The sequence below is a fragment of the Camellia sinensis genome, chromosome 14 (assembly GCF_055761805.1).
Source record: "Camellia sinensis isolate YWXY chromosome 14, ASM5576180v1, whole genome shotgun sequence".
Classification (NCBI taxonomy): Eukaryota; Viridiplantae; Streptophyta; class Magnoliopsida; order Ericales; family Theaceae; genus Camellia; species Camellia sinensis.
The window spans coordinates 132693174-132765262 of record NC_138974.1 but is presented as its reverse complement, the minus strand read 5'-3'; the positions used below and the strand labels follow the sequence as shown (position 1 = coordinate 132765262).

Sequence of the window (72089 nt, the reverse complement as noted above, 5' to 3'; positions counted from 1 at the left end):
TGAAGAATTTTAAGCATTGATGGACACTCGACGTGATGAGAAAATCATGTCTCAGCCCCGTTTTGGCCACACCCAGACTTTGGGACGGATATGTGGGTTCACTTTGCATGAAGCTTGATCTCTGGCCTATGATAGAGAGCTAGATATACCCAGCTTGATTCATCGGTTTTCTGACGTCAGTGACAGAGGAGACCCTCTCTGGCGAGGTTTTCAGCAACATGCCCTCTGTTTATGTATGCTTGTGTATTTCCTTCTTGCTCTTAGTTACGGCGGAACTAGCATTCGGTTGATCAAAGTGGCCCAATGTTTGAAAAAAGGTAAGAGTTGTATCAGTTCGGCACTGGCCGTGACCCTAATGGGCTTAGATGCTTTTCATCGGCGGGAGACCAACAGATTTGCAAGGAGGCCACTACTTCTTCAGGTATTGTTTCCCACCCTTTCTGATATATGCCTCGCACATCACTCGGCACTCATGCTCTATTTTCTCTCAAAGCCCTTTCTTTACTTTTCTCTCCACGCACATCTCTCTGTTATTTAATCTCTCTTATTTTTCATCCTTTTTTAGGTATGGCTCATGGATAAGCTGAAGGTGGTGGACCCTTGCCCCGAGTACTCACCTCAAGCTTATTTCTTCCGCCAGTGACTGGTGGACTTTTCCAATAAGGGATGGTGATGCAACTGGATGTACAGTAGGTCTGCAGTTGACATAGCTTGGCGTTGCTCCTGGCTCAATCTGACTGAGATGAGTTACAGCATGACTCGGTAGCTTGGCATACAGCTGATTGGCCTCACATACTGCGTGTTCTACTTTCCCTTCCAGTTCAGACGCCAGTTTGGACATGATCAGACCTGTCCAGAGGAGGGGGTAGAATACTTGGCTTTATTCCCGATTCGTGCTTTACACCTGGCTAGGTACCTTGCTACATGGAAGACGAGAGAGCTTCTGGCCACTGCCCCTAGTTTCAGTTATGCCTTTTCTGATGAGTGCTTGGCTTGGTTTGAGGATGAAGCACAAGTCGAGCCCACTTTGGCTACAAAAGCTTTTGCAAGCACGAGCAGAGGACGCATGAGCACCTGACTCACTTATGCCCCTAGTTTATTGCTTTGACCTTTCTTTTCAAGTTTTATGATTTAAAAGCAACTTTGATTTGTATCAGAGAGTTGGAGAATGTACTTTATGTTGAAATCAATGGAATTAATGCTATGAACTCTAAAAATTTTCCTTTTGGTCCAAAAATGGTCTAAGTTGTAAAAGGCAAAATTTTGTGAAAAATCAACTTTTATTAAAACTTTCCAAAATCATTTTCGAAAATGATCAATACCTAACACGCACAGAATCGATACTCAAGATGTACAACCCCAAATCGGCAAATCATAACTGCCCCTGCTTGAATACCATTACTGCTCTGCATTGTAACCAGCTTTTCTTCCCAAAATGAGGATCACAACCGAACTAACAGATGATGAACAGAGATGATTTGATCAAAAAAAATGGGCAGGACAGTTAAGTTGGAGATAGTTACGGCCGAACTTCAAGATGAAGTTGCCTACGTATCCTAAAGATGGGAATCAGGCCTTACGTAGTTCGGTTTAGGTTCACTCAAGTATTAACTCTCTCCTTTTGCACTCTAATTTTCGCCAATATCGCTCTTTAGGGTTTTCAACCTTGCGAGCGCAGTTTTTCTTTATTTCTAACTTTTCATGCTCTAACTTTTGCCTAGGTCACCCTTCCGAGTTTTCGGCCTAACGAGTCTCTCAGGGATAGTATTTCTTCAACTTGTCCATATTGATCTGCTGTGAAAATTCTAGGCCATCTAAGTCCATGAGAATAACTACCCCTCCTGACTAGATAGCTTTGATAATGTAAGGACCAGTTCAATTGGGTCTGAACTTGCCCCTAGGGTCATGGATGGAAGCTCGGTTGTCTTTCAGTACCATGTCTCATTCCTTGAGATTCTTGGACTTAACTTTCTTATTAAAAGCCCTAGCAATTTTGCGTTGGTAGCCTGAATAGGATACAATGCCTTTAGCCTTTCTCATCAAATAGCATTAACTCCTCAAATCTGCTCTGTTGCTAGTCTGCCTCCGCTATCTAAAATTCAGCCATAACTCGCAACGACGGGCCTTCAATTTCAATTGGCAAAATAGCTTCCATCCCGTAGACGAGAGAATAGGGAGTTGCCCCTGTAGATGTCCAAATCGAGATTTTGTAGCCCCATAATGTGAATGGCAGTTTATCTAGCTAGTCCTTGTAGGTCTTAACCATTTTCTATAAGATGTTCTTGATATTCTTATTGGCAGCTTCAACAGCTCCATTGGTTTGTGGCCTGTATCTGAATGATTTATGAAGAGCCACGTTGTGTTTTTCCAACAAGTTTATCACCTCTTTCTTGAAGTGCTAGCCGTTATCTGATATGATCTCGTTCGGGACTCCGTATCGGCAGATGATATTGTTTCTGATAAATTTGGCCACATACGATGTCTTCAATATGTATAGGATTAGGCTTCCACCCACTTTGTAAAATAATCAATGGCCACCAAGATATATTCATGTCTATTCGACCCTTTTGGCGAGACTGCACCGATAACGTCGATTCCCCAGACTGAGAAAGGTCACGGCAAAGTCATGTTGTAGAGCATTGACGGCAGAATATTCATGCGATTGGCATGAATTTGACATTTATGGCATCGCTGTACAAAACCAATATAATCCTCCTCCATGGTGGACCAGTAATAACCTTGTCTTAGGATCTACTAGGCTAACATCACACCATTCATATGCACCCCACATTCTCCGCCGTGGATAGACTTCATAAGGCACTTCGATTCCTCTTCCTCCACACATAATTTATGCATTCCCAGATGACCTTTTTTATAGAGCTTAACCCCGCAAATGATAAATTGGACGGCCATACGCTGTATTCCCCGTTTGTCTTTGGCATTTGTCCCTGGTGAATACGTCTCCTTTTCTAGAAAGTTTCAAATATCGTAATACCAAGGGTTTTTATCTTACAATTTATCTATCGCAACAATTGTGTCATAAGCCTGCGTGTATTTCTGTTTGATGATAATCGGACGCATCCGGACTCCAAGTAAGATGTCTACCATAGAAGATAGAGTTGCTAAAGTATCAACGAACCTGCTGTTCACTCACAGTAGATGCGTGAATGTTAACTTTTCAAACCGCGGAATCAGAATATCCAAGGCCTGATGGTAAACCTTTATCTTCTCTTCTTTGACTTTCCAGTTTCCATTTACTTGAGAAACAACCAAGTTCGAGTCCCCGATGACATCCAACCTTATTACCTCTAGTTCTAGGGCGGCTTCTAACCCAGCAATACACGCTTCATATTCTGCTTCATTATTGGATACCTTGAACCGGAGTTTGAAGGCTAAAGGTATATAGGAGTCGTCGGGTGCTATCAGCAACACACCTATCCCATAACCGTACTGATTGGACGCTCCATCAAAATTCATCGTCCAAGTTTCCGCTTCGACTTGCAGAATGTCTTCATTTGGGAACAAGTATTCCACTGCCTCATCTCCTTCTATCGGGTAGTCTGCCAGGAACTCCACTATAACTCTTCCTTTAATTGAATTGCGGGTGACATATTTGAGATCAAGTTCGGAGAGAAGAAGCAACCAATGAGCCAGCCTACCCGTAAGCGCTAGTTTCTCAAAGAGATATTTGATAGGATCTAATCTCGAAACCAGGAGTACAGAGTGAGCTAACAAGTAGTGCCTTAACTTCCTGGTAGCTCATACCAAGGCTAGGCAAGCTTTCTCCAAAGGAGTGTAGCGGGTCTCATAATCCAGCATCTTCTTGCTCAAATAGTAGATGGCTTTCTCCACCCTATCTTCAAATTCCTGAGCGAGCATGCATCTCATGGTCGTGTCTGTTACTAACAAGTACAGAATCAAATGTTTCCCCAGCTCTGGCGGCGACAACACAGGCGGATTCTGGAGGTACTACTTAACTTGTTCAAAGGCAAACTGACATCGATCATCCCATCGGAATTTCTTCCCTTTCTTCAGGAGACCAAATAGTGGTTAACAAGTCAAGGTTAATTTGGAAATAAGTCATCTTATGAATTGCACTTTACCCAGAAAGCCACGCACCTCATTTTCGGTCCTTGGTGGTGGCATTTCTAAGATGGCCTTAATTTTGGAAGGATCTACTTCAATTCCCCTCTGTGTGATCAGAAAGCCCAGTATTTTTCCTACTGTTACGCCGAAGGTGCACTTCTGCGAGTTTAACCTCAATCTATGTTCCCTGATCTGTTGAAAGAATTTCTTCAGCGCAGTGTAGTGGCCCTCTCGTTCTTTGGACTTGATAATCATGTCGTCTATATACACCTCAACCTTTTTATGGATCATGTCATGCAGAATGGTGGTCACGGCCCTCTGATAGGTAGCTCTAGCGTTTTTCAAACCATATGGCATAACCCGATAGTAGTGGGTACTCCACGGGGTAGTGAATGCGGTCTTTTCTCTATCCTCAGGTGCCATTAGAATCTGGTCGTACCTGGAAAACTCGTCCATAAACGATAACAATGCATGGCCCGCAGTGAAATCCACTAACTCATCAATATGGGGTAGAGGAAAGTCATCCTTCAGACTGGCTCTATTCAGGTCCCGAAAGTCAATGTACACCTGGATTCTACCGTCTTTCTTCGGCATTGGGACGATGTTGGCCAACCAGGTCGGATACTCGGATACTAACAAGAATCCTACGTCGATCTGCGTAGTGACCTCTTCCTTGATTTTTAGCGCCCAATCTGAACGAATTCTATGCAATTTCTGCTTGACTGGTCGAGCCTCAGGATCAAGAGGGATCCGGTGCTGTACAATCCTAGGATTGATTCTAGGCATGTCTTTGTAGGACCACGCGAAAACATCTTTGAAATCTTTTAACAAAGCGATTAAACGCTCGCACTCCTCCGAAGACAACGTAGACCCGATCTGGACCAGGCGCGGATCCTTCTCAGTACCTATATTAATGGCAATGATTTTATCAGCATAGGGTTTAGGAAACCTCTCATCCTCTCGATTAATCAAGTTTTTCAAAGCCAGAGGAATTTCTTCCCCTTCGTTTTCATTAAAATTCTAAAAATCTTGGTCAATACAATAAACCAACGGCATAGAAAAGTACACAGAATCTGCAGAGTTTTCATTCAAAAGGTCCAGATCTTTAGTTACAGACTCAAAAGAAAAAGACCTAGACAGAACTTTGGTATCTGGGTTACCACCCCCAGAAATACCAGACTCAGACTCAGACTCAGAAAAACTTGAATCTGATCCCAACCCCACAGACTCAGTGGAATCAGATTCTGGCTCATTACCCGATTCAGAACTGAACAGATAGCCTTCCTCCAGCTGCCAGGTAAGAGATGGTGCCCTTGATACATCCAAAATGCCACCGGTTGGGTTCACACCTAGTTCTTTCCTGATAATGGAGACAGTAAAGTTATCCCCCAAGTTCTCTAGGTCGGTCGCGGGATATGTCAGGAGACTAGCTAGTACTGCCCCTACTCCAGGTTCGCTGTCATCTGAGTCACCTTCCGTGCTCTATTCAACTTTGATGCTTGGTTCAGCCCTTTTCTCATCATCATTGTCCTGCAGCTGAAGATCAAAGAAGATCTTGAACCCGGGGACACGTTGCTTTGAGGAATCTACCTAAGGCTCGAGAAAGCCACAAAAAGGGAAATCCTCTCATTCCCGAACAAAATGGCCATTTAGTGTCCCTTGGCTTGGCCTGTGGATGAGTTCATAGTGTTTTCCGGCTTGCTTAGCCTTGGCTCTGCCTCTTATTTCTTTCATCTTTCTCATCCAGTCCTTTTTGATGAGCACATAGCCCAGTCCAAAGGCATATGGGTTGTGTGGCACATCTGTTAGTGTTGTAACACCTTTCCGACCACTCCTTCCGAGCCCCATTCCTGAAACGTGCTGCAATTTGTTCATGAAATAAATGGACTGGGCACTGATATACATGCCTTCGTCTGTGGCCAGAATTGTCTGCACTATCCGGGCTTCAGCTAGAGTGAATCCCGAGAGGAATACATCCTCGTCGCCATGGTTGATCTCTAGCACTGGCGTAGTCACCTCTGGCGATGGATGGATGGATGAATTTCCAAAAAAAATTGTCACTCCTCCTCCATGAAGGTACTTCAACATCTGATGGAGAGTGGAAGAGACAGCATTCACATGGTGTAGATGTCCCCGAACGTCCCGGGAGGGAAATCCCATTTTGTTCATTGGGCTTACTACAGTTCAGGACTCAAAATGTCACGGTCCTGTATCTAATCTCACGGAGTGCAATGCAAGACCGATGAATCATCAAAGAGTCCAAATCCGGAAAATCGTTTTGAAAAATTGATTTTTAGAAAGAAGTGCCAAATATGGACTGCTTTGCCAGATATAGAGTCGCCATCTAAATGTTTTATTTTGAAAAATTTAGGAAACCCTGACTCATTGCCTAAGGCCACGTGTCCGTCATCACCAAAGTTGCCTCGGCTCGGGAACTTGGGTACGATTGGGGAAGGTTACTTCGTGAGCACCCCCGCTCACCCGATCAACGATCGGCCTCTACTAACCATGATATCGAGTTTTGAAAACATATGTGTTCTTGTTCCGGTTTATTAGCCTAGAATTACTATGTGATGCGCGCAGCATACAAGTATAGACCGGATCGCCTGAATTGGAACAAAACATTTCGTGTTTGTTTTTTAAAGCGGTTTGCTACTCGCAAGTAGGCTTAAAATGCAGATTTTGCCACCCTCGAGTGGGCTTAGAAAACATGGTTTTGCCACTATCTAGTGGGCTTAAAACTCGCAGTCAATGAATTGTTCCAATTCAAGTAATCCAACCTTCCCCCACAGGCATTCAGTCAGTTATATCACATAAGCAGTTAGCCTCATGGTAAGCATGCTATCATGGCAGTCACTCACACACATGCAAGGATGCTAAAGCATAAACACTTACCGAGTACTCCGAGCCAAAGAAAGAAGCTAATTAGAAATCATGCATGAATCCTAACTATGCTGAAATGCCTAATGCAACACATGCAAAAATGCAACTAAGATAGGCTCGGCTATTCTAAGATGGCATATGAAATGCAACAATTGATACACGTATTCAACTTGGAATTGAAATACGATGCAGTTAGTATGATGCGCCGAGCCCGGTGCATGCAAAGCAGATGAATGAATGCAAACATGCTATCATAAGTATGCTAATTGAAACATGTCCTAAACTAACCATCATAAGCTGGTAAATAAAAAGGAGAAAGACGTAGGGTTGGAAGACATACATCACACACACGTACACTTATTACAACAATTGGCCCTCTCTCGGAGGGTCTGAATAAATAATACAGTCCGAATAAATAATTAACTACTCTAGCTAATTAAATATTACAAAACCCTAATTAATTAACAAATTAACTAGGAAAGCGAATAAACTAGCATGCAATACTACAAGTAATGGACTGCCTCAACTTTGTTCTGAATGATGAAAGATGCATGCATGCTCGAGTCGCCTTATCGGGAAATTCCTCGCGATGCCCTGATTTGCCTCTATTTGCAATTGATCCCGGAACACTGTACAACGCTCTAGAAGGCTGCTGATTTCTAGTTTGCTGCAACAGAGAGCAAGAAAGGGGCGTGGCAAAGTATTTTCAACATATGTGTGCATGATTACTCTCCCTATCATTGCACAAGCTCTAGGGAATGTAGTTCTCGATCCTCGTGCCACCTATCACGCATTTTGATGTATGATGGCCGAGGAATCGAATTGCACGACTCGATGTGAAACGAATGCACATATAAACACAACAAGGCCTAGACTCCATCATAGGTAATCCGGAGTGTCGGCGACTGAGAATCGAGACACGTTTCGTCACTTGGAGTACAAAACATCCCTTGTTTCCCGTGTTTGGACTAAACCCTACTCCAAATACAATGCAACACACATGGCATACATGAATGCAACTCTAACATGCAACCTAAATGCAATGCTACTAAATGATGCAAACATGCAAGTAATGATATGCAAACATGCTACTAGCATACACAATGCTATGAAATGATCAAAGGCATACTCAATGCACATGAGGACTATATGGCATACGCAATGCACACATATGAAGATGGACATACACAAAGGCATAATCAAGGCATACACAATGCGACGATCAAGCATGCGACAATACGGACATGGCATATACAATGCAAGATGGACTTAAACTAAAATGAATGGGCCTCAACCACACCCAAATCAGTGGCCAAATGATGAAAATGAGACAACCGAAATATATGCAAACATGCACAGATGCAAAGGACCGATCTTAAGGCACAACATGCAACTCTAACAAAGCATGGCAAATGATGAAATATGCCATAGAATGGCACGTGATCCAGCTCTGAAATGGCATACAAGATGGTCTCGAATCATGCAAATATGTCACACAATGTATGCTAGATGACCCAGATACCGAAACTAATGAAGTGGACTACACTACAGGTACACAAAGCAATGCACCTATAGAAAAACCAACCCCAAATAAACCCTAGGCAGGTCCAAGACAGTGGGAAAATGGCCTAAAATGATGGCTCAACATGCAAAGAAATAGAGCTCATTTAATGGTCGGTAAATGAGGCATACAAGCCTGACTCTCAAACGCATTTAAAGAGTGGAAAATATGAGAGTATGGCATTCATATAAGCTCTGAAATATGATATGCAATGGCCCTAAAACCTGAAAACACCTCAATATATGCATGCAATAGACCTCAAAACTCAAAGCTAGGCATGGATATTGAACTACAAGCATGCAAAACAGGCATCATTCGACCATGAGACCCAAAACAGAGCTAAGGCAGTCCAAAACATGCACAAGATTAGTTTAAGGCATGGCCAAAAAATTGCTAGAACCAAGGGCCAACATAGCATGCAACACAAGCTAGTAAAGAGGATTTGCACTACAAGTATATGAGGCAATCAAGTGACCACCAAACCAGAAAAATTTAGAAGCATGACATGCCAAATAAACCCCAAAAACCTACTGAAACATGGTCTATGCATGCAAGAATGATATGTTCCTTTGAAAGGCCAAAAAGAGGGTTATTCTACACATGCAAGATAGACACCCCACATGACAAAACCACCTTTGGACAGAGGTTATGAAGGCCCCAAAACTCACTGAAAAGGACCTGAAATGAGGCTAGGAAGCATGCAAATGAAGGCTCCTTTGAAAGGCTATGAAGAGAGTTACTCTACACATGCAAGAGGGACACCTAATAAGGAAAAAAAAACTCTGGACAGAGTTCATGCAGGTCCTAAAACTCATCAAAAATGGCCTAAAACATGCTCAAGAAGTGTGCAAATATGGGCTCCTTTGTAAAGCCAACAATGCTAGTAAACAAAACAAGGGGTGAGAGGGTCACCCCTTTCTGATTTTGGGGCTCAAAATAGTATGCTAGCCACTAAAATTAAAAATTCACTGGATTTTAGTGGCTAGAAGGCCAAACAAAGCACAATACAAAGGCCTTAATGCATGGCTCAAAACAAGATGAAAACAAGCATGCAAGGGGGTAGATGACCCCCAATAGAAAAATGACCTTAAACAAACTTCAAGAGGAGCTCAAAATAAGACTTTTTTCAGTTTATGACAAAGCCCAAATATGCTTTCAAATATAGCTAAGATATGAAGCAAAATAAGGACCAAAAAGGGAATAAGAGTGTTACCCTTGTAGCCAATAACTCCAGCAACTTCTAGACCAAAACAGTAACTCCTTAGCCTCTGAAAATAAACTCCAAGGCGCTTAGATGGATGATGGAGAGTTTGGGTTGTGAGGTGGTGTGCAAAGGAGGGCAAGAACTTCACTCTTTGAAGCTTAAAGGGAGAGACAAAGAGAGATATATGGTGTATGCTCTCACCAAGTTTTGAACCCTTGTTAATGAGGGAGAGGGTCTCTCTTATAGCCAAAGAGGTCTAAAGCTTCTCTTGGAAGCTTGGAAGCAAGATTAAACATCCTCCATACACGTCTATGGAGGATGCAGCAAATGCCTCCCAACTGGCACAGCTGGAAGCAACTCAAGAAGACAAAACAGGAGGGAGTGAGCCGACCAATTCAAGTGGTCGGCCGACCAGGCCAAGTGGTCAGCCAGCCACTTTTTGTGGTCGGCCAGCTAGGTCAAAAGGTCCAACTCAAAACTAGGTGGTCGGCAGCCCATATTGGTGGTCTCCCAGGTGAATACAACTCAGTGGTGATATGGGAGACCAGTAATTGTGGCCCAAAAGTGAGGGAGACCAGTTTCCCGACAAGAAAACTGGCTAGAGGAGAGAGAAAAGTGGTCTCCAAGGAGAAAGATGGTCTCCAAGGGTAATTAGTGGTCTTCATACTGAAACAAAGCCAGTGGTATGGTGGGAGACCAGTAAATGTGGCTCAAAAATGAGGGAGACCAGCTCTCTAACGAGAAAATCGGGCAGCGAAGAGAAAGGTGGTCTCCAAGAAGAAAATGTGGTCTCCCACCCTTGTACCACCTTCCTAACAATGAAAATAGGGTCCATGCCAAAAATGAACCCACACCGATGCAAAATGAGGGTTCCGGGGTCAAAACGCGCAGCCGGGTACCCCGAAAACTGACTATCAAGCACCGGAAGTGGCGTGCGACCATGAAGGTGGTCTCCCGGGCCACAGTGTTTCTCTAGGGAGAGGAAACAAGGTGTGTGCCAAAAACCGGAGCAAACGGAGAAAGTTAAGCGGTCCCGAACCGAGACGCACAGTCGACGGCTCCGAAAACTAGAAAATGGTCTCCAAACGGGAACAATGGCTTACGACCACGAAACGTAGCCTACGGCCATTAAGAAATGGTCTACGAGACCTTTCCCTCCCTTCGGGAAGAGAAAACAGAACCTAGTTCAGAAATCGAGGTAAAGCATAGAAGAGTCCCGAAGTCCGGAGGCAAGGCTCTCAGTCGAGACTCTGTAACCTCAGAACGAGCACAATATGCACCATCACCGAGCGCTCAGTTGATGACGTCCGAGTCTTAAGGTCGGTCAAAAATGAAGTGTCTACACATGGTGTTACCAAGGCCTCCCTAACAGCAAATTGAACGTAGCCGAGACATCCAAGACATGAAACTCAATCTCTCGCTCCAATAGGCCCACCTGGACTCTCACTTGCACTGTACCTATGACCTCTCTACTCATGTTATCATACGCCTATATTATTTGGGTTGTGGGAACAAAGTCCGCTGGTTTGAGGCCAATTGCATAGGTGGTACAGGAAGGATAGACATTAATGGCCGAACCGGTATCTACCAACACCACCGGCACCTATTTCTCCCTGCATTCCACAGATATATACAACGGTTTGTTGTGAGCCAAGCCCTCTGGCGTCAACTCTTTATCAAAGAAAGTAAGCGTTGGCTTGGCACCACTTGGAAAGACCAATCCCACAAGCTACTCGGGCGTGGTGTCAATGGACAATTTAGCCTTGTTCATTGCCAATAATACTACTTGTCGGTGTACTCGTGAGGCCATAAGAAGTCCCTAGATGGAGATATCAGCTTGAATTTTCTTGAGCTGTTTCAATACTGCCTCTTCTTCTAGTTGTTTCTCTTTTTGTTTCTCGGTCTCTTTGTCTTTTCTAGACACCTTTGCTTGATCCAGGTGTGACGACTTAAAATACTACCCACTTCTTGTCGGATGGTTTATTTCCTTGGCATACCACGTATTGTCTGGAACGCACTCGCCCCAGTCTTTGTTAGTATGGGCCAGATGCAGATCATTATCGTCCCACTATTCACCTTCAGCGGCTAACAAATAGTTGTTCGGCTCTACTTGTATCACCTTCACATCATAGATGTCCCCCACAGGGTGTTGTGAATTTACGATTTCTCAACTATCTTCAATTCTTTCTCGTTCAAACTACCTTAATGTAGCTTCCTATTCAGTATCTACAGTGTTCACAACACCCATTTCCTGGGCTGGGTTTTCCACACCAACGCTCTCCGATAGCTTTCCTTTCTCATCAGCCTTTCTGACTATTATAGCTATCTTGCTTCTTTTCCCTCTAGTTTCATTTCAGTTTCTTCTTCCTTGTCTAGCTCATCACTCGGCCATCCAATATTGTCAGTTGATCCGTTCAGGTCGAACTGCCCGATTTGTACATCTCCTTGATCCTACTCATCAAAGAACTGCAGGTTGTCCAAATCCTCTTCGAGATCTGCCAAATCATCCAACCCCTGGCTCGGGCCATCTTTCTTAGACCACATTGATGTCTACCAAGGTTGGCAACACCAATTCAGGCTTGATTTGACCAATTAACACAATGTAGCAACTTGGATCATACACCCTATCAGATAAGTCCTCACGACACTCTGGCAACAGACTAGTACCTTCCTCTAAGGTCGGCTCCCCTTCCATTGTAAGTCTCATCACCACAGGCTTGGGTTGGGGTTTAGATGTGTCCATCATGCATAGATCTGCGCCTTCTGGAATGAATAATGTCAGTTTTGGTAGGTGGGAGGGAGTAATATATATGTTGGGGTCATAAGAGGTGGCCAGTGTATGGATCAGGTTAAGATTTCGAAGGTGGGGGGACTTAATTATGGGTTGGGAGTGGATTTGTGGTTACGTTTGGTTTTTGAGGAGGAGTAATCACCTTGTTGTCAATGAGATCCTGAATCTCGTGATGCAATCAAAAACACTGGTCGGTGTCATGACCATGCTGTTGGTGAAATGCACAGTATTTTGTGGGGTTGTGTTTGGGTGAGAGAGGATCAAGAAGTGGGCGAGGTTCTAAGGGTTTGAGGTGCCCTTTCTTGACTAGCACCTTCATGGCTTGAGACAGAGTCATGTACAGTTAGTTAAAAGTCCTCTAGGGTCGGGTAGGGTTGGACGATGTTTGTGAGCTTGTGTTGGCAAAGGGATCAGCAGTCTTGGTTATGGTGACAACACTTACGTCTAACAGCCTCGCAGCTGTGCTACCACCGGCAGCATTGGAACTGCGAACAAATGGCCTTTTTGCCAGCTCTTTCTCATCTGTAATAAGCCCTTGCTCCATGGCATCTTCGATTTGCACTCCCATTTCATGAAGCTCTGTGAATGTAAATAAAGGGAGCACAATCATTTTCTGCAATAGCTTGCCATGCAGATTCCAGACGACCATCTTGATTTGGTCTTTCTTAGAAGGTCTTGTGGTCATCATCGAGATTTTAGCTCTCCATCTTGTCACAAATTTAGACAAACCCTCATTCGGCTCTTGGCGTGTTGCCTCGAGATCACGATTTGTGACCTCAATCTGTGTATTATAAGAATATTAAGCAATGAAGGCCTCAGCCATCTCTTCCCAATTTTGCTTGACAGAATCTTCCAACTTAATATACCAAATGGCCGCTATACTCGACATGGTGCGACCGAAGAGGGATAGCTTTTGTAGTCTAGTTAAGCCCTTCGGCCGCAAGATATCTGAAAACAAACGCAAATGGACCATCAGATCCCCGGAGCCATCGAATCGGTCAATGTGCGACATTTTAAACCGATCTGGCAATGTAACTGCAAAATCAGTATACCCTTCCTCTATGTCCGGGATGGAGTTAACTCCTTGTATTCTCTTGACTAACTTTTCCAGTTTATTGACCTTGAGTACAGTTAGGTCAACCTTGAACTCGAACTCGAACGGAGCCTTGGTCTGATAAACAGGGGTTTTAGAGGCTTTTGCTAGGATTGGCTCTGCTGGATTGCCTTGGTTTTCTTGAACATTGGAAGCATGAGCGGCGGCTTTGGCTGCTGAGATAACCGCGGTAGGTGCATGGGATGCAGAGGCCACAGCCAATTGTAGCTATTGTTGCTGTAGCCTGGTTATAACTTTGGCCTGACGGGCCGCATCCTGCTGTAAGGTCTCAACTATTTGTTGCAAATGGTATATCGGTTCTTCCACAATGACTGGAGGATACTGTGCCATTAGAATAGGTGATTGATCTCGTACTAGGCTAAACGTAGATGACCGTTCTTGAACCAAACTGGACACAAGTGAGCTGAAGGGTGACTGCTGTAAGAACCAAACTGATGAACTCTACCTAATTCTCTTCTGTCTTGTAACTAATGGGAGTGAGGTAAACACGAGCTGTCCCCAAACAAGATCCTCGGCTTTACAAAGTGTTCTGACTCGGGTCCAGAGTACTTGGGGGATATCCGAACTTTCTAAAGCTATGGTTTTAAACTACCTAGCAAAAGAAATAAAGCAAAAGAGCAGTAATCAAAAACCGCACAGCACCTCAGCTAAGATGTTATCAACACAGACATGATCAAATTTGTAGGACTGTACTCCACATTGAATTCTACCCCCAAAATAGATACCAAATTTGCAACTGCTATGCACATTCATGTACAGTTTCACCATAAAACACATGCCAATTAAGAGAGAGTCAAAACACCCCTATGAGGGGATAGGGTTACCCTGTCCTAGTTTTGTCACAAACTAGGATTCACTATTTCAATCAAGTGGTTTCACGTAATCCTGCATTTCGGGTGAGCATGCTGTCCTAGTTTGGAACAGTCTCTATGGCTTTTATATATGCAACTAGGTCAAATGGTCAAAGGGGGTATCTCAGTAAGACTACCTAATATACCTCTTGCGCCTAACACCAAGAAGTGAAAGGAGGATCAAACGGTACAACGGTAGTCCAGATCCAAGGGTTGTGTTCCCATCATGGCAGAGCTCACGACCGGTCAGCCTTTTGGCAAGCTTTTGGGCAAGCCTCCGGCAAACTGTCTAGGAATAGCAAATGGCAAACACAGTGACTTAAGTGCACCGATGCAAATGCAATGCAAAGAACATATAAGTGTAGATAAAATTTCACATCATGAAGTTCGAGTCAAGTTCTCTAATTTCCCCAACAGAGTCGCTAGAAACTGTAGCTTGACTTTTCATGCTCCTTTTGGATACGACTAGCCCTACAGTTTAGACTCCCGTGGTTCTGAATCTGATTTCACAAGTGCAACGTGAAATAGATAAACACAAAAGAGTCTAAATCTGACAAATCTTTTGAAAAATCGATTTTGAATCAAACTGCCAAAAATGAACTGTTTTGCCAGATACATAGTCGCCACCTAAATATTTTTGAGAAATTTAAGAAACCCATGACTCGTGCCAAGGTCACGTGTCCGTCATCACCAAGATTGTCTCGACTTGGGAACTTAGGTACGAGAGGGGAAGGTCATGAATTGAGCACCCCACTCACTCGATCAAAGATCGGCCTTTACTAATCATGATGTGATTCTTATCTACATTATATACTCTTTTTCTGATTATTAGGCTAACTTACTATGTAATGTGCACACAAGTATAGACTAATTTGCAAAAATTAGAACACTTTGATTTCATGTTTATTTTGAAAAAGTGTTTGAATATCTACCACTTAAAAAAGTGATCGCATATGTACATTTACTCAAATTATTCTAATTCAAGCAATTAGCCTGCATCCTCAAGCATTCAAGTAATTATAGTAATTAAGCACTTAGCCTCATGGAAAACATGCTAGATATGGCACCAATCACACTCATGCAATATGCTAAAGCAATAAAAATGCTCACCTAGTACTCCGAGGCAAGCCAAAACAAGCAAAATAATTGGAAAACATGCATGCAATATGGCTAATGCAACACATGCAATATGCAATTAATAGGCTCGGCTACTAATTATGACATGTGAATCAATTTGATAGCATGCGTTTTTAACACGTTTTCAACGAAGTATGTAAACTACAATGCTTTGTTAGAATGATGAACTGAGCCTCGATACATATAAGACAAGTGAATGCAAACATGAGAAATGCTAAAAGAAACATGGTATTCTTTTCTATCCATCATAAGCAAGTAAATAAAAGGGAGAAAGACGTGGGGTTGGAAGACATGCACATTATTACAAATTAGGCTCTCACACAAGAGGGTCCAAATAAATGTCCTAGCTAATCTAATTACCTAATTAACTAACTATTACAAACCACATGAAGCAAATTAACTAATTATTACAACAACAAATTTAACTAACTATTGTAGCTAATTAATTAAGTACAACACAACTAACTAGCTAAGTACAACACAAATTTAAACGGGCCCCGAGATGCTAGGGATGGCTCATGCATGAACACAGATTTTCACCTGATAATGCTCTCCATTTTGCTACCGGAATGCCTCTGTTACACAGTTAGAAGATTGCACTATTTTTTCATCTCAGCCTCTGCTCTGCTTCGCTCTATTGGAAAAAGGACACTGCCTGGCTGAAAAAGTGGCCGGCAACCCAGAAGTAGTGGCCGACAGGCCACTAATAGTGGGTTGCCGTCTAGTAAAAGTGGCCTGCTGGCCACTGATGTTGGTTCTTTCCTGCAGCAACAAAAGACAAACAGAGCACAAACCAGAGTATTCTTATGGGATGTTTGTCCACACTACCTCTCTTTATCAACAAACAGGTCAAAAGAGGGGTAGGCTTGATTCGCAAGCCATCAATCGACGCAATCTCGTTGCATGATGACTTATGAATCAAAGGACACAATTTCAATAAATGCATAACAAAAGACCAACAAAACCTCCTCCCTATCATGGATTGATCAAGGGAAGTGGTTGGCCTTGGAAACTTGAACCATTTCATCACTTAACAAGTATGAAATGACTCAAGTTTCCATCTATTCAATTAACATCCAATTGAACAAAAATCCTTATTATCTTGTTCCATTTTACTCGAAGTTTTATTAGTTCATTTTAATTACCTTCCATCCTTTAATTCATTTGAGTCCAAAAATAAAGATTAAGTCCTTTAATGGGAAGAAGTACCAATCCAAATGTTATTTTAGGCATGAGAAAGATGTCATGCCGTTGGTAATAAATCCCTAAAGGGATTAAACCATTAAGCACAACAACCTCAATCTCAAGCTTAAATAAACAATTGGTTTGAAACCACTCTCAAAGAAAATAAAATGTCAAGAAAAAAAGGAGAATGCAGAGATGATTAGAGGTGAAAACAAATATGAAAAACAAGAAATAAATGCTATCAACTCAAATAGGTTGGTAGCTAAGGCCTAAACCACCAAGCCTATGAGGACCATTACACTACAAGCATGCTATACAAAGCTCAAATGCAATGAATAACTAAAAATAGTCCTAAAACAGTGCTGGACTTAAGACAAAAATAGCTAAAACAATAAGTTAAAATATTGAGGGATTAAGCTAGCACACAAGCACAAAGAGGGGAGGCTAACCCCTCTACTTTTGGGACTTCAAAACATGATTTTTGCCTCTAAAAAGCCTCTGAAATCAGTGGTAAAAAGCTCAAAAAAAGTTGTTGAAAATGCGGGAAACACAAGGGCAAAGGCCTTAGAAGTAAGGTTCAAAGAAGGGTTGTCAACCCCTCTACCTTTAATGGCCTTAACCACAAATTTCAGCCCAAAAATACAGGTTATAAACAACTCAAAAATAGCAAGAAAAGATAGAAAACAAGTAGTGTAAAAGAACTAAGAGATATACCTTTTGAAGAGGAATGGTCCTTTAGATTTCTAAACCACTATTTCACACTCTTAAGTGCCTCAAGAGCTCAAATGTAAGCTCAAATCACCTCAACAAGAAAATCTCTAGGTTTGGTTTAGAGTGTTTAGGCAAAGGCTATGCAAGTTGCAAGAGAGAGAGAGAGAGAATTGTAGAGAGAGAAATTTTCCAGAATTTTGCTCTCCAAAATTTTCTAAAGTCCAAAATTTTTCTAACCTTGAAAACATAAGAGAGGGTCATCTATATATAGAAATATATAAGAGACCCTCGAAAATATCCTTACAAATACAGCTGGAATGATGCATGCATCTATAGGGACAACTAGCAGAATATATCTATTTTTTTACACTAGTGGCTGGCAGGCCACATTAGTGGGTGGCTAGCCACACTAGCGGATGGCAGGTCCCTGGAGGCTCAGGCCTGAAAAAACACTGTTTTGGTCCAAAACAAGGTACAAGGTTTGTAGGTTCAATACTGAGGTTTCCTGCTGAGGAAGTCAAGCATTTGACAAGCGTATACATTCATCATTGAGTGATCAATTAGTAGCGCCCAAGTCTTAAGGGCCGTCAAAAATAGGGTGTCTATAGGCTGCTTTGTCCTGGTCCAACAAGCTTCGGATGTGAGCCTCGGCCTAGTTTAGTGAAGTAAGGAGCTTGGCTGCCTCTTTAGTTTTCTTGGTCAACTCCTTCTTAAACTCCTCGGTTTTGACTGCGACAGAGTGACCCTGTTGAATGGCCTGCAAGAAGGAAAACAAAAAATTCATTAAGTACAAAACTCATAAATTGGAAAATTGAATGAAAATGAACAAAGTATAAAGACTTACTAGAACGCAGTGTTGCATCATCAGAGCATAGTGTAGATGCGCCCCGAGAACTCTCGCGAGATCCGCGCTGCGAAGGCGCGAATTCCGTTTTGTTCTCTAGCTACTACAAGTTCGGACTCAATGTCACGGTTCTGAATCTGATCTCACAAAGTGCAATGTGAGACCGATAAATCACCAAAGAGTCCAAATCCGGCAAATCATTTTGGAAAACTGATTTTTATAAAGAAGTGTAAAACATGGCCTGCTTTGCCAGATACAGAGTCGCCACCTAAATATTTTATTTTGGAAGAATTTAGGAAACCTTGACTCGTGCCTAAGGCCATGTGTCCGTCATCACCAAAGTTGTCTCGGCTTGGGAACTTGGGTACGAGAGGGGAAGGTCATGCAATGAGCACCCCCGCTCGCCCGATCAAAGATCGGTCTGTACTAAGCATAATATTTTGTTTTTGAAAACACATGTGTTCTTATTCCTGTTATTAACCTAATCTTACTACGTGATGCGCACAACATACAAGTATAAACTAGATCGCCTAATTTGGAATGAAACATTGCATGTTTGTTTATTTGAAAACAGTTTTGAAGTTTGCTACTTGCAAGTAGGCTAAATCGGGAATTTGATGAATTGTTCCAATTCAAGCAATCCAACCTTCACCCACAAGCATTCAGGCAGTTAATCAACTAAGCAGTTAGCCTCATGGCAAGCATGCTTTCATGGCAACATTAACACACATGTAGTATGCTAAAGCGTAAACACTCACAGTGTACTCCGAGCCAAAACAAAGAACTAGTTAGAAATCATGCATGATCCTAGTTCATGTTAAGATGGCTAATGCGACACACACAAAAATGCAGCTAAAATAGGCTCGGCTATTCTAGAATGGCATATGAAATGCAACTTGATACGTGTATTCAACTTGGAATTGAAATACAATGCAGTTCGTATGATGCGTCGAGCCTGGTGCATACAATACAGATAAATGGATATACGCATGCAAGCATAAAATATGTTAATCTAAATATGCCCTAAAACTAACCATCATAAGCGGTTAAGTAAAAGGGAGAAAGAAATAGGGATTGGAAGACATGCATCACACACACACACGCTTATTACAACAGTTGGCCCTCTCGACAGAGAGTCCGAATAAAGAGTTAACTAACTAATCTAAGCTAATTAAACTAATTATTACACAACGAAGCTAATTAACTAGTCCTAGTTAACTAACTATTACAAAACGATTAAGCAACAAAACGCATTAACTACTTAAGGTACATAACCCAAAGCATAAACTAGCTAAGTAAATTAGCTAAGTAAAGTAGTAAAAAGGGGCCCTCAGAGGGGGAAGAGTGCATGCATGCTTGGTCGCCTCATTCGGAAATCCAACGCGATGCCCCCAACTTGCCTCTGTTTACAACTGCTCTCAGAAATTTGCACCAAGCTCCAGAAAGCTTTTAACTCATCTTGGGGACCTGTAGGAGGGTGGCCGACCAGTTGTTGATGTGGGAGACCACCTGCCGACCACTTTTTGTTGCTACATATCAGAAAAAGTGGTCGGCCAGCTACTTTTTCTGGCTGGCCGGCCAGTTGTTGCTGCATTTCTTCAATTTGCTGTAACAGAGAGCAAGAAAGGGCATGGTAATGTATTTGAAAGATATGCGTGCACAACCACTCTCCCTATTATTTCATAAGCTCAAGGGAGTGCAGTTCTCGACCCTCAGGCCACCAATCGTGCATTTCAATGCATGATGTCCGAGAGGCGAAGTTGCACAATTCAATATGAAATGAATTCACACATAAACACATAAAGCCTGGAACTCTATCATGTATGATCAAGAGCGTCGGCGACCGAGAATTGAGGCACGTTTCATCATTTTAAGTATGAAACATCCCTCGTTTCTCATGCTCGGATTAACACTTAAACCAAACAAATGCAAGGCGACTAAAACATGCAAACATGCAATGCAACTACATGGCATATTCAATGCGGAGAATAACATGGCATATTCAATGCAATGTGACCCAAGCATGTAGACAATATGGCATACTCAATGCAATGGACAACATGGCATACACAATGCGATGTAACCTAAGCATACACAATGCAAAGTATATGGCATACACAATGCGATGAACATGGCATACACAATGCGATGTAATATAAGCATGCAAACAACATGCAATCAAACATGCTCAATGGATTTAAACCAAAATGGACAGACCTCAGCCATGCCCAAATCAGTGGCCATAAGGATGAAACTAAGGCACAAAAAGGGAAGGCAAACATGCACAATATAATGGCCCATCAAGTAGGCATAAGAGCATAACTCTCAAGCATGATGAAGAAGCGATAAATATGTAAGTATAACAACACTAAAGGCTCTGAAATCAAGTGTGAAATGATGCCAAATCATTCAAACAACACAAATGAAGCATGCTATGGTGCTCAAAGCTTGAAACTAGCATAGGCATTTGTACTACAACTATGCAAAACATAAAGCATATGGTCAAGGCAACCTAAAAGAGTCCTAGAACATGTCAAAATGATACTAAAACATGTATGGAAGGAAGCCAAAACAAGCTAGCATGAAGGGCATAAAGCATGGATCATGCAAGGCAAATAAGGTGGATTACACTACACCTATTAAGACCAAGCATGAGATGACTTAACCAACAAAAATCAGAGTTATATCATGAAAAAATAACCCCAAAAACACATTGAAATGATAGCTCTCAAGCTTAGGCATGAAGGCATACGCAATGATTCATGTTAAGAAATAAAGGGCAAACCCTCCAACGCATTGAATGAGTGACAAATGCAAGTGCATGAACATGAAACATGGACTGAAATCACATTACAAATGATGCCAAATCATTCAAATAGTCCAAGTAATGCATGCTAGTGGACTTGATACACAAAGCTAACAAGCTAGATTGAACCATGGCTATACAAAGCAAGTCATGCATGGCCAAAACAACACAAATCAAAGATAGAGCATGCTAAAACATGGACAAAAGCTTCTTAGAGTTAAGCCAAAAGCATGCTAGAATGACATGTTAAATCATGATGCATGTTAGGCTATTGAATGAAAATGCACTACAAGTGCATGGAGCATGCAAAGGCCAACCAAACCAAACCTTAACAGAGGTATGACATGGCAAAACAACACCAAGAACATGTTGAAATGGACTCGAAACAAGCTAGAATGACATGCTACTTTATGAAGCATACAAGACTAGTTTATGAGATTTACACTACAAGTGTATTAGGCATGCATGGAGTGACAAAACCAAGTAAAAACAATGGTATGCCACAGCAGAATAACCCCAAATGCAAGCTAAGACATGGCCAACATAAACTTAACAAACATGCTCACACATGAGGCATCCAAAGCAAGTATTCAAAATACAAGGAGAGGGGATGTGACGCCCCGATTCTACACAATTGGTTGTAGTCAAGGAAGAATTGCGAATAAGTTCTGTGGTCAATAACCAAGTAAGATCCCAATTCGCAGGAAGAGTCAAATCAGCCTCCCTTCTAAGTTCGGCTTTCTTAGGCAGCACACTACCCTTTTGACAGATCTTAAAAAACATTGACACAAGGTCTCATAAGTAACGATAAGGATCATACATATACATAGAATATAAATACATAACAACCACGGACATCCTTAATTCAAAAACTTGTTCCGTTACTTTACATTCCAAGAAAATTTAAATTTTCACATGAGTCTTACAAAACAACAAAAGGAAATTTCTAACTTTACTAAGATAGCCAAAAGTCTTTGAAGGTTTCAAGCTCTTCGTCTCCAGCTATAAGTTCCTCTTCGTCACCTGGCATGATACGCCATGAGCTTTGAATGCCCAATAAACACACACACACCCCGTCCTTTTTTTCCAGTCCAATACATAATCTCCAATGTAACAACAAGTAGTAAAGCATGATACTCAAAATAGATAAACAAAGGGTTACAGGTTAGATGTTAGTAAACTAGAAATCCCCCAAAGAGATTTCGTCCTCCCAACCACAAGAATCTGACGCGGATTATTCGGTATGCCCCCTCTTTTGCTGCTTTGTTGCAGAACTAACCTCGGATGCCTACCAACAGTTATATACCACGTAGTGCCAACCGTAGGGCCTCAAAAGAGACGGTAATAATGGGCCTTGCCCAAATCCCTCCTCACACCAAACCACCTAGGGTCCGAATACAACTGCTCCGTTCAAGGGTTTCGAAAACCACTTGCGCAAGACTTTAACTTCCAAGTAGGGAACGCATCCCAACAATCCACACATCACACATTATCATCATTACTCAAGTGATCGTAAATCCAATATTATCCCAATTAAGTTTCCCGTTAAGTTAAATGTTTTAAAACAAGGTTAGACCAACTTAACAAGATAATAATATCCACAAAATCATGCATCATTGAGATGAAGAAGATAAAGAGCATAGCCATAACACATATAATATCATGCCAAGATACGATCATAAGCTAATAAGCATCATCATGAATACTAGAGCATAAAACATCCATGCACAACAGAATTTTGAGATTCAATATCACATAAGGATTAGAATGAAAAGGGCTATTCTAGAATTTTTACCGGACTCAGCCTCCCTATGGTTTGTGGAGAATTTAATCTAGTTTCTAGAACATATTTCAAAAATGGGATAGCTTTTCTAGATTTTAAGTTATTTAGAAAACACTCCAGCGCTATCCAGATTCGTCGACCGTTACGAAAATTTGATTTTCTTGCAAACCGCTCACTGTTTTTCAATGAAACCAATTTTAGTTGAAAGCTAACTCCTTAAAGAAGATTTTAACATAAAATAGAGGTCCAGAATAATTTTTTGCATTTTTCTAGAAATTTTGAAAGTTGGCTGTGAAAATAGATTTTAAGGCACAATACCCAAAATAAGAAGATTTGTGAGAAAAGGCATCCACTAAGGAAAATTTTCGTCTCTTTTATGATAAAAACATGCTAACTAACATATATCAATGACACATCTGAAAAAATATTTAGAACCCTTAAGAACATGTATTTGAAAAAAGAAAATGAAAGAGAAGGTTGTGTTATGGCTTACTTGCTAAGCTTTGAACAAAAAGGCTCTCTTCTCCATTTCTCTTCCTCTCAAGACTTCTCTCTTGTTCTCCTTCCCCTCCTCTAGCCGAAAGTGTGTGTGTGGGTGTGATGCTTGTGTTTGCCAAGCTAGGGGGTGGTGATATTTATAGGCAAATTTGGTGTAAAATGACATAGAAGTCCACTAGTTGGAATTGAATGGACAAGCTAGGATTTACTTGGAGTTCAATGAATTAGGAGTGCTTAGGGAGCTTAACCTTGGGAAGTTCAATGAATTAGGGGTGATTAGGGAGCTTAACCTTGGGAAGTTCAATGAATTATATTTATATAGATCTCAATTAATTGATGGTACTTATAGTATAAGGTACATGTACTAGTTTTGGAAAAAATTTGAATTTAAATAAAGAAGTGAGGGCTTGAAGTTAAATTCATGTATTAGATGTAGAATTTAATTAAATTAGGCTAAGGAACCTAATCCAGCTAGGATATTCTAGTTTTGATAAAAAAAAATGTTAACCGACAAGATTCGAAATAATTAAAGTAACTAAGGGCTTTAAGAAAATAAGTTAAACATTAGGGTTTTTAAAGAGAAAACATTTTTTAGGGGCTTCATAGGGGATGACCCTCTCCTATTTGGGACCTCAAAACACCACTTCCACTACTGAAATTCCTCTAAGTTTCAGTGGTGAGAAGGCCAAAACAAGGTAGCCCCAAAAGCTCAAAGAGAAGGCACAAAGGCAAGGCCAAACAAGGCCTAAGAGGGTGTAAACAACCCCCAACACAAAAGTGACCTTAAACAAACATTTAAGCATACAAAATTAGAACTTTTTGTAGTTTAGAGTTAAGCTTAAAACAATATGCAAGTGGGTCCAAAAGCTTAAGCAAAACAAAGGGTTTAAGGAGTTAAAGGGTCACCGTTGTAGAACAACTTTGAAGCTATAACTCTAGCAAGTTTTCCAAGCTCAAACCAAACCAAAAACCCCAAAAGCAGCTCCTAAGCACCTCAGCAACAAAAGGATGGTATTTGAGTGTGTGTTTGTGTGTTAAAGTATGAAGAAATTACACTTTAAGGCACAGATATGAGACCAAGAGAGAGATATAGGGATATATGTATATGTATATCTCAAACACAAATTTTCTGAACCTAGAGGAGGGAGGGGGAGGTTCTCTTATATAGAGAACCAAGGCTCAAGCTTGTTGGAGAAGCTTTAGCCTCAAAGCCATTCCTCCATACACGTGTATGGAGGATGGTTCTGGTGCCTTCCAGCTGTGCCAGCTGGAGAGAAAATATCTCCAGGAAGCTGGTGAAAAGCAACCGACCACTTGAAGTGGTCAGCCAACTACTTCTATTGGTCGGCCGACCAGTGGAAGTGGTCGGCCAAGGCAAAAAGTGGTCGGCCAGGTGGGAGTGGTGGTCTGAAGCATGAGACCAAGGTGGTGCTGTAGTGGCCAACCAAAAAAGGTGGCCCAAAGACCAAAAAAACCAGTTGGCCGACCAAAAAACTGGCTGGCAGAAAGGAAAGTGGTTTATGGGGAGAGAAACTAGTCTCCCACCCTCAATCCACCTTCTAAACAAGGAAAACAAGGTTTGTGCCAAAAAGGATGCAAGACGAAAGTCCGGGAGGCAAGGCGCGCAGTCGAGAGACCCGAAAACTAGTCTACGAGCACCAAAAGTGGTTTATGACCACAAAAGTGGTCTCCCAGACCACAGTGTCCCTCTAGGCAGAGGCAACAAGGTGTGGTTCAAAAATCACGCCAAACGGAGGACGTTAAGCGATCCCGAGACAAGGCGTGCGGCAGAAGGTCTCTGAAAACCGAAAACTGGTCTCCAAGCAGGAAAAGTGGTCTACGACCACAAAAGAGTGGTCCACAAGACCTCTCCCTCCCTTTAGGGAAGAGAAACAAGGCTTGGTCCACAAACCGAGCTGAAATACAAAGAGTTCAGAGGCCTAGAGGCAAGTCACTCAGCCGAAACTCCGAAAACCTCGAAACGAGCACAACATGCACAATCACCGAGCGCTCAATCGATGACGTCTAAGTCTTAAGATCGGTCACAAATGGGGTGTCTACACATAGTTCTTATACTATGTTAGCTCGGTCATTCGGTTGAGGTTGGCTGGCAAGAGAACGGCAGTAGAGAGGGCAGCGCTGACTTCCACGTTGTCGAGCACGTTGTCCCTGAATGGCAGGGGTCAGTCTCCCACCATCACTGTTAGAGTCCAGGGCTCGTCTGCACAAAAAATGCCTGGATGAGTTGTGCCCCCCGACCTCGGCTTCTTCGAGGAAGGTTCCTTGGACGATCCAGCCTCGACGACAGATGATTGTTTCTTGATCTTGGCTAACTTTGAGATCGGCACGGTGTCCTCAGACTCGACTTCCGTGGCAATGGCCTTTGCCTTAGCCCTTTTTACCCTTTTGACTTTTGGCTTGGGCTGGGTTTGAAAAGGAGAAGAGGAGTTAACAGACACCACCCCAGAGATGTTGGCAAGAAGATCGTTTGGGACTATTTTTGCGCGGCCCATTTCGTCGGCTGTAGCGACGACGGTGACTCTAGAACCGAAATGAATTGTTGGTAGGGCTATGGGAGGGTTGGTTAGATCGTAAGCTGATGCCTCAATTTCTCGATGTCGGTGGCTTTAAGTTCTGCCGGCAGGTGCGTTTGGAGGACCTCGTCGTCGACGTCGACGTCGACGTCGACGTTGGTGTCGGCACTGGGATGGAGGGATCAACTGAAGGGCCGAAGTGGATGGCTGCTCTGCTAGATTAGAAGTTAAGGCTTGATCAAGCCTTGATGATGAAGAAGCTAACAGAGTTGTAGCAGAGGGTGAAGACTTGCTTTTCCTAGAGACGTAGGGCAGAAGGGCTTCGGTACGTCGAGATGTAGTTAAGAAAAATTGGAGCCTTGCGAAGTTCAATTGGTAAGCCAAGAAGGCGAACCAAGTCCATGCTAGGCACGTAGAACTAGCAAAAAAATTTTCTAGTTGAGGAAGGGCTGCAAAGACAAGAAGAAAGCATCAAAATTGATTAATAGAAAAATGACTAAGTAAAATAGTAGAGAAGGGACTTTGGGAGGGACTAAGTCCTTACCCTTGTCGTCCCTAAAAACTTCACGGTGTAAAGGGAAGAGGTCTAGCTCATTGTCTGGCGCAAACTCCCAATTGCCCGAGATAATCAGGTAATCGTCTACCGCGCCCTTATTTGAGTCTGGAATGTCGGCTATTAGTTTGTACTGGATAGATATCTGTTTGACGTAGTACGTGTAGCCAAAGTTCATTTTAAGGCCACACATTGTGTAGCAGTACTGGATGTCAGATAGGGTGATTCTGGCATTTTTTTGGTGTGCCAACTCAGCGATGCCGTTGATAATCCTAAAGGAGTTTACAGCTAATTACATAGGGTTCAGTTTATAATAATAGAGGACCTCCCTAAAAAGGATATCTAAGGGGTGTCACAACCTAAACCCGTCCGTATAGGTTTAGCATCATAACCGGCCAGTAATCCTTAGATTACCGAAGGCCTCTGAACAGATAAGCATATAATAAGGGGGCTAGCGGAAGCAAATACATAAATACAGTTGTCCAATGAGCTGTGCTGACTTATATGAAACAGAATATTTAAAACTTTTTATATATAGTCAAAAGTCAATCATACATTATACCCACACACATTAAAGTACTAAAGTACAGCCAACAGAATTACATCAAGTCAAATAGATATACAAGACTAACAGAACTTGAACACAGGACACTTCGGGAACCTCCACGTGAGGCATAATGGCTGGCTGACAACCAAACACAGATCCAGACAAAAAGTCTCCAGACTTGAACTCCAGAATGCTCACCTATACATATATATATATATATACAAACAGTGAGCTAAAGCCCAGTGAATAACATTGAGGTAAGGAGGTTAGTGAACGAAATACGAACATATCATAAGCGAAAAACAGATCATAGCAGAATCATTCTCATATCAGAACATAATAATGGTACATCCCATATAATACATCACAGAACGTCTTCCGACTAGAGTAATCGGTTCCGGATACCGATTAAACACATATCACCACAATGAAGTGGCTAACGAGATCTCGTAAACTTGTATGTCATGGACCCACATTTTCATGTCGTCCCCTATGACTTGGGACTATCTATGGGTGCCATAATAGATTTCAAACTAGGAATGTTCGTTCACGTAAAACAGATATCATAACAGAAATCATAGCTTATCATATGTCATTTGGAACATAATTTCATATAAACGTATCTTTACGATAACGTTACTCACAGTGGTTCTCGAAAACGGTTAATCAATCTTCAAACGTTGACCTACAATCACAAAAGTACATAACACAACATATCCCATTATTACACGTTCACATGGCCAACACAGCTTAACTTTCATTACGTTGGTTCTTGTTCATACTTAGCACATTGATTAAAACACACGCACACTTGCAGTCTCGGAACTTGGTACATTCTTTTCTTAGTGTGTTTCTAATCCATAACCTTATTATCAAAGCTTAATTAAGGCTTAAGAATGCCTAAGATGCAATGAGGATGCCAAAACATGAGTTGGAACACTTAGGCAAAATTTTTGAAAATAAGGTCCCCGCTCGAGCGTAGACTTCCTCACTCGAGCGGACATGCAAAATGAGAGGGGTCGCTCGAGCGCACATTCCTTCGCTTGAGCGATCTGTAAACTTGGGAAAAAGTACTGGTTAGTCTCAATCTACGCTCGAGCTACAACTTCCACAATCGAGCGGACATGCAAAATGAGGATGGTCGCTCGAGCGCACATTCCTTCGCTCGAGCGATCTGTAAACGACATGAAACTTCTGGGAGCTTGCAATTCACGCTCGGGCAGAATTTTGGTCACTCGAGCGGAGTGCACGCACTCAGAGTGGTCGCTCGAGCATGAACTCCCACGCTCAAGCGTAGATGCAAATTCTGAAATTTTTAGATTTGATCACCAAGCTCAAAACTCGAATTCAACCATTCAAAACACATCTCTTGGGCCCCAAAACTTGAGATAACATAGTAAACTTGTAAAACATGAAGAATTTAGGATCATTTCATAAAATCATGGCCCAAGGGTTTGTTAAAAACTCACAATTTCAACTTGAAATTCAAGAAACAAACATGCATGTAAAATTTTTTCTTCAAACTTCATGAAACTAGTAAATTGAGCTCAAAGGCTCCATGCATGAGGGAAATCCTTTTCAAATCATGGATTTAAGCTTTAAAATATGATGAATTACACATGCATGTGCCAAACAACTCATGATAACAACATAGATGCCCAAAATCAAACTTAACATGTCAAAACTCCATGTATTCATGCATGCATGTATGAATAGTGACTCAAATCTTCATCCTAGGCTCAATATACACATTTAAACTCACAATCTACATGTTAATAACTTAGATTCCTAAATTTAGGAGTTGAATTCATACCTATAGTCTTGAATTAGTCTAGCTCTGGCACAAAATTGATGAACTCTAGTAAAATCTTCAACTTCTTCTTTAATTTCTCCCTCCTTCTCTCTAGAGTTGCATTCTCTCTCTCAAGATGAAGTCTCAGATTTTTCCACTCAAGGGAAATGAAGGGAAATGAGCTCAAAAGAGCTAAATGTGATGCATATATAGTTATGATGATACAATGCATTAATTGGGACATTAGGCTAACCAAACACGACCTAATTAATCGTTCTAAATCAATTTTTAATAAAATTTGCCACAAGGTTCTAAAAAATTCCAAATAACATATTGATGTAATCAATTTCGGTTTTGGATGCCGATAAGACTTTCAATTTACATATTAAAGCGGAAAATCCAAACAGGTATTTCCACACGCAACAGATAGAAAGCCAAATATCATGCAAAATACAGAATAAACACATAATTTATTTTAATCCTCTCATTAGCATCGTTAATTACGGATTAGTGGCTAATTACGGATCGGGGTTATTACAATCTCCCTACCTTAAGAAGTTTGGTCCTCCAAACTCAAGTTATCTTAAAGGAAATGATGCTCAACAGAAATATAATTTCAACTCTTTACAAAACAGAACGTAACCATGCACAGAGATTAGGGTTCCTATTGACATAGAGTCTTATACACACTCAGGTTTTAGTCCAGAATACATTCAGGCACATGTTCATTTCCATATTCTTGCCCAGATCATATACAAATGTCACAATTCTGGCTTAAACATACGTGGTGCATTGATCAGCATAACAGAGCAGATACAGAACAGATGCAGACGTAGCAGATACAGATATAGCAGATACAGAACAGATACAGACACGTGATGGTTATAAATAACCAGTTCCATAAAGGAACCTCCGAATCCGGGTAACAGAACAGAACAGAAGTTGAGCCCCCGTGACAGGGCCTTCGGTACAGGTAACAGAGTGCAAACAGATATAAATTCCACAAAGGAACCTCCGATACCGGGTAACAGCCAACAGATGTCACACAATACCAAGAGTCACGAATACATATTAGAGATAGAACAATCATTCATATACAACATATAGCATTTCAGAAAACAAAACTTATTTCGTGACACAGAACATAAATATAGTTGCACACAACTTTACTGTATTATTACTCACATTACTTATATCGAGTACTTATCGGGGTTATAGATTCGCACTGGTCTCATTTTCATAAGTAATTTCCCCCGTTAAGTAACAGAGATTTGATTTATTCACTTCCGGGTCATTCATCCGGTCTTGTTCAATTTGGTTTTCAATTCGGTAATTTACCATTGTCATTCGAAGTCATTCGGAAGTTGTCAAGTATACCAGGCAATTCATATATCGATCCCACGGCAGTAACCAAAATTCAGATGTAGTCATTCGTATACCGTTTATCAACCTCGGTTCCCACAGATTCAATCGTACTACGTGTCAATATAGAAGCAGTAATTCACAGAACATACTGATTATATATACTTCCAGGTAATCAAAGCTTCCATCAAACTAGTCTGTTATCAATAGATTCCACTAGTTTTGAAGTACAGTAACACAGAAGCAATCATTCTCTTCGTCAAACAAATTCGAGGTAGTAACAGTAATATCGGGCAATTGATCGCATGTCATATATACAGTATTCCCATAATCTCCAAGCATAAGTTACCAAATTCCACAATCCCGTTCACGTGTTTCTAATCGGTTATAGGCGCATGGTAAAAGTCATTTATAATCACATAATCCACTATTGACGGTTCACATTCTTCCTAAGTGTTCGAGATTGATTCAAGTTCTCATCGATTAGTTCCCTTAGCCACACGACTCTGTTATTCTGTCGTAAACAATTCACAATCCCCTATAAGGTAATCAAATCAGATAACGGCTTTCAATAAGGGTCTCCTCAGATCAAATCAATGAAAGTTCTACCCGGTCATGTCAGATAAAGTTCTACCCAGTCACATCAAGTAAGAGTTCAAAGCGTGAGTCATCAAACAGAAGTTCCATCAGTCAAACAAAGGTCTCATCAAACCACAGTTCTATCAGATTAGATCAGGTAAAGGTTCTAGCCTTATTATTTCCAAACTAAGCACATTTGTTCTATAGTTCATACTCCATTCGCCTAGGTGCATAGTCAGTAGTTCTACAGTTGTTCTAAATTCCTCGGTTCTCAAATCATATCGGGGTTATGTATCACAATAGTTGATGTCATATACAATGTTACATTCTCCAAATAAGTTCACATGTGGGTGCACAGGTATGTAATTGTTCATATCAATAAGTAAGCATCACAGTCAATATAACAATTTCCCAGAGTCATAATCCCAACGGTCAAGTTATCAACAAATAATCACATCAATCATTCTGAGCAAAGGTATAGTCATATATGTACATATCCAGAGTCTAATAACATCCACAAGCATAGGTATGCATATACATAAGTCCAAATATTTCCATAGCATAGGTAATTGTTAGCAAAGGTCCATAGTGTCGCACATATAGTTCACATCAAACAGTGGGTCTCAAAGTATTCATTAACCACAGTTCAACCCCATCAATTCTAATAGTATTACAAGCATGAAAACATGCATGCAGGTACAAGTCTAAAATCAGTTATTATTTAGGCATTCATTCGCAGATTCACAAGCAGAAGTTCATTCTTTCAAACTGACATAGGTTCTCAATTTCAAAAATTCCCTACGTGACTGATTCATACATACAATTCGTGATCACGGGTCTAATCATTCGATGATGTCAATCAATATATAACAGTTCAGTTCAAGTCATGGTCATACAGATTTTCCCAAGTTAAAGTCAATCATAATGTGTTCCCATGCCCAATAGTTTTAGCATAATTCAAAAGGTCACACCTAACAGTTCATATTAAAGTTTTACAATACGGTACGAAGATTTAACCCGACAATTTCTCATTGTTCATAAGTCCCAATAATTCCCAAAACCCAGGTGATTCATTATAGGGTTTCGAGTATCTCATATAAAGTTAGTAAGTCTTCGAGACAGTCAATAACTAAGGTTCATAATTCTAATAATTCAATTGGTTCAGTCAACATTCCCACAATCTATATTAAGTTAAGAAACGAACGATTCCTACACAAATTCCCATATAGACAATTGCACATAGTTAAGGTAACACCTGCGTCCGTTGTTTCAATATTCCGAGCATTTTCTGGAACTAGGATGTAAACCCTTCCTTGCTTCTAGGTGTTGTTCGGATGAGCTCGTGAGCAATATTTAGCTAAGTGTCCTTTCTGTCCACATCTAAAACAGGCTCCTGACAGGCGGCGACAAATGCCCCAATGTTGTTTCCCACATTCTCTACAGATAGGTATATTGTTGATCACGTTGCTCCCCCGACTTTCTTTGTTCACAGTTTTCGCCCTAGGATTTTCATTCGCAGAAGTTGTCAAAGTACTAGTCATTTTGACTTTCTGTTTCTTCTATTTCATTCTTTCTGATTCAGTTGATGATGTTGGTTTTGATATTTTCAAGGCTGCTATGTTTGCCTCGGACATTAAGGCTCTATCAAGAACATCCACGTATTTTGGCAATTTTAAGACGTCAACTCGATCAAACACATCTAAGTCAAGCCCACCTTCAAATTTCCTAGCCTTTTTGTAGTCGGTGTCTATCATGTGAGGTGCATAACGGGCTAACTCAGTAAATTTTGTTTCATATTCAGCCACAGTCATTTTGCCTTGTTTTAGTTGTTCAAATTCGGATACCTTCTTATCCCAGATGCATTGGGGAAAATATTTTTCGAAGAAAATTTCTTTAAATCTATCCCATGTCACACCCTCATTATCAGTTCGTACTAACATCCACCATCTCCTAGCCTCCTCTTTGAGTGTGAATGTTGCCAACAAAACTTTATATGCCTCAGTACATGGAAATACCTCAAATATTTTCTCAGTTTCTAAGACCCAAGCCTTAGCTTTCAACGGTTCAATACCCCCCTGAAATTCCGGTGGTTTCATCTTATTGTATTTTTGTGTCAGTGTTATCATATCATAATTAGCTGGTTCAGGTACGTGTATTTGCCCTTGTTGCTATTGTTTCAGATTTTCGGTTAAGGTTTCGACCATTCTTTCTAACCGGCTAATTCTAGCGTTAGAAGATTCAGATTCGCCTATATTCCTTGTCCTTTCCATTGGCTACACACAAACAAGTTACTTATTAATATAAGGAAAGTTCTCACTGTTCTCACATTTCATTTCATATCAAACGCGTTTATACTTTCATCTCAATTCAGATACAGTCACATGATCCTTACTTTCATACGTTTGCGTTCACAAGATTCCACATTCGATATTGAAATTAACATTACATGTTATTCCACTTAACTTCTTCGATCATGCACAAAGTTTCATTTCAATTCATTTTCAATAAGGATGTGTTCATAATAGTTCACACACTTAAACATTGTAATGCAATGTCCCTACTTCATTTCTAGGACATCCTATAGCTCATATGGACACGTGTGTGCAGTATAACTCGTGCTCTGATACCACTCTGTCACGACCCAAACCCGCCCCTATAGGTTTAGCATCGTAACCGGCCAGTAATCCTTGGATTACTGAAGGTCTCTGAACAGATAAGCATATAATAAGGGGGATAGCGGAAGCAAGTACATAAATATAGTTGTCCAATGAGCTGTGCTGACTTATGTGAAACAGAATATTTAAAACTTTATATACATAGTCAAAAGTCAATCATACATTATACCCACACACATAAAAGTACTAAAGTACAGCCAACAGAATTACATCAAGTCAAATAGATATACAGGACCAACAGAACTTGAACACAGGACACTTCGGGAACCTCCACGTGAGGCACAATGGCTGGCTGACAACCGAACATAGATCCAAACAAAAAGTCTCCAGACTTGAACTCCAGAATACTCACCTATACATATATATATACAAACAGTGAGCTAAAGCCCAGTGAATAACATTAAGGTAAGGAGGTTAGTGAACGAAATCCGAACATATCATAAGCGGAAAATAGATCATAGCATAATCATTCTCATATCAGAACATAATAATGGTACATCTCATATAACACATCACAAAACGCCTTCCGACTAGAGTAATCGGTTCCGGATACCGATTAAACACATATCACCACAATGAAGTGGCTAACGAGATCTCGTAAACTTATATGTCATGGACTCGCATTTTCATGCCGTCCCCCATGACTTGGGACTATCTATGGATGCCATAATAGATTTCAAACTGGGGATGTTCGTTCACATAAAACAGATATCATAACAGAAATCATAGCTTATCACATGTCATTTGGAACATAATTTCATATAAACGTATCTTTACGATAACGTTACTCACAGTGGTTCTCGCAAACGGTTAATCAATCTTCAGACGTTGACCTACAATCACAAAAGTACATAACACAACATATCTCATTATTACACGTTCACATGGCCAACACATCTTAACTTTCATTACGATGGTTCTTGTTCATACTTAGCATATTGATTAAAACACACACACACTTGCAGTCTCGGAACTTGGTACATTCTTTTCTTAGTGTGTTTCTAATCCATAACCTCATTATCAAAGCTTAATTAAGGCTTAGGAATGCCTAAGATGCAATGAGGATGCCAAAACATGAGTTGGAACACTTAGGCAAAATTTCTGAAAATAAGGTCCCCGCTCGAGCGTAGACTCCCTCGCTCGAGCGGACATGCAAAATGAGAGGGGTCACTCGAGCGCACATTCCTTCGCTTGAGCGATTTGTAAACTTGGGAAAAATTACTGGTTGGTCTCAATCTACGCTCGAGCTACAACTTCCACGCTCGAGCGAACATGCAAAATGAGGATGGTCGCTCGAGCGCACATTTCTTCGCTCGAGCGATCTGTAAACGACATGAAACTTCTAGGAGCTTGCAATTCACGCTCGAGCAGACTTTTGGTCGCTCGAGCGGAGTGCACGCACTCAGAGTGGTCGCTCGAGTGTAAACTCCCACGCTCGAGCGTGGATGCAAATTCTGGAATTTCCAGATTTGATCACCAAGCTCAAAACTCGAATTCAACCATCCAAAACACATCTCTTGGGCCCCAAAACTTGAGATAACATAGTAAACTTGTAAAACATGAAGAATTTAGGATCATTTCATAAAATCATGGCCCAAGGGTTGGTTAAAAACTCACAATTTCAACTTGAAATTTAAGAAAAAAACATGCATGTAAAATCTTTTCTTCAAACTTCATGAAACTAGTAAATTGAGCTCAATGGCTCCATGCATGAGGGAAATCCTTTTCAAAACATGGATTTAAGCTTTAAAATATGATGAATTACACATGCATGTGCCAAATAACTCATGATAACAACATAGATGCCCAAAATCAAACTTAACATGTCAAAACTCCATGTATTCATGCATGCATGTATGAATGGTAACTCAAATCTTCATCCTAGGCTCAATATACACATTTAAACTCACAATCTACATGTTAATAACTTAGATTCATAAATTTAGGAGTTGAATTCATACCTATAGTCTTGAATTAGTCTAGCTCTTGCACAAAATTGATGAACTCTAGTAAAATCTTCAACTTCTTCTTTAATCTCTCGTTCCCTCTCTCTAGAATTGCATTCTCTCTCTCAAGATAAAGTCTCAGATTTTTCCACTTAAGGGAGATGAAGGGAAATGAGCTCAAAAGAGCTAAATGTGATGCATATATAGTTATGATGATACAATGCATTAATTGGGACATTAGGCTAACCAAACACGACCTAATTAATCGTTCTAAATCAATTTTTAATAAAATTTGCCACAAGGTTCTAAAAAATTCCAAATAACATACTGATGTAATCAATTTCGGTTTCGGATGCCAATAAGACTTTCAATTTACATATTAAAGCGGAAAATCCAAACAGGTATTTCTACAGGCAACAGATAGAAAGCCAAATATCATGCAAAATACAGAATAAACACATAATTTATTTTAATCCTCTCATTAGCATCATTAATTACGGATTAGTGGCTAATTACGGATCGAGGTTATTACAAGGGGAATCTGACTCTGCCCTCAACTATGGAGACTATGGGAAAGGGCATATAGTCCTCCTCGGGCATAATAGAGTCATCCTTTCCAGCCAGCCAAAGTTGAACGTCGGCTAGAATGGAAAACTCTTGCCTAAAGTACTCTAGTTTGGAAGGGGTGTCTACTCTCCAACTAAACATGCCCATTATCTCGGCTAAAGTGGGTTCGGTAAACAGAGTTTTGATTAAACAACTTGGCAAAAGGTTAAAGATCTTGGCTAAATCCTAAAGGCACAGGGGCAAGGATTCTGAAGATTTAAGGGGAACTTGTTTCAGTTTTTCCTAAGTGTGTGGATTCTAAAGCAAATCCCAAACCTAGAACTACAGAAACAAGAATCAAAAGACAGAAATCTAGACACCAAGCAAGAAAACCAGAAACAAAAACATGATTTAGGGATCAAGAAATGAAGCAAAGAAATAGAAAATAGATATGCATACACAGAACGACCAAAATTCATAATAGGAGAAAGACAAAGTATAGCCATAGATGTAGCATAAAGAACATGTGACAAAGCAGAGGCGTGTTCAGAACAGTGGAAGACTGGATGTTAAAAAGGCAGAAACTAAGAACTCACTGGTTATAGCCGAGGAAATGATGCCAGAACAATAATCACTGGAATCAGACGACGACAGTCACTGAAACAAACCAACGAATGCTTCACCAAGAGTAGTAGACGGAACAGCTGCATGAGCTTGAAAATACGAAAATGGAGGTTTGGAAAAGAGAGAAAGTCTGAGAGATGAGGGAAATTGTGGATTTCAAAAGTGAAAAGACAGAGAGAAAAAAAAAAAGAGTTTTGTCAAATATACGACAAGGCAAAACATAATGAGGCGCCTTGGATGACGTGTTTGTTAGGCGGCGTGCGCAGAAGCAACGCGACCTAGTAGTGCGTGTCAGGTAAGAATCAATGAGGAAGGGACACGTGGAGGAAACGATTGGGAAGACTGTGCGTGACAGTTTATGCGCAGTCAAACTCTTGGAATTCTTGATTAATGAAGTAAAAACCTCGGTTAGAGGAGCGATCTCGGTTGAGATGCATAAAGAACTTGTTCCTTAGTTCTTGATCCTTGGTAAAGTGGACAATTGAGTCCTGGTTATATGAAGCCGATGAGTCATGATCTCGGTAAATGAATTCTCAGCTGACATGAAATGTGGACACACAGTGTAGGTTCCATTACCTTAGGTAGCCAAGGTAATAGAACCTAGGGGGCAGTTGTGGGGAAGTATTTTGTGAATGACAGCACGTGACTACTTGACGTTGAAGTGTCAGCCGTGGTGTCATGTGGTTTAGTTATGCGCCGAGGTGATCTTGGCTAGGCCGAGGTTATCTACGGAGATATCGGAATCCAAGATGAGTGGATAAGGGACAAAAGTGCTAAAACAAGGAAGGATCTCAGTCTGGATAAAGATAAGGCTCAAAAAGAGTTTATCTCTATCTAGATGAAGGTCTAGGATGAGCATTGAGCTTGAGTCCATTAAAGTGAGGCTTCTAATGAGATCAAATCACTGCTAGTTATAAAAGTAAGGCACCCCCGTGGGTCTAAGGTAAGTTCTTTCGTGTGAGTTTAAGCACAATTTGCTATCTTTAAGAGATATTGATTACTGACTTGATCGTCGGAGTGCCCCTGGGTGGACGAACCACCGCCGAATTCTCATCTTTTGTGCAGGTTATTGGGTTTAATCTATTCTGTTGGTACTTTCCAGCTGAGTTCCCCATTTGGTTGTGTGACCCACAGTTTTATTTTATGAGTCTAAATTATTTCTTTATATTTCAATAAGTTTTATGAGTGATATAGTTATCAAAATATCCCTAATAATAATAGGGTGAATTGCGTACTAATATTCATATTGACAGTGTGAATATTCTGTGATATGAACATTCACATGGTCAAATATGAATGTTCACACTGCGAAATTGCTAAGGGTTCAAAAAATATTTGTAACGGTAAAATTGTTCATAAAATACCTTAAATATAATAATTAAATGTGTAAGTAATAAGATTTATTTTTTTCGATACAGCAAAATTGAAAAAACAAACAAACAAGGACTAAGCCCTTTCCCTAGCTAACCCAACCATATCAGAGACCAAGAGCTTTTTGATTTCAGCAAGTGGGTCATTTACAACTAGGATGTCCTCAGGTTGGTCAGCTTCAAGTTTAGCCATTACATCTGCGCATAAATTTCCTTCTCTGTAAATGTGTTATACAGCGCATTGATAGCCATTAAAGATTATCCGTGCGTCTTCCACAAGGCCTTAGAGGAGTTGGTGTTCTCCAGGGCCTTCTTCAAGTAACTTCACTACTTCAGTCACATCTGTTTCAATTATCACTTTGTGGAAACCTTTTTGAAGGATGATGGTGAGGCCTTTGTATATAGCCCATAGCTCTGCCTCAAGGCTAGTACAAGTCTCAAATTTACCATAGAAACCATAGATCCATGCTCCTATTTCATCTCTTAATAGGCCTCCAAAACCTCCAGGTCTGGCCATTCGGTAATAGCCATCAGTGTTCAACTTGAGGGTACTTAAGGGGGGACAAATCCACTTGATTAGCATAAGTGCTGGCCTTGGGTTAGTAACAGACAAAGTGAAAGCTTGGTTAATCTCTCTGGAATAATCTAATATGAACTTAAGGCTCCGTTTGGTAAGCCTCTTAAAATATAATTTTACCTATTGATTTGAGTGTGTTGTTTGTTTGGAGCTTTTAAATCATAATTTTACACTCATTTCTCAAAACTCAATTCAAAACATAATCATTACTTTTCAAAACTCATAACCAAACACATAATTTAAAACTCAATTCAAATCAATATTTTAATTTTTTAAAATATTTTAATTTTGTTAAGATTTTAAATATTTTAATATTTAAATATGTTACGATTTTTTTAATTTTTTAATTTTTTGAATATTTTTAAATATTTTAATTTCAAAATATTACGATTTTAATTTTTTAAATTTTAAAATATTTTATAAAAATAAATTCAAACTCTATTTTATAAAAATATTTTTTAATATTTTAATTTTTTTTGTTATGTATTTGGTTACGATTTGAGTGTAGAGTTGTGAAAGTAGTATAGAATTTCGAGTTATGTGTTTGGTTATGAGTTTTAAAAATAATTTTTTAATTGAGTTTTGTTTTATGTGTTTGGTTACGATTTAAGTGTAGAGTTGTTTTTAAATTTAAAATATTGACATTTTAAATTTTTACGATTTAAAATTTTTGAATATTTAAATTATTAAAATTTTTACGATTTAAATTTTTTGAATATTTATTTTAATTTTTTACTTATTAAATTTTTTAGATTATTTAAATTATTTAAATATTTATGATTTAAATTTTTTGAATATTTATTTTGAAAAAAATTATTTCCTTTGTAGTATTTTCAATTAAAAAATTGATTAATGTTATTTTCTGTTAATAATAATTTTTTTAATTAAATTTTAAAAAGAGGTTGGCTATGAGTGTTAATCAGAATATTTAATAGTGTGGAAGTAGTGTATTTTGTTATGAGTTATAATAATTTGAATTAAGTTTTGAAAACTCTTTCCAAAACTCATAACCAAACAAATTTTCTTACTTCACATGTCAAATCAAACTTTCAAAACTCAATTCTACACTCAATTCAAAACTCAATTCAACACTCTATTGAAAAACTATAACCAAACAAATTTTCTACACTCAAATCATAATTTCACAACTCACAAACTCAAAATACAACTCATACTTTCAAATCATATTTACAAAACTCTAACAAACGCAACCTAAAGCTTTCAAAAATGCTAGAAGTTTTGTTTTCAAAAATTTTTAAATTCCTATTTTTCTAGATTTTTTAGAGAGTGATAGGAAACAAAGTGTACCAAGGGTTATTTTTTCCAAAACTATTTTTCTTTTTTAGATTACATATCAGCCAGCTCTTCCAAGATGAATTTCTCATCTCAAGGCACTAGTTTTTGGAGAAAACTGCCACCCGCACATTCATAGCTTCAGAACAAATTCTAAAAAGGTGATCCAAATCTTTTATCTCATTGCAAAAAAGGCATGATGGGTTTTTAGATAATCCTCTCTCCACCCTCATACAGTTGGTCTGAGTTTTACCCTGGAGCAACACCCAGAGGAAACTTTTAATCTTTTGAGGAACTTTACATTTCTAGAGCCATTGCCAGTTTTCTCTTTGCTCAGCATTCTCCATGATCAGATTATAGGCAGTAGATGTTGAGAAACGACCATCCAAAGATCCTTTCCAATGTGGCTGATCAAGGTTAGGATTGTAAAGAAGGGGTTTTTCTTTAAAAATAGATCCAGCCACACTGGTTGGGAAGCTCTGGTGAACAGTGTTCACATCCCAATCCCCTTCCTCATTAAGGAGAGAATTCACCTTAATCAAATCTGAGTCAGCATGTGGTTGGGGAATAAGGGCAGCCAAAGGTTTAATACCACACCACTAGTCACTCCAAAGATTAACATTAGAATTAGCACCAATGAACCATTTAACACCCTTAATCAAGGTGTTTCTGGTTTTAATTATGCTTCTCCACACATGAGAAGTTTTTTTTCTTGTCTTCTAGTTACAAATAGTGGCATTCTTGAGATATTTGGCCTTGAGTACCTCAATCCACAAACTATTCTCATTATTGAGAATTTTCTAACCAAGTTTGGAAAGCAGGGCTATGTTTTGTTCACACGCTTTTTTTAGCCCCATTCCCCAAACTTTTTGCTAATACACACCTCATCCCAATTCACAAGATGGATCTTGTTCTTGTCCACACTGTTTCCCCGGAGGAAGTTAATTTATGCTATCAATATCATTGCAGACCCTCTTAGGAAATGCCATAGTTTGCATAGTGTAAGTAGGAATAGCTGCGGTCACAGATTGAATCAAGGTGGTTTTACCTATCAAAGACAGGACTTTCACTTTCCACCCAACCAACTTGTTTTGGATTTTTTCAAGAATAAAATTGAAATGACTTTGATTAGCTCGTTGGTGTAAGATAGGAACACCCAGACATTTCCCAAGATCAGCAGTTAAAGGTATATGACAAAGGCTGCTCAACTCCCTAGCCTGCCTACTGGCAATGTTAGGTGACACAAAAAGTTTTGATTTTTGAAAATTACTTTGAAGGCCAGAGATAAAGCTAAACTCTTCCATAACTTCAGCAATCAAAACACCATGCTTGGGATCAGCCCTGGCAAACAGGATGAGATCATCAGCATAAAACAAATGTGTAATACAAGGACCACCCTTAGCAAAGTTAATACCCTTCCAGCTTTTTCTATTAGCCAAGTGGCTAATCATGTTTGATAGCCTTTCCATGCAAAGCACAAACAGATAAGGGAATAAAGGGTCACCTTGTTTGAGGCCCTTCATAGGTCTAAACTACTCTAAAGTTTCGCCATTCCACAAAATAGAAGATTGCACAGTTGTGACGTAACACATGATAAGATCAATCCGTTGGGCATTAAGATTAAACTCCTGCAGAGTTTCTCTTAGAAAATGCTAAGATATTTTGTCATATGCTTTCTCAAGGTCAATTTTCATAACCATATTACTAGTTTTACCTTTCAAGTGACGCATAGTATGAATAGCTTCTTGAATGATGATAATTTTATCACTGGTATTTCTACTAGGGATAAAACTACTTTGATTGGGTCTCACAATATTATCAAGGAATGATTTAAGCCTGTCCACCAAGATCTTAGTAATAACTTTGTAGGTCACATTACAGAGGCTAATAGGTCTAAAATGTTTCACTAATTCAGGGCTATTAACTTTCAGAATAAGAGCAATCAGAGTTCTATTGATCTTCTCTGGGATAGAGTTGTTAGCAAAACACGATTTAACAAAGGAACAAACATCAGTGCCAACAATATCCCAGTACTTATGAAAGAAAATAGCTTGGAAACCATCCCTCCCAGGAGCTTTAAAGGCTTTGATGTTATGCATTGCCTTTTTGATCTCAGGCATCAGTAACGGCTCTAGTCAAGTCTATATTATCCTCTTCAGACAACTTAACAACGACGAGTGGGCAAGAGAGTTAGCTATAGGATTATCAAACAAATTTTCCAAAAAAAGGACTAAATAATATTTATTGAAATATAAAAATATGTTATGAACTAATTAGGATACAAGTACTTCAAAAAATATTTCCTAATAAATTTTTCTTTATTTTTTAACTAATTTTTGAATTTTTGTTAATTTCTTAACTTTTTTCTTTAAAAATAGTGACTCGAAAGATGTATTGATTTGTAACTCAAAATCGTTTAAGGTGTAATAACACATTATGGAAAAATGTAGACCCAACCGTGACCATTAAAAATTAAAATGTCCATCCACAAAATAATGAAAGGTCAGAAAAAAATAAATAGAGATTGCAACAATATTTAATTTTTGTTATATATCTAGAAAATAGAAAAAGTTAGTTATGCATACATTGTAACAATCAAAGGTTTAAATCAATATTTTGAAAATTGGACTGGAGTGACCGGTTGATCAGTATGAATCAATTTTCAAAACCAAATTGGCTTGAAAGTCGGCCTTTGTAAGCTAAATCAGCCAAACCGATTTGCTATGTATGGTCTAATATTGAAAAAATTGATGTTATAAGGAGTTGAACCTAACACTTCAAGTTCCAAAGAGTATGAATTTCTACTATGTCACCATAATTGCTTATCATTATATACGAGATATATAATATTTATTGTATTATTCAATATAATTTATTTCAAACACATGTATAATTAATATTTTTAAAACAATATTAATGCAAAAATATATATAACCATAAAAATTTGCTAAATATGCATCTTAAATTATAAAAATATTTTAAATGAATATATTTTATTTATTTTTAAATTATAAAATAATTACAATATCACAGTTTGATTCCGATTCAACCATCAATAACTTATCCACCTAATCCTTTTTTCGATTCGCTCACATGTCCCGTTCTTAAAACAGAAGTTTAAACAATAATTTTTTAATAAATTCTATCATAAATTAAGCATTCAATATGAAAGGAGCAATGCAAATATTTAATTTTGTTTAGCATGAAGAATGCACATTAATTTGTTTTTTGGATCAGCCCTACTGAAGAAAAGAGAGGAAGATGAAAATTTGTTTACTGCAAATTCTCAACAGTCGGATACTATCACATCCACTTAAAAACAGCTAAAAAATAAATTAGAAGACACTATTAAACCATGAACTGAGAACTAAAATTATTTTTATTCAATATTCTAGATAAGCAAAGATATAGATCAATACAGTTTAACAAACTCAAAAGGATAGTTTTAACACTCCCACAATTCAAATCACTTGATCAAATTAATCAAAGCAAATCGGAAGTAGCTCAGTGTTTGATCCTAGGCTTCTTCACAATCATCACACTGCAGTGAGCATGATGAGCACAATAGTCGCTTACACTTCCCAAAACAGCTCTGCAAGAGTTTTTATTGTGTTAGTTTTTTCAATGAAATGGCACTTCAAACAAATTATGTCAAGTCTGTACATGCACATGATAGAGAATCTGTTGTTTGTCGTGTAAACACATCGCTAAAACTGTTTTTTTTTCTTGTAGTGGTTCATAACACAATTGATGATAGATGACGCAAACTATGCTGGCGGTTTTCTTGATGATGCAGCAACTCGTCATTCAAGAGAAGGAATTATAATTTACAGTATCTCATAATGTTTGTGGGGAATTAAGTTTTAGAGTGCTGCATAATTTTGATCCTCAAGTCAAAACAATATGCTTGTATAAAAAGAAGAGCTTGGATAGTTTACATGATCAATGAATTCCATTAAATTTTTGCAATATCTAAATTTCACTAGTGTGTGTTGGGGATAAGATGGATCCCATACCTTTTTATAGCTCCATAACCATGACTACCCACAACCAATATGGAAGCATGGTGTTTCTCCACAGCCTCACAGAGAACATTCCTAGCATCACCTTCCATAACTTCCAATACCACACCAGTCACCTATACAGAAAAGTAAAAATCAGAAAGAATGTCGGCAATGCAAATTCACAGAAGTGCCGACACTTCAGACTTGACAGCTTGGATTGAATTTCCAAATTGAGGCAATACAATTTTCAACAGAAATATCAAGGAAAGAAAATTGGGTAAGATCCTACTGAATGACAAGATTAAAGGTCCACAAACCTTATTACCCTATATACATTCTTTTGAACAGCAATTAGTTGAAGTGTTCAGGTCGGAAAACTGCCAGGAACATGTGTGCATTATGATTGGCTCTAGGCTCATCAATCCATTTGTACTTCTTGTACCAGTGGAAGTTTTGATTCCACTCATGCAATTGATAGTGAAAAAATAATATGCCAAAATTAAATAGAAAGACGAAATGCAAGGATTTACGTGGTTCACTTATGAAGATGAACACCAACTTCATTCTAATATGGAGATTACAAGTATATGAGATTAAAAACCCACTAAATAAGTATTCAATCCCAAAACCCCCCAAAAAAATCACAAATCAAAATTCTTTAGAATGGAAATATGCTCTTCAAGCACTTGAACCCACTTGGGCGTAGCATTGGAACTGCTATGTAAGCTTTTGTTTACCGAGGGTTTGAATCATGGTTTGGTATCTAGGCAAAACATCATCAAGAACGCATAAAGATCTATAATTCTCAGATAATTAACCATGTAATTCTCTCCATCAGCAACATCTCCCAACGAGGGGAAGGCCCTTCACTCTTGGGCAAACCATAACCTTGGGCAAAATCAAATTCCTACCACTAACCCCTTTTGCTAGACCTCCGTACCAAATTCCTTGTCTACCAGACTACCAAAATACTCCAGAAAAAGAAAACTCACTAAGTTATGAATTATTTGAGACAATTCCAAATGATGCATGTATACATATACTCCCAAAATAGCTTATAGTCAGTATTAGACATTGAACAAATGCCGCACCATATTTACCAAAAGTACTTTATGTTTCAAAAGCACCGAATCCCACACTAAGTGTCCAAGCCCAATTGTTGGTTTAAATTAGTTTCCTCTCAAAATTAACTCAGGTTGTGTTTGGATATGTGGATTTTGATTTGTCCATGGATTTTAATTCCTTTGTTTGGATCAAAATAATGATAAGGATTTGGAAATAGAAATTCCTAACAGCGGAAGAGAAAAAGAAAAAAGAAAAAATGAAGGAAACACTTCCAAATCAGGATTCTTCTGATTTATCACCTAATTCAAGAATCATGAAAAGTTAAGATCTGGACAAATTTGAAGAGAATTTCTCAAATATGTGTATGTACATATGTATGTTAATACATTGAACACCTTCTCACATAAGATGAAAGAAAAGAGTTAAACAAATAAACCAACCATAACACAAAAGTTTGCAAGTAAACGGAAAAACTGAGACCGCCAAAGAATTGCCCAACTCGAATTGTTAATTTACCAATCGAACTTCCTCAAAGGAATAATAAAATACAAGTCTACATCAACAAATCAGAATCAAACAAGAACATCCATGAAAGAATAATGCAAGCTCCTCTCACTTATATATTTGATGAGATAATTTTGGGAGGAAATTACAAAAAAGAGAATCAAGCAGATAAAGACCAAACAAAAATGAAAATTTCTAACAAAGTGATGAAAGAATGAAATCCATGGACTGATTTGGCTGGATTTGAAATCCACATGTCATGTGATCAACCGAGTGGGGCGCAAGGATTTCAAGATCAGATTTCAAATCTACTTCATTTGAAATCCTTAAATTAAAAACAGAGCCTTAAACTATTTAACAAAGATTAAAAATTTACTCACATAATTACTTTAGATAAACATTCATCAATTCATACAGATTCTACAAAATTCTAATCAAATTCAGAACAAAATAACAAAAAAAGTACAAAACAACAAAAATTATCAGAGCAATAGGTTAGAAATTGTAAAATTGTCCAATAATTCAGACCTAGTTGAATAAGAAATAACAACGAATCCAGTTCTTCAGCGAATCGCAAAAATCAACTTAATCAAAAGCAAAAAAGAAAAAAGAAAAAGAGAGAGATAGAATAAGCATACCGACTTACTAAAACAGATCTCCTTTGCTTTTTCGATAACCCTAGCAGCAATCTTCTTCAGATCGGCTTCGACGTAGGGCAAAACATCAGCAGCCCCTGCAATTCAGAAAAAAAAAAAAAAAAAAAAAAGTCAAAAAAATCAATTCAGTACATGATTCTGTATATATAGAGGATTGAATGGAGATTATACCAGGACCAGCGAGTCCGATAGCAGAAGTAGGAGAAGGTTTAGCGTGAACGATGAAGAGGTTGAAGAGAAAGTTTGGAGCGTTAGGAATGAAGAAGTGATCGAGAATCCATTCGAGTGCGTAGATGCTTTGTTCACTGTCGTCGATTCCCACCACCATAACCGGTTTCTCTACTGCTAGTGGTGTTACCGGTGTTGCTGTTGTCGCCATTTTCGACGGTGGGCGTAGAAATTTCTTTCTCTGGACAATAACAGAGAAGAATACAAACAAGCAGGATGTAACGACGGAGAGAGAGAGAGTATAAAGATAATGTGTGCGACTGCCGTAACGGGATTATCTCGGTGGGAGAAATTATACTTTGGTCCTTGGGCAAATCTAGTTAGTGTCCTGATCTGAATATTATTGGTTGAAACACTTGATCTCACTATCTATTTGTCACCATTGGGATATAATTAGACACTTGTCTAAATATGATTAGTGGGATGCAATGTTTTTAAACCACCAAATAACTTCTCACGGTGGACAAATATGACAAGACCCTATTTATCGGTCCATCATGTGTAGAATAACCTGGAAACTGTGCAATGAATAATGTTAGAAATGGCTACATTTTTTAAATAAAAAAATTATTTAATAAAAAAATTAATAAATTGCGTCCTTTTTATTTAGTTATTTTTTAATTTTTTTTTTTCACTTTGAATTTCATGTTTCAAGTTTTTATTAATTTATTTCAAAATTTAATTTATGTTTAAATTAGAAAGAAAATGATACATTAATAATTACATGATATAAATTATTTCATTATATATAACTTGCATATTTTGACACAAACTCACATTTTAATATAGTAATAAATTTTTTTATGTTATATAATAGTTACCGTGTCATTTTTTGTCTGATTTTGAACATAAGTTAGTTTTAATAGTAAATTAAAAAAAAATTAATATGAATAGTTAAAGTGAAAAAAAACAAATTTTAAGAGTTAAAATAAAAAAAAAACAAAAAAAAAACAATGCTACGTACCCCTAAAAAACACAACTATCACAACCCCCTACCTGTGACTGGTCCAAGAATAAAAATAAAAAATAAAAAAAAAACATGATTAGTCCACATTATTTTAGGGGTATGAGATCCCTAACTTTGAGAGTTCCAAATATTTTTGTACAAAAAGGAATAAAATATAATTATTCTTAATAAAAACACAAAATATAGTTAGGATTTAGAATCGGGTACTGTCTTCAAAAATTGATCAAGTGGCAGTTAAAAGTTGATCAAAAGTTTTCTTGTAATATCTTATTCAATTTTTTATGAGTTACAAATTAGTCCAAAACTCAAAAAAATAAATACACAGGCGGATTTCGGGCCGCGGCGGGCCAATTTTACATTCCTATCAATGTGAATTTTAAAATATGAATGTTTACATCATTAAATTGTTAATCGTTCAAAAAATATTTATAAAGGTATCAAAATTAAATATAAGGGCATAAGTGTCCAAGAAAATAGTGTAAATTAAGAAAATGGACTTTATGGAATAAAACTATACATACATGGGACTAAATGGATTAAAAAATTACTTCATGGACTTATTGGGTTAAAACACTTCTAAATTGGACTTATCAATAAAAATGATAAATCCATTTTCTAAGAGTTTTATTCCATCCAACCCATATTCTTTTTTACTATTCCATTAGGGCCAATTTGAGATAAGAAGACCAAAATACCCTTTTCATCTACTTATGTTCTATTTAGTTCACATTATTTTCTTATGTTTCAATAAGTCCTATGGGTGACTTAATTACCAAAATACCCTTCATGCGAATGTTCACACCGTCAATATAAATGTTTATATCGTCAATGTGTAGGGGCTCGGCTCATGTCGATCCTCGTGGGTGCCCGGAAAAATTCGAGTCGGGCCGGGCCGATCCACAAGCCAAAAAAATAGGCCCGACCCGGCCCCTTGATAGTATGAATATTCACATTGATAAATTAACATTAACATTGATAGGAGTGTAAAATTGGCCTGCGGCCCGTGGGCAGCCCGAGACCAGCCCGTCGCCCGGGGCGGGCCCTGGCCGACCCGTTCACAATATGAATATTCACATTGACATATTAACATTAACATTAACATTGACAATAGTGTAAAATTGGCCCATGACCCATGGGCAGCTCGAAGCCCGGGCCCGGCCCGGCCTGTTGACAATGTGAATATTCACATTGACATGTTAACATTTACATTGATAGGAGTGTAAAATTAGCCCGTGGCCTGTGGCCGGCCCGAAACCTGCCTGCGGCTTGTGGGCTGCGCTGGGCGGGCCCGGCCCGACCCGTTGATAATGCAAATATTCACATTGACATGTTAACATTTATATTGATAAGAGTATAAAATTAGTCCGCGCCCCGTGGCTGCCCGAAACTAGCCCACGGCCCGTGGGCGGCTCGGGGCGGGCCCGACCCGACCTGTTGACAATGTGAATATTCACATTGACATATTAACATTCACATTGATAGGAGTGTAAAATTGACTCGCGTCCCATGGGTGGCCTGGGGCGAGCCCGGTCCGGCTCGTTGACAATGTGAATATTCACATTGACATATTAACATTCATATTGATGGGAGTGTAAAATTGGCCCGTGGCTCTTGGCCGGCCCGAAGCCAGCCCGCTGCCCAAGGCGGGCCCGGCCCGGCTCGTTGACAATGTGAATATTCACATTGACATATTAACATTAACATTGATAAGAGTGTAAAATTAGCCCGTGACCCGTGGACAGCCCGAAGCCCGGCCCCGGGCCAACGCGGGCCCGGCCTGTTGACAACGTGAATATTCACATTGATATGTTAACATTCACATTGATAAGAGTGTAACATTAGCCCGTGCCCCGTGGCTGCCCGAAACACGCCCACGGCCCGTGGGTGGCCCGAGGCGGGCCCGGCCCGGCCTGTTGACAATGTGAATATTCACATTGACATGTAAACATTCACATTGATAAGAGTGTAAAATTGACTCGCGTCCCATGGGCGGCCCGAAGCCCGTGGGCGGCCTGGGGTGGCCCGGGTTTGGGTCCGGGCCTACCTCGGGCTGCGGGCGAGCTTCGGGCAGCGAACAAGTTTTATACTCCTATCAATGTTAATGTTAACATGTCAATGTGAATATTCACATTGTCACGGGTCGGGCCAAGCCCGTTTCGGGCTGCGATCGGGTTTCAGGTCGCCCACGGGCTGCGGGCCAATTGGACACTCTTATCAATGTGAATGTTAACATGTCAATGTGAATATTCACATTGTCAACAGGCCGGGCCGGGCCCGCCCTGAGCCCGCCCACGGGCCGTGGATGGGTTTCGGGAAGCCACGGGGCGCAGGCTAATTTTACACTCCTATCAATGTGCATGTTAACATGTCAATGTGAATATTCACATTGTCACGGGTCCGGGCCGGGCCCGCCTCGGGCCGCCCACGGGCCGTGGGCGTGTTTCGGGCATCCTCGGGCCGCGCCACGGGCCGTGGGCGTGTTTCGGGCTGCGGGCCAATTGTACACTCTTATCAATGTGAATGTTAACATGTCAATGTGAATATTCACATTGTTAACGGGCCGGACCGGACCCGCGCCCGGGCTGCCCATGGCCGCAGGCAGGTTTCGCGCGCGCCACGGGACGGGGGCCAATTTACACTCATATTAATGTGAATTTTAACATGTCAATGTGAATATTCACATTGTCAACGGGTCGGGCCCGCCCTGGCTCGCGGGCGGGTTTCGGGCCGCCCACGGGCCAATTTACATTTCTACAAATGTGAATTTTAAAATATGAATGTTCACATCATTAAATTGCTAATCGTTGAAAAAATATTTATAAGAGTATCAAAATTAAATATAAGGGCATAAGTGTCCAAGAAAATAGTGTAAATCAAAAAAATGGACTTTATGGAATAAAACTATACATACATGGGACTAAATGGGTTAAAAAATTCCTTCATAGACTTCTTAGGTTAAAACACTTCTAAATTGAACTTATCAATAAAAAAGATAAAAATAAACTCAATAAATAAATTAACTTACAAGATGTATAAGAAGTCCAAATCTCTCTTAAGCCCTGTAAAAGTAGTACGACTATTAAGCCACTTAATTTGTCGTCTAAGTCCCAATAACAAAATGTCGAAATTTTGTTTATTATTAAAAGCTCCAAATTTTCGGAGACTTACTAAGATAAGATCTCATTTGATATTTAACCCAGAATTATAAACATTCGTATGCGAGTGATTAAGAATAAACATTCTTTATAATTTGTCTCTCTATCACATTTCTTGTTTTATGTTCATTTTGTATTTTCATGTTAATGAAATTAAAAGCTAAAAAATATGAAATGATTATAATATAAAGAGAGAGGGAGACATATGATTTTATATCGTAATAAACATTCTTATAAAAGTATTTATTCTTATCTCCAGTTTTCACCATTGACCGAAACATTTGCATTTGGAGACAAAACCAAGTCAACCTGGCTTGATATGCATTTGATCCCTTTTCGATCAATTTGATTTTTTATTTTATAAAATAAGCATTAAAAATGACAAATATGGCCCAAGACTTTTCAAACATTTCCTTCTAATGCCACACAAAATGTTGTTAGCTCCAATACAAAGAAAATCAGTGGTGCAATCTAATGGATCTAGTTGAAGACTCAAAACTCCTCATTTGAAAGATGTAATAATTCAAATCAAGCACATTTTTAGAGAGGCCAAATCAATGTGCTAATGCTCTTGCAAACACTTGGAATTGAAGGAAGATCCACCCAATTAGGTGAGGCCATCCATGGTGGGTGACATGGTGGGAATTAATTATGAGAAAGTGTAATTCTAACTCTTTTTGATTTTTTATTGTGTTGTTTTTGTTCGGTCTAAAATATGTATAGAGAGAAAAGATTTCAATATAACATAATGAAAATTAAAATCTCCATCCACAAAATAATGAAAGGTGATAAGAAAAAAATAAATAGAGAATGCAACAATATTTAATTTTTGTCATGTAACTAGAAAAATTTAGATTTAGTTTATGTATAGTATAGATAATTTTATTTCCATTTTCCTTCATAAATTCAAGCAACAATCAAAGGTATAAACAATAATTTATTGATAAATTCCATCATCAATTAAGCATTCAATATGAAAGGAGCAAAACAAATATTTAATTTTGTTTAGCATGAAGAATGCACATTAATTTGTTTTTTGGATCAGCCCTACCGAAGAAAAGAGAGGAAGATGAAAATTTGTTTGCTGCAAATTTTCAACAGTCAGATACTATCACATCCACTTAAAAACAGCTAAAAAATAAATTAGAAGGTCGTATTAGACGAGCTAATAAACTGGTAAAATCATGAACTGAGAACTAAAATTATTTTTATTCAATATTTTAGATAAACAGAGATACAGATTATTACAGTTTAACAAGCTCACAAGATAGTTTAGTTTTAACACTCCCACAATTCAAAGCACTTGATCAGATACACAATGATAGTTCTTGCGGGAAAACTATATTTGTTTACTTAATCAAAGCAAATCGGCCATAGCTCAGTTTTTTATCTTAGGCTTCTTCACAATCATCACACTGCAGTGAGCATGATGAGCACAATAGTCGCTTACACTTCCCAAAAAAGCCCTGCAAGAGAATTTGATTGTGTTAGTTTTCAATGAAATGGCAATTCAAACAAATTATGTCAAAGTCTGTACATGCACATGACAGAGAATCTGTTGTTTGTCATGTAAAACACATCGCTAGAACTGTTTTTTTCTTGTAGTGGTTCATAACACAATTGATGATTGATGAGGCAAACTATGCTGCCTGTTTTCTTGATGATGAAGCAACACATCATTCAAGAGAAGGAATTACGATTTACATTATCTCCTAATGTTTGTGTAGGATTAAGTTTTAGAGGGACGCATAATTTTGATCCTCAAGTCCAAACAATATACTTTCATAAAAAGAAGAGCTTGAATAGTTTACCAATGAATTCCATTAAATTTTTGCAATATCTAAATTTCACTTGTGTGTTGAGGATGAGATGGATTCCATACCTTTTTATAGCCCCATAACCATGATTACCCACAACCAATATGGAAGCATGGTGTTTCTCCACAGCCTCACAGAGAACATTCCTAGCATCACCTTCCATAACTTCCAATACCACACCAGTCACCTGTACAGAAAAGTAAAAATCAGAAAGAATGCCGGGCAATGCAAATTCACAGAAGTGCTGACACTTCAGAGTTGACAGCTTGGATTGAATTTGCAAATTGAGGCAACACAATTTTCAACAGAAATATTACCGAAAGAAAATTGGGTAAGATTCAACTGAATGGCAAGATTAAAGGGTCAGAAACCCTATATATATTCTTTTGAACAGCAATCAGTTGCAGTGTTCAGGTTGGAAAACTGCTACGAACATGTGTGCATTATGATAGGCTCTAGGCTCATCAATCCATGTTTGCATTTTGATTCCACTCATGCAATTAATAGTGAAAAAATAATATGCCAAAATTAAACAGAAAGACGAAATACAAGGATTTACACGGTTCACCTACGAAGATGAATACTAACTTCATTCTAATATGGAGATTACAATTATATGAGATTAAAAACCCCACTAAATATCTATTCAATCCCAAAACTCAAAAACAAAAAAAAAAAAAAAATCTCACAAATCAAAACTGTTTAGAATGGAAACGGTATGGTATCTACGCAAAACATCATCAAGAACACATAAGATCCATAATTCTCAGATAATTAACCATGTAATTCTCTCCATCCACAACGTCTCCCAATGAAGGGAAGGCCCCTCACTCTTGGGCAAAATCAAATTCCTACCACTAACCCCATTTGTTAGAGCTATGTACCAAATTCCTTGTCTACCAATAATACTCCATAAAAAGGGAACTCACTAAGTTATGAATTTGAGACAATTCCAAATAATGCATGTATACATATACTTCCAAAATGGCTAAAAGCCAGTTTTAGACCTTGAACAAATGCTGCACCTTATTTACCAAAAGAACTTTATGTTTCAAAAACATTGAATCGCAGAAGTGTCCAGGCCCAATTCTTGGTTTAAACTAGTTTCCTCTCTAAATTAACTTAGGTTGTGTTTGGATATGTGGATTTTGATTTGTCTATGGGTTTTAATTCCTTTGTTTGGATCAAGATAATGATAAGGATTTGGAAATAAAAAGGCATTGGCAGTTTATAACTTCCTAACAGTGGAAGAGAAAAAAGAAGGTAAAAAATGAAGGAAACACTGCCAAATCAGGGCTCTCTAATTTATCACCTCATTCAAGAATCATGAAAAGTTAAGATTTGGACAAATTTGAGAGAATTTCTCAAATATACATGTGCATACATAAGTATATTAATACATTGAACACCTACTCAATTGTCTCTTACTCGTCCTGAGTTCACATAAGATGAAACAAATAAACCAACCATAACACAAAAGTTTGCAAATAAAGGGGAAAACTGAAATGCCGAAGAATTCCGAACTCGAATTGTTAATTTACCAATCAAACTTCCTCAAAGGAATACTAAAATACAAGTCTACATCAAAAAATGAGAATCAAACAAGAACACCCATGAAAGAATAATGCAAGCTCCACTCACATATATATTTGATGAGACAATTTTAGGAGGAAATTATGAAAAAGAGAATCAAGCAGATAAAGACCAAACAAAAAATCGAATTTCTAAGAAAGTGATGAAAGAATAAAATCCATGTACTGATTTGGCTGGACTATCAGCCGAGGGGGGCGCAAGGATTTCAAGATCAGATTTCAAATCTACTTCATTTGAAACCCTTGAATTAAAAAACAGAGCCTTAAACTATTTAACAAAGATTAAAGAATTTACTCACTTAATCATCAATTCATACAGATTCTACAAAATTCTAATCAAATTCAGAATAAAATAAAATAAAAAATGCACAAAACAACAAAATTTATAAGAGCAACAAAATCACATGTTCGAAATTTTAAAATTTTTCAATGATTGAGACCTAAGGAATCCAATTCTTCAAGGAATCGCAAAAAATAACTTAATCAAAAGCTATGAGAGAGAGAGAGAGAGAGAGAGAGAGAGAGAGAGAGAGAGAGAGAATAGACAATACCGACTTACTGAGACAGATCTCCTTAGCTTTTTCTATAACCCTGGCTGCAATCTTCTTCAGATCAGCTTCGACGTAGGGCAAAACCTCAGCAGCCCCTGCAATTCAGAAGGAAAAAAAATGTTATCAAAACAAGCAATTCACTACATGAATCTGTATATAGAGAGGATTGAATGGAGATAATACCAGGACCAGCGAATCCGATAGCAGAAGTAGGAGAAGGTTTAGCGTGAACGATGAAGAGGTTGAAGAGAAAGTTTGGAGCGTTAGGAGTGAAGAAGTGATCGAGAATCCATTCGAGTGCGTAGATGCTCCGTTCACTGTCGTCGATTCCCACCACCATAACCGGTTTCTCTACTGGTGGTGGTGTTGCCATTTTCGACGGTGAGTGTAGAAATTTCGGTGGACAATAAGAGAGAAGAATACAGACAGGCAGAGTGTAACGACGGCGATAGAGATAACATAAAAATAATGTGTATGCGATTGCCGTAACGTGATCATCTCGGTGGAAACCATAGTGGCTCAATCGGAATATTATTGGTTGAAACCATAGCGGTCACTGTTTATTTACGATCGTATTATATGTGTTAATTAATGTATTAATTATTTATTTACGATCGTATTATATGTATTAATTAATATATTAATTAGTGTATCAATATGTTAGGATTAGGATCTTCAATAGCCATCTATGAAGACATATTTTGTGAATGACAACACGTGGTCAATGTGGTACCAGAGTATCAGTCGAGGTGTCACGTGTATTGGTCATATTGCCGAGGTGATATTAGATAAGCCGAGGTTATGTGCGGAGGTACCAGAATTGAAATGAGTGGATAAGGGACGAGAGTTTTAGAATAGGAAAGGACCTTAGTCTAGATAAAGATAAAACTCTTAGGGAGTTTATCCTTATCTAGTTGAAAGTCCCAAATAAGTATTGAGTCAAAGTCTATTGAAGCTAGGCTTCTATAGGGATCAGGTTAGTGCTGGCTATAAAGTCAGGCACCCCCGTAGGTTTAAGGTACGTTTTTTGTATTCTGACTTGTGAGTTAAGCACTATTTGCTATCTTTAAGAGATATATTGACTACTGACTTGATCGTCGGAGTCCCCCGGGTGGATGAACCACCGTCGGAGTCTTATCTTTCCGTGACAGGTTGTTCGGGTGTAATTTATTCTGTCCGTGCTCTCCAACTGAGTTCTTATTTGACAGTGTGGTCGGAAATCAGCACCCACAATTTGGCGCCATCTGTGGAAAACGTAAGAAGAATAGATAGCCAACGACAGACAGAAAGAAAAGATTGGAGGTGACATCCCTAGTGGGAGTGGTAAAAACGCCGATCCTAACGTTGAGGAGGACAACTATAGTGAAGAACCTCGGGATAAGAATCCCGATGAAAAAGATATCGGCCAAGAGAGGGACGCACAGAAGAAAGCATGTCAGGGCAGGTAATACAACGAAAGCGACCTCTAGATATGGAAAGATAGATGCTTGAGGAGGGACGACGAGATGAAGGGGATGACAAACAAATTGACAGACCTGTAATTGATTGTCAATTTCATGATGCAGAACAACGTCATGCAGCCATCGTTTCCGTTGGAGGACACGCCGACTCCAGTGGCCAAGAACGATGCCCAAAAAGGGAGGCAGAAAGCAATCCCTGCAGTCCCTCAGCATGACAGGCCAAAGAAGCATTCTCATCGGCCTTCACGGGAGGTTGAACGTGGAGAATCGACGAGAGGAGAGTCTTGGAAGACGCATCAAGCCAAAGAAACCTACGTCAAAGAACATCAGCATGTTCAAGGGAAGGAGCTTTGTTTTGACATAATGAATGAAGAGAGGTCTAAGAGGACTCATAACGACATCGGGAGCAGCGCACCAAGAAGGCTAAAATCCGGTGACAGCCGAGCTCTTAGACGAACTAAGGAGGATTTGATGGATTACCTCCAGAGGAAGCGACAAGATGCTGAGGTAACATCTCCAGTCAAGCCGAGAGCGCCATTCTCAGTAGAATTAGACAAGTTTGAGGCCCCGTAAAGGTTTCACATGCCTAGATTCTAGATATACAATGGTACGTCCAATCTCAACTTTCATGTCGGATTATATTTGAACTCAATGGCACTGTATACCAGGAACGAGCCGTTGCTCTACAAGGTGTTCCCCTTATCCTTTGAGGAAATCGCATCAGATTGGTATCACAAGTTGCTAAAAGGAACTGTGAGAAGTTGGGAAAGCCTGGTTGAGATGTTTGTGGCCAGGTTTATTACAAACAAACTGCAGCCGTTGAAGGTAGACTCCCTGATGGCTTTGAGAATTGGCAAGAATGAAAGCCTTAGGGCTTATGCCAAAAGGTATTATGAGGTGTTTAACCGAATACCAGGGTGCAACCAAGAGGTGGCGGTCATATCTTTTAAGAACAACCTGAACGATGACTGTCTGCTTCGAAAATCACTGGCAAAGACACTGCCAAAAAGTATGGAGGAACTTATGGCTAGAATCGAGAAATATGCGAGATTAGAGGAAGACACGCCAGGGACAAAGACGTCAAAGCAAGAGAAGAAAAACAGCTTGCCGAAGCGAGGCCGAGGGAATACAAATTTTAACAGACAAGAAACATGACTTAGGGCTACACAGGCAGTCACCACAATGTTCCGTATCCCGGTTTACAAAGTCCTAGAAAGGATCAAGGATCAGCCTTACTATAGAGCACCATAGAAGATCCTTGGCGAATTTATGGGAAGAAGCCTAGAGAAGCACTGTGCCTACCATAATGAGGATGGGCACCTGACTCAGGGATGCAGAGCCCTAAAGACACATCTGGAAGACCTGGTAAGACAAGGTTATTTAAGGGACCTGGTAGATGAGGCCAGAATAAGGGAAAAGCAAGCAAGGCAGCCCCAGGCACCGGTAACCCCACCTCCACCAGCACCATAACCGCAAGCAGACGAACTTTGAGTGATCAATGTGATTCACTCAAAGGTCAATGAGAACGAGGTACATGGGGAGACTCAGAGGGTGAAACACTTACAGCATGTGTATCAGGTCTAGCAAAAGAGACCTAAGGCAGACGAGTACCAGGGACCAATAGTGTCCTTGTAGACGTCCCCGAACGTCCTAGGAGGGAATCCCGTTTTGTTCATTGGGGCTTACTACAGTTTGGACTTAATGTCACGGTCCTGTATCTAATCTCGCAGAGTGCAATGTAAGACCGATGAATCATCAAAGAGTCCAAATCCGGCAAATTGTTTTGAAAAACTAATTTTTAGAAAGAAGTGCCAAACATGGACTGCTTTACCAGATATAGAGTCGCCACCTAAATATTTTATTTTGGAGAATTTAGGAAACCTTGACTCGTGCCTAAGGCCACGTGTCCGTCATCACCAAAGTTGCCTCGGCTCGGGAACTTGGGTACGATTGGGGAAGGTCACTTCGTGAGCACCCCCGCTCGCCCGATCAAAGATCGGCCTCTACTAACCATGATATCGAGCTTTGAAAATATTATGTGCTCTTATTCCGGTTATTAGTCTAGAATTACTATGTGATGCACACAACATACAAGTATAGACTGGATCGTTTGAGTTGGAACAAAATATTTCATGTTTGTTTATTTGAAAGATGGTTTGATGGTGCTACTCGTAAGTAGGCTAAGACATGGATTTGCCACCCTCAAGTGGGCTTAAGAAAACATGATTTTGCCACTCTCAAGTGGGCTTAAAACTCTCAATTGGTGAATTGTTCCAATTCAAATAACCTAACCTTCACCCATAGGCATTCAGGTAGTTATATCACATAAGCAAATAGCCTCATGGTAAGCATGCTATCATGGCAGTCACTCATATGCATGCAAGGATGCTAAAGTATAAATATTTACCGAGTACTCCAAGCCAAAGAAAGAAGCTAATTAGAAATCATGCATGAATCTTAACTATGCTGAAATGTCTAATGCAACACATGCAAAAATGCAACTAAGATAGGCTCAGCTATTCTAAAATGGCATATGAAATGCAACAACTGATACGCGTATTAAACTTGGAATTGAAATACAATGCAGTTAGTATGATGCGCTGAGCCCGATGCATGCAAGACAGATAAATGGATGCAAACATGCTTGCATAAGTATGCTAATTGAAACGTGCCCTAAACTAACCATCATAAGTTGGTAAATAAAAGGGAGAAAGACGTGGAGTTGGAAGACATGCAATACACACACACGCACACTTATTACAACATTGCCCTCCTTGGAGGGTCCGAATGAATAGTACAGAATAAACTAGCTAATCTAAGCTAATTAAATTAATTATTACACAACATTAATTAATTAATGAATTAACTAAGTAAGGAAACTAGCATGCAAATTAAACAAAATGGACTGCCTCAGCTCTGTTCCGAATGATAGGGATGCATGCATGCTCAAGTCGCCTTGTCGGGAAATCCATCGCGATGCCCCGATTTGTTTCTATTTGCAACTGGTCCCAAAACACTGTACAAAGCTCCAGAAGGCTGCTGACCAGTTTTTGCTGCTGGTTTCCGGTTTGCTGCAACAGAGAGTGAGAAAGGGGCATGGCAAAGTATTTTCAACATATGTGTGCATGACCACTCTCCACATCATTATACAAGCTCCAGGGAGTGTAGTCTTCGATCCTCGTGCTACCAATCACGCATCTCGATGCATGATGGCCGAGGAGTCGGATTGCACGACTCGATGTAAAATGAATGCACATATAAACACAACAAGGCCTAAACTCCATCATAGGTAATCCGGAGTGTCGGCGATCGAGAATCGAGGCACGTTTCGTCACTTGGAGTACGAAACGTCCCTCGTTTCCCGTGTTTGGACTAAACCCTATTCCAAACACAATGCAATATACATGGCATACACAATACGACTAGCATGCAACCTTAAACACAATGCAACCTAATCATGCTAGCATGCGAGGGATGATATGCAAACATGCAACTAGCATACACAATGCTATGAACTAAGAATGGCAATGCACATGAACTATATGGCATACACAATGCACATACGAAGATGGACATGCACGAAGACATGAACAAGGCATACACAATGCGACGATCAAGCATGTGACAACATGGATATGGCATACATAATGCAAGATGGACTTAAACTAAAATGAATGGTCTTCAGCCACACTCAAATCAGTGGCCATACATGATGAAAATGAAGCAACAACACACATGCAAACATGCACAAATGCAAGGGGCCAAGCCTAAGGCACAAAGTGCAACTCCACCAAAGCATGGTAAGCGTGAAATATGGCATACAATCACATATTTTTTAGCTCTAAAATGACATGCAAGATGGTCCCGAATCATGCAAACACCTCACACAATGCATGCTAGATGGTCCAAATACCGAAACTAGTGAAGTGGATTACACTATAGGCAGGCAAAACAATACTCAAATGGCCAAACCAGCCCCAAATAGTCCCTATGCAGGCCAAAACAGTAGCAAATATGGACTAAAATGATGGCTCGCAAAACATGGAAATGAAGCTCATGCAATGGTCCAAAAATGAGGTATTCATGCATAACTCTCAAACACATTTAAAGAGTAGAAAACATGGAAATATGGCATACATATAAGCTCTGAAATATGATTCACAATGATGCCAAAACATGGAAACACCTCAAAATACGCATGCAATAGGCTTCAAAACTCAAAGCTAAGCAAGGGTATTGAACTACAACCATGCATAGCAAACATCATTCGACCATGAGGCCTAAAAGTAGAGCTAAGGCAATCCAAAACATGCACAAAATCAGTTTAGAACATGGCCAAAATATGCTAGAATCAAAGGCCAAAACAACATGCATTAGAAGCTAGTGAAGATGATTTACACTACAAGCATGTGAAGCATTCAAGAGGCCAATAAACCAGCATAAGAAAGAGGTATGACATGCCAAATAAAGCCTAAAAACCCACTGAAACATGGTCAATGCATGCAAGAATGACATGCTTCTTTGATAAGCTATGAAGAGGGTTGTTCTACACATGCAAGGTGGACATCCAATATGACAAAATCAGCTCTGGACAGAGCTTATGCAGGTCCTAAAAACCACCAAAAAAGGCCTGAAACAAGGCTTGGAGGCATGCAAGTATAGGCTCCTTTGTTAGGCCAAATATGCTAGAAAACAAGACAAGGAGAGAGTGGGTCACCCCTCTCTGATTTTGGCTCTCAAAACAGCCTATTAACCACTGAAAATCCGCTGGATTTCAGTGGTCAAAAGGCCAAACAAAGATCAATACAAAGGACTTCATGTATGGCTCAAAACAAGGCAAAACGAAGCATGCAAGGGGGTAGATGACCCCCAACAACAAAATGATCTTAAACAAACATGAAAAGGACCTCAAAAAAAGACTTTTTTCAGTTTACACCAAAGCTTAAATATGCTTGCAAGTATGGCCAAAAGATGGAGAAAAATAAAGCTTAAAAGAGGGAATAGTGTGTTACCCTTGTAGCTTCAGCAAAACCAGCAGCTTCTTGGACCAAAAACTAGCCCTTTGAGACCTCTCAAGACCCTCCAAGAACCTTAGATCAATGACCTTAGATCAATGGTGGAGGTGTGTAGCTATGAGGTGTGGTGTTAAAGGCCAAGAACAAACACCCTTTTTAAGCCTAGAATGTAGAGGTATAGAGAGATATATGTGCTTTTCCTTAGACAATTTTTTTTCAATCTCTCTAAAGGAGAGGGAGGCCCTCTCTTATAGAGAAACAAGAGGGTTCAAGCTTCTTAGAGAAGCTAGAGCAAAGGTTCAAGCTTCTTGGAGAAGCTTGAGCAAAGGTTCAAGCTTCTTGGAGAAGCTTGAGCAAAGGTTCAAGCTTCTTGGAGAAGCTTGAGCAAAGGTTCAAGAGGTTCAAACTTCTTCAAGAAGCTAAAACAAGGGTTCAAAAGGTTCAAGCTTCCTTAAGAAGCTAAAATAAGGGTTCAAAAGGTTCGAGCTTCCTCAAGAAGCTAAAATGAAGGATCAAAAGGTTCAAGCTTCCTCAAGAAGCTAAAATGAAGGTTCAAAAGGTTCAAGCTTCCTTAAGAAGCTAAAACGAAGGTTCAAAATGTTTAAGCTCTCCAAAAACCGTAGCAAACGGAGAAAGTTAAGTGGTCCCGAACTGAGGCGCACGGCCGACGGCTCCGAAAATCAGAAACTGGTCTCCAAACGGGAACAGTGGTCTACGACCACGAAAAGTAGCCTACGGCCACTGAGAGATGGTCTACGAGACCTCTCCCTCCCTTCGGGAAAAGAAAACAAAACCTAGTTCGTAAACCAAGACAAAGCACAAAAGAGCCTCGAAGTTCGAAGGTAAGGCTCTCAGTCGAGACTCCGTAACCTCAGAACGAGCACAACATGCGCAATCACCGAGCGCTCAATCGATGGCGTCTGAGTCTTAAGGTCGGTCAAAAATGGGGTGTACAGTCCTTTACTGAAGCCGACCTAGATATGGTGTAGTATCCACACAACGATGCTCTGGTGATATCCCTGAAGATTGAAGAGTGCCAGGTAAGGCACATTCTGATTGACCAAGGTAGCTCTTGTGACATCATGTATGTCAGATGTTACAAGGAGCTCGGCCTTCACTAAGATGATCTGGAGCAGTTTAACAGTCCAATGGTCAGGTTCAATGAAACGCCGCCATGGCCCCTGGGAGTAATAAGTTTAGAGGTGCAGCCAAGCACCAAGAAGGTAAGCATAAAATCAAAGTAATTGACACCCCCTTCCCTTACAATGTTATCTTGGAAAGGCCATGGTTGCACGCAATGAAGGTTGTTCCCTCAACATTACACCACTTGTTGTGTTCCCAACAGAGCATGGAATTAAGGAGGTCAAAGGGGATCAGGTGCAGGCAAAGAATTGCTCCATGACAGTAATGAAATCCACTTATAATGTGCAAGAGGCAGCAGAGACTATAGAGATTGAGGACGAAGACATAGAGGTCCTGGATGACGTCGGCAAAGAGCCGACCGACAAAAGCAATGAAGCCTTGAAGAAAATTCTAGTCCAGCAAGGGGATGAATACCACTTCTTCCTCCTCGGCTCAGGCTTGGCCAAGAAAGAGGAAAGGGAGTTAGAAGTGTTCTTATGAGCAAACATAGAGGTATTTTTCTGGACGCCATACGAGATGTCTGGCATTGATCCCGAGATTACATGCCACAGACTAAACGTAGACAGGTCAGCAAGAAAGTCGACGTTGGTTCATGTGGAGGCAGTAGTGGAGGAAGTGGACAAATAATTAGAGGCGAGAACCATCCGAGAGGTAAACTACCTTACTTGGCTGTCCAACACTGTGGTTGTGAAAAAGAAGAATGGGAAGTAAAGGGTCTGTGTGGACTTTACTAGACTAAATAAGGCTTGTCTCAAAGACAGTTTCTCACTCCCCAAGATCGATCAATTAGTGGATGCCACTTCAGGACATGGAAGGATAAGCTTTCTAGACGCTTATAGAGGGTACCATCAGATAGCAATGTACCCCCTGATGAAGAGAAGACTGCATTTATCACCCCAAAATAGCTGTATTGTTACAGAGTGATACCTTTCGGGTTGAAAAATACAGAAGCAACGTACCAAAGGTTGGTGACCAAGATGTTCAAACATCAGATTGGCAAAACAGTAGAAGTATACATCGATGACATGGCCGTAAAGACCAAAGAACCTAAGGATCATCTGGCCGACTTGGAAGCAATCTTTGACATCCTAAGAACATATCGGCTCCAACTCAATGCTTCAAAATGTGCATTTGCAGTTGGGTCTGGTAAGTTCTTGGGGTATCTGGTTACCAGAAGGGGCATTGAGGCAAGCCCATATCAAATCAAGGCCATCCTGGATTTGAAAAGCCCAGAGTCAACAAAACAAGTGTAGGTGTTGACTGGAAGGGCCGCAGCCCTGAACAAATTCATAAGCAGAAGTTCAGATAAGTGTAAACCATTTTTCAGTCTGCTGAAAAAGGTCATCGACTTCTTGTGGACAGAGGAATGTGAAGTCGCCTTGGCGGACTTGAAAAGATTCTTGACCGTAGCTCTAGTTCTCTCAAATCTAGTACCTAAGGAGGAGCTATTCTTGTACTTGGTGATTTCAGAACATGCAGTGAATGCAGTGATAATCAGAGAAGAGAAGGGGAAACAAATGGCAGTATACTATGTGAGTAAAACCCTAGCGGACGCAGAGACCAAGTATTTATCCCTGGAAAAATTAACATTGGCCTTAATGATGGCCTCCAAGAAGTTGAACCATTATTTCCAAGCCCACAAGATTGTGGTATTAACTGAGCACCCTTTGAAGTCCCTACTATAGTAAAGAGATCTAACAAGCAGGGTGGCCAGATGGGCAGTGGAATTGGGCCAATACGATTTAGGGTTCAGGCCCAGAACAGCAATAAAAGGCTAGGTTCTGGCCGACTTTGTGGCCGACTTCACACCTGGTGCCATCCCACGTCGGGCTTCGGTGAGCCGTGGCTTAGGGTGTCCAAGAGAACAAGAAGAGACCCAGCTGGGAATGAAAAACCCCACAACAGAGCAGAAGAAATAAGAGAAACTCAAGCCCTGCGATATTTACATCGGCGACTCCTTCCGCCTGTTTGTTGATGAGAGTTCAAATCGTCAAGGAGCGGGAGCAGGAGTAGTGCTAGTATCACCAAATGGGCGAATGCTAGAACATCTATTCGACTAGGGTTTAAAGCCTCAAACAATGAAGTAAAATTTGAAGCACTGATCGTAAGATTGAAGTTCGCAGCAGCAATGGAAGCCGATGAGGTGGTAGTCTTCTGTGACTCCCAGCTTATTGTGAACCACGCAACATACGAGTATGCAGCCCGAGATTAAAGAATGATAGCCTATGTCAAAGAGGTTGTTAGACTGCTAGCCTTGTTTCAAGGCTGCCAACTACAGCAGGTTAGCCGAGATGACAATAGCTATGCCGATGCCTTGGCTAACCTGGCTAGTGCAATGAAATCAGTGGAGGCAAGGACAATAACGGTTGATTATTTGTCAGGCCCAAGTGTGGAACCACTAATCACAGAGTACGAAGTAATGTGTGTGGAAATGGGCCCAAGTTGGATAGATGTAATAGTAATGTTCCTTAGAGATGGGAAGCTGCCAAATGATCGCAAAGAAGTACACAAAACCAAACTGAAGTCGGCTAGGTTTAGCCTGACAGCGGATGGACATCTCTACAGAAGGTCTTTTACTGGTCCCCTTTTGAGATGTGTGCATCCCTCACAAGTTGAAGACTTCTTGTATAACATACATGAAGGAGTATGTGGAAGTCATGCTGGAGGTAGATCACTTGCTCATAGGGCCATTACTCAGGGGTACTGGTGGCCCTATATGCAGAAGGATGCTGAAGCCCTATGTTAGAACGTGTGAAAAGTGTTAAAGGTTCACGCCTTTGATACATCAACCAGCAGCAGATTTGAACCCAGTGTCCAGCCCTTGGCTATTTGCCCAATGGGGCATGGATCTTGTTGGATAATTACCCCAAGCAACTGGACAAAGTCAGTTCCTACTAGTAGCAACTGGCTATTTCACAAAGTGGGTAGAAGCTGAACCCCTTGCGAAGATTCAGGACACTAATGCGAAGAACTTCATATGGAAGAACATCATCACCAGGTTTGGGATCCCAAGGGCAATAATAGCAGACAATGGTACACAATTTGACAGTAAGCTAATCAAAAGCTTTTGTGCAAAGTACAAAATCAAGAACTATTACTCCACTCCAAGTTTCCCTCAAAGTAATGGTCAGACAGAAGCATCCAACAAGACTATCTTAGATGGGATCAAGAATAGGCTGGAAACAGCAAAAGGAAAATGGGTGGAAGAGTTGCCCAATGTACTCTGGGCATATCGAACTACGCCAAGAAGATCAACTGGGGAATCCCTATTTGTCATGGCTTATGACATAAAAGTAGTCATTCCACTGGAAGTCGGCATCCCAGGGATCAAAACTCATGGAGTAGAGTTTGGGACTAATGAGGCATTCCTGGCCCAAGATCTAGACCTACTTGAGGAGAAAAGGGAGAGAGCAGCAATTCGACTGGAGGCATACCAACAATAACTGTCTAGGGCTTATAATAAGAAGATCAACCCTAGAGAGTTCAAAGTTGGGGACCTGGTGCTAAGGAAAGTGGTTGGCAACAAGAAGTGTAAGAACCTAAATTTTTGAACAACTAATTAGTTTGTTAATAACAGTATTAAGTCACTTAATAGTGATTATTAAATTATTAAATTATAATGATAATAGCATCATGATTAATACCAATATTAAACTCTTTTAAATAAATTTATTTATGTAATTAAATTTTTCTATCTAGATACAATTGTGGAAAACTAAATGAGTTAAACAAATAATAACTAAGTTAGTAAGAGAATAATAGGGAGCAAAATATCTAGTGACTAGGTTATATATATATTCATTGATTTTTATTTTTGTACAAAAAAATAAAAATAAAAAAATCAGAATTTATTTTTGGGTAGAGGAATTCGGCTCTGCTGAGCAAGCATGCCCATACATGCTAAAGCATGCTTACTACCACACTCCAAAGCCTACACACATAGATGGAAATTCTGTGACACCTGAATGTTTTAAATTTAATTTTACAATAAATAAAACTCAAAAATTAAAATAATAATAATAATAATAATAATAATATATGTATATATATACATGTAGTAACAATAATAATAAATAAATGCATAATTTAGGAAATTGGGAATTTTATGGTTAAAGAAATACGTTGTGAAACACTACACATTAAATATTTTAGTAAGTGGTAAGTGGTGATTTATAGTTAGGTAGTGAGGTTTTTAGACATGAACCTAACTTATAGTCATATATAAATTTAGGAGTCATCATGAATTACCAAAGAAGGTAATAACTTTTCCTAAATCCTAAGAAAGCCGAATGGTCCGTGGTCAAAGTAAAAAAATCAAACAAGTTATTAAATGATTAGATAAGGGTGGACTGGAGTGATCAGTAAGATTTTCACGTGTCAAATATACGGAACTTTCCGTATACTTGTCACCCACGAATTACTTCCTATAAATAGAGAAGAATGGCATGTTTAAGGCAACGGAAATAGAAAGTAGAATAGAGAACAGCAGGAGTGAGGATCTTGAGTGGTGGAAAGAAAGAAATTAATTTAAGTTGAGTTATATTATACCTTGAGTTACCAAAATATATTTTACGTATGTTTTGACTTATCAAAATCTGTTTTACACAAGTTATGTTTTATTAGTATATTAATAAAAGTTATGTTTTATAAAGGTTTCTGTTATGTGGTTTTATTTCTGAACCCTATTTGCCTAAAAGGAAATCCATGGATATGTTTGTTTATATTTTAAAGAACATTTGACTATAACCTTATATTCAATTATGTGTTGTAAGTACCACCATGGGAGTCCCACGCCTTGGGGGACTTAAATAACCATTGGCCCCTGATTGACCACTTTGTGGTCCCCTGTTTGTCATGGAACCATTGACCCATGTAGTGATTGTCATTTAGTGACCCCTGTTTTGTTTTGTTATGTACCGTGGTTATAGTTAATTATTTCAGTTTCTGGCACTTAATTAATTTGTGTGTTCAACTCAACTTAAATTATGTTAATGTTTTAGCTTAAATAAATATCCATGGCCATTTTGTGCCCCTACACTCACAGTATAATATTTCTCACTCTGCTATGTGCTTATAGCTGTTACCCCTTTCAGGTGACAAGGTTTAGTGGGATCAAGATGGAAAATGAATCGCTGTGTTGTTTTGTGTTTTTTTAAGATTTCTATCTTTTTATTATCAAACTCCTGTAATACAATGAAGTTTAAATGACTATGTTTTGTTTCCTTTTAAATAAACAGTTGGTACCCAATTATTTTATTTAAATTATCCGCTTGCGTTGCGACTACTTAATTATCCGAATTATTTTATTTTTATCTTGTTACGACACCGAGCCTTTGGGTACCGGGTTTGGATTGTGACAAATTCCAAGCCAATAGGGAAAATAAAATAAGAATAAAAATTGTTTTCAAACTCCTACATAATGATCCCATCTTCAGCCATCTTAGGATACACGACTGAGCAAAGAAAAACAAGAGAGAAAGAGTAAAAAAGAAAAGAAAAAGAGAGGAAGAGGAGAGCGCACTTGGTGGTTCAAAACTAGTTTGAAGAATTATTTGTAGAAGCTCTTGAAGTAAGAATACTCAACTTCTATTTTTCTTAACTAAATCTATAAATAAAAAAATAAAAAAAAAATGCAAGAGTGTGCATTGATAATACACAAAAGCTTAATGCATGTTTACATTTTGATAGAATGATAATCTTATGATTATATGATTTCTATCCTTCTTGTAAGTATGGATTAGATGGTTTAGCTACTGATTTTTCTTCTTATGTGTTCAAATATTCTCCATTGTTTGAATTAGTCTTACATGTTTATGAATTTGTGCTTACTCTTCATAAATATTATTTTCATCTATTCCCTGTCACCACAAATGAAAGTAAATATGAAGGATTAGAGTTTCACATGGGAATAATAGCAAAAAACAATTTTTATAGTCTTGCATGTGATTCATGGTGAATACAAAGTGTGTTTTTCACAAAATAAGGAACTTCAAGCAAAATAGATTTTTAATCCATTTTGAATAAACTCAAACAAACTTATGGGAACACTTTCATAAAATCTGAAACTACTGGAGTTAGTTTAACATGTTTTCATGGTACTAGGATATAAAAAAAATAAAAATAAAAAATAAAAAAAATATTTGACAACGTTTTGTGGTCAAAACATATTTTTAACGTCATTGTTGTCTGGAGGCAACAGCAATGCTGACTTTACTAGGTCACTGTTTATTTTACAGAATGAGTTTTTAAGTGATTCAAATTGGAAATGTTAGATTTTTAAGTTACCTTTCAAATGCAGCTATTTTCAAAAAAATTTATTAAGCATTGAGAGAGGAATGCCAATTTTTCCAAAATGTGACAGAATCTGTCCAGTTTTCTTATAAAAATTATTTGACCATCTTTCATTGGTTTTCAGTCTTCAAACTCTTCTGAAAATATGTTCTAAACTCAAGTATCTAGCAAGCCGTTCTGACCATACCACTTTTTGACACTGTTTGAGGCTCCTTTTTATTTTTCAAACATAGATCACCTATGCTGGAAGTTAATGTAACTTACTATCCCAGAAAAATCAGTTTTCTTCCAAATTTTTTTTCTCTATTTTAAAATCGTTTTTAGCCCTAGTATTCTTCTCGAAATGTTTTCCTAACTCGATGGACTAGCACCAGTTAAAATATTGTAATGGTTAAATTTCATTTGGTATGGGTTTCATATTTTTTTTTCTGACCATATAGTGCTGAAAGAAGAAATGTGTGAATTTCTAAGAAACTTGGTGATAAGTCTGAAGACATTCTATCATATTTATTTTGGTTGTCATACATGATTGTGTTGTGCTCTATAAACATTATGACATTGTGGTCTTCAAACTAATGTTGGACAATCTTCACTGTAATTAATTAATTCAGTTTGTGTAGTTAACAACAAACAGAATATAAAAGAAATAAAGGAAAGGAGAATTTGTTTGATTACAAAAATCAAACTCGAAATAAAATAAATAAATAAAAATAGATTTTATTTTGTTACAAAAACAAAATTAAAATCTGATTAAATAAACAAATAAACAGAATAATAAATTAAACAACTTACTTGATTAATTTCTTAGAATTATAATCTGATCAAGTCCAGTGTTTGACACTATGTCCTTAAGACAGATTCGTCCTCTCTACGGTGCTTTCAGAATTTGGACGTCTATCTCCCAAGATAAAATGATCTACTACAAACAATAGTAGCACTACAAATTGTTTGCCTAACGAACACTAAGTGTTTATACTCTCTCACAGAAGAAAATAATGCAACAATACGAAAAGAATATATTTGCAGAATTATGAAGGACGAAATTAGAGTTACAAAATCCAAATGAGGGCTGTCCTATTTATAGATGGATTGGTGGCTGCAGATTTTGAATTAAACAGGTGCAAACCTATTTGAACAGGTATGAAACCTGTTTGGTTTTGAATTTAAACAGATTTGAATCTGTTGGGTTCACAATTCAAACAGATAACAAAAACGGGAAGGGCCCTGTTTGGGTGTACAGTAAAATCGGACCAGTTTATTTTGAATTCTGGATTTTATTTTACCAAAAATAAAATTAAATTCAAATATTTTTGGCCCAAAAAGATTAGTATTGGGCCGAACAAGCCCAACCAAACCACACACCACGCACCCGCGTCCAAGCCCAGCCCGCCCGACCAACTGGACGGACAGCGGCGGCGGCGCGCGCGCGTGTGTGGTGATTTTTGGGTCCAATGGGTCTAACCCATTTTGCCCATAACCTCTCCCTCTAAAACACTTGGGTACCCCTTGGGGCACACCCCAAGTACCAAACCCATGCCTTATAAACCCATTCAAAACTTCCCACCAAATCAATGTGGGACAAGCCTTATTCAAACCTTTAAGGATTTTCCACCAAAACTCCATTTCCATGGAGCACACTTTGGCTTCAATTTCCCATTCACTCGGTAATGGTTTTGAGCAACCAAATATACCACGTGAATCACAATGCGGCATAGAACGCATTACCACTTTGACCCGTGTAAATCGACGCACGGGACCCACTTAAAAAATAGACCAAACTTAGGAAAAAAATCTGATTTTACCTAGAATTTTATAACCATTTCCAACAACTAAAACTCGCACATGTATCAAAATATGAATTCGACGAAGTAAAGAAATTCGAAATTGAACAGATGCATTAAAATTTTAAAATGATGGGGTGAGCTCGGTTTAGAGTGTTGCGCAAGTGAGTTGCGAACCCTGACATGGCACGGGAAGGTATTTCGGCTCTTATCGGTATAGGCGATATAAGGTTGGTGGTGCGAGTGTCACAACATAGATCGTTCCCTTGGGGCAGATCGTTATGTCACGACTCGAGTACGTAACCCTGGTGTGTGGGCACCATTGGTAGTTACAGCAAGTAACATTTGAATATTTGACCAAGGGGGAGTCAAAATTGTCTGTGGCCATTGTTTAGCGGTTGAGTGGAAATAGTGCTCCGCGGGAGTTACTTAAACTTATCTGATAAACTAAATCTATAAGAATTTAAAAAGAAAAGTTGGCATTTTTCCTTACGATGAAATACTACTTCCGTTTGCCATTGTTCTCATTGTCTATTGTTATTACTTCAACTGATAGCATTCATGTTATGCTTATTAAGTGTTGCTTGTTATTCTATTCATTAATTATGAGTATTATCATCGGGGTGGGTATTTTGGGTTGTAGTATCTTATTAAGCTCGTCACTCATTGGCATTCTTGTTGCCCTAGCATTTTATGCCAAGTACCGAAGAAAACAAAGGAAACACCAAGGCCTTGCAAGGTGACATTCAGCCTTGGTTAGCTTGAAGAGTGCCCAAGTTCCATGAACCATTTTTTTAAGTTTCCTAGTTTTTCTCTAGTTTTCTTTTTATATTTGTGTTTTTTTTATGTACTAAGACTAAGTTTTAAGTTTTATTAGGATTGTAATTTGAGAACTTTTAATTTCTGGGTTGTTAATTAATGGATGTTAGTAAAATTGGTGGTAACATTGATTTTATGTTCTAAATCTTATTATGATGTCCTTAAATTTTGGGGCGTCACAAGAAGGATCTTAGGAAGGGCAAGCTGGGCCCAAACTGGGAGGGGCCTTATAGAACCATCTTGGTCGCCGGCAATGGGGCATATTGGCTTGAGGACAATGAAGGCAAAGAGTTGCCATGACCTTGGAATACTTGCAACTTAAAGTTTTTCTATCATTAGACCTTTTTGTTTTTCGAAATATATGTCATAATTTTCTTAGCCGAGGTAGTAATAAATTTTTTTAGCCTAATTTTTTAAGAATGTGAAATTTGTGTGATAGGACTGACCAGTCCTTTGGCGATGTTTCTGATTGAAACATGACGAATAACTAGACTTATTATATGGCAAAGTTGAATTATACTTGCATATGATCGAGTTGAACTAAGTTGGCGATGTTTCTGATCGAAACATGACGAATAACTTAGACTTATTATATGGCAGAGTTGAATTATACTTGCATATAATAGAGTTGAACTAAGTTGATGATATTTCTGATTGAAATATGACGAATAACTTAGACTTATTATATAGCAGAGTTGAATTATACTTGCATATAATAGAGTTGAACTAAGTTGGCAATGTTTCTGATTGAAACATTACGAATAACTTAGACTTATTATATAGAAGAGTTGAATTATACTTACATATAATAGAGTTGAACTAAGTTGAATTGCAATTAGACTTTCTATGTCGGCAGAATTAAACTTGGAATGAAATTAAATGCATTAACAGAGAAACTAAGGTTGAGAACCTCAGCTAGTCCTTGTTTGAATATGACTTTAGCGAAAGATTATACGTGCTTAATATGAACATAAGTAAAACTTAGATTCACATTAGGGGGCAGAGAGCTGGAGAATGATGAATGAACTTTAAAGTGCTTTGGACTTGTTGAACTTTTTTGGAAACATTTACAAGGTAAAGATTAGCTTAACACTTATTGAAATTTCAGAAAAATTTACAAGTTGAAGTTAAGCCGAGGTAATATTGAAAGAAGTACCTAACATACGTACTCGCCGATATGACCAAGTTG

The 72089-nt window shown here is 39.0% G+C and overlaps 2 protein-coding genes across 2 annotated transcripts; both read right to left on the bottom strand.

Annotated features, from left to right (window-relative positions):
- Positions 1-43200: 43200 nt before the first annotated feature.
- Positions 43201-46767, bottom strand: LOC114299617 (universal stress protein PHOS34). The gene is made up of 4 exons (XM_028244393.2): positions 46253-46767; positions 46064-46158; positions 43869-43990; positions 43201-43444 (listed from the first exon to the last, which is right to left on the bottom strand). Exons 1-4 carry the CDS (start codon positions 46458-46460, stop codon positions 43357-43359), a joined length of 513 nt encoding a protein of 170 aa, XP_028100194.1. The 5' UTR covers positions 46461-46767; the 3' UTR covers positions 43201-43356.
- Positions 46768-51621: 4854 nt separating this feature from the next.
- LOC114299610 (universal stress protein PHOS34) lies at positions 51622-54984 on the bottom strand. Its single transcript, XM_028244387.2, has 4 exons — positions 54575-54984; positions 54392-54486; positions 52314-52435; positions 51622-51897 (listed from the first exon to the last, which is right to left on the bottom strand). The coding sequence occupies exons 1-4, from the start codon at positions 54762-54764 to the stop codon at positions 51810-51812; spliced, it is 495 nt and encodes a 164-aa protein (XP_028100188.1). The 5' UTR covers positions 54765-54984; the 3' UTR covers positions 51622-51809.
- Positions 54985-72089: the final 17105 nt, after the last annotated feature.

What these genes read in the sequence shown, in the direction of transcription:
- LOC114299617 (XM_028244393.2), bottom strand. Translation starts at nt 46,460, where the DNA reads ATGGCGACAACAGCAACACCGGTAACACCACTAGCAGTAGAGAAACCG. An exon ending in TATCGGACTCGCTGGTCCTG is followed by an intron (nt 46,159 to 46,252) that starts GTATAATCTCCA and finishes TCTGAATTGCAG; the next exon opens with GGGCTGCTGATGTTTTGCCC. An exon ending in GGTTATGGAGCTATAAAAAG is followed by an intron (nt 43,445 to 43,868) that starts GTATGGGATCCA and finishes AAACTCTTGCAG; the next exon opens with AGCTGTTTTGGGAAGTGTAA.
- LOC114299610 (XM_028244387.2), bottom strand. Translation starts at nt 54,764, where the DNA reads ATGGCAACACCACCACCAGTAGAGAAACCGGTTATGGTGGTGGGAATC. An exon ending in TATCGGATTCGCTGGTCCTG is followed by an intron (nt 54,487 to 54,574) that starts GTATTATCTCCA and finishes TCTGAATTGCAG; the next exon opens with GGGCTGCTGAGGTTTTGCCC. An exon ending in AGATCTGTCTCAGTAAGTCG is followed by an intron (nt 52,436 to 54,391) that starts GTATTGTCTATT and finishes TTTTCTGTACAG; the next exon opens with GTGACTGGTGTGGTATTGGA.